The sequence below is a fragment of the Ambystoma mexicanum genome, chromosome 11 (genome assembly GCF_040938575.1).
Source record: "Ambystoma mexicanum isolate Mex_15411 chromosome 11, UKY_AmexF1_1, whole genome shotgun sequence".
In the NCBI taxonomy this organism is placed as follows: domain Eukaryota; kingdom Metazoa; phylum Chordata; class Amphibia; order Caudata; family Ambystomatidae; genus Ambystoma; species Ambystoma mexicanum.
The window spans coordinates 443,564,118-443,636,206 of NC_090934.1; positions in this window are offsets into that span (position 1 = coordinate 443,564,118).

A 72,089-nucleotide genomic window follows, 5' to 3' on the forward strand; every position below is an offset into this window, starting at 1 on the left:
TGGCTGTTAGAGAAGATACCCAGGTAGGGGATGGGGTGATGGGAGCATTAGGCTGCAGGCAACTAGTAACTAGTGATATGGCTGAAGGCCGCATGTTCAAGAACCTTGGAGTGGCGAGGGAGCAGGGGGAAAGTCAATAGTTATAAACCAACATCCTATCAAAGTGCACACCTTTGTACAATTTAGAATCGTCATAAGTAATTTTCAACAAATAAATAATATTAGGGTGCAGGGGAGGTAAAAGTAGCCCTGACACATAGGCTACGACCAGAATACATACAAAATGGTATCCAAAAAATGTGGTGGCAGCTGTTCCTGCACACCATGGTACTGTATGACAGTCAATAATAATGAATGTAAACAGAATTAAGAATACATTCAAAAAAGAGTTGCAGGACAGTAGAATTGCATAAAGGAGTCTCAGTCGTCCAACTTGTCAAAATGCTTCTTCATGTAGTTTCAACAGGTAGTACTCCAACGTGTTTTGGAAATATAATTAACTTCATGAGGGGTCGTCTGGAAATGTCAACCAAATAATACAATTATTATTATCAAAAATACTTCAATGAAGGAAACATAGCATCCTATTGAAAACCAAAATATAATAATACATTCAGTATTATAGCAAAGGCATAGCAATAGTTGCTTTTTTTTTATTTATTTGTATTTATAAAGCGCACTGGCAGCCCAAGGGCATCGAGGCGCTGTTACATATGAGTAGCTTAGTTACAAATATGGCGTTGCTCACTGGTTACAAGAGGTGTAGCAATGTTGGACCAAGTTACACGAATATGAGGCATAGTGCATACATGGCAAGTTCTTAGGAGGAGAGGCAGTGGATTCTGCCGGGCAGTTCAGTGCCTTAAGGGGGATGATGAGTGAGTATTCAGAGAATTCAGATAAACAGACGTGTTTTAATTTCCTTGTGGAAGGCTACGTAGAATGAGATGCCTCTGAGGCTAGGTGGGAGGCCGTTCCATTGGGTTGCGGCAATAAATGGGAAGCTTGAGCCTCCTGCCCACACTCTAGTGACCTTAGGCACTGAGAGGAAGTTGGTGTATGGGGTTCTGGTGGGTCTTTCCGTGAATGGTCTAGTGATTCTCTGAGAGAGGTATTGAGAGGCTTGAACTCATAATATCATCCTCAATCTTATCACAAAGATGCCTAATAAATCTATAGATGAGATACCTTATATGGCATTTAGAGATGTTGAAAAAAGACTCTGTTAGATATAAACTGTGTAAAAACACACAAGTACCTCGGTAAATCCGGTGAAGGAAGCCAGCATTCAAAGGGTTTCAAAACAACACCAACGTCTGAAAGAGCAAAAAGCCCATGTCAGTCACTACAAAATGTGAAACTCTACGCAAGACATAGCATGGTGTGAACAAGAAGTGCATATGCAGATGCCATTTTACTTGATGGAACTCCTGAGTTACGCTGTGACACTGGAACTCTATTAATCTCACTTGGAGAACATGTGTTTACTATTTGAAGACCGGTGAGTTGATACATTGTATTTACTCTGCATATGCACATCTCGTTCACACCCTTTATGCACATTGTCTGTCCTGCAACTCTTTCAGAATGTATTCTTCATTGTCTTTACATCCATTATTATGGACTGCTATACAGTACCGTGGTGTGCAGGGGACGAGGGTCTACACATTTTATGGATACCATTTCTTGTGCATTCGGAAAGTTAATAGATAGCCGGGTGTTTTGGGGTCATCTATATGTTTCTTCAGGATTGTTTAACAGTGTACAAGAGACAGGACACATGCAAGCAGGTTAGCAGTGTTATAAGGTAGAAAAGTAGGTTCTTGAGGCAGTAGGGTACTTCATAGGTAGTTTATTGAGTTGCAGGTAATCAGTTTACATCAAGTCATTAAGTATAAATAATCAAGCTGCTAGGATCTTATGAGAATGCCCCACTGATTCCCACCGATCAGGCTACATCTCATCAACAGCCTAGGGGAGAACCTTGAACAAACATAAACATTATTCTCAGTCACACAAAATTCCACATTGACATCATCACTCACATGCAGCATGCATATGGGGAAGGGAGCATGACACAACACACCTTCTTTTAACAAACAAGCAAGTATATGGGGAGGAAACAAGATTTGTTTATAATGACAAAACCAAAACAACAAATACCGAACAACAGGACACAATACCAGGACCCAACACCATCCTCCTCTCTCTTTCATGACACCAATCAACTCTAGACCAAAAAGTACTCTGTAGCTAAAGACAGGGGTGCCCAACTAGGTGTAACTAAGCTAACTACAGAAGGCAGCACCACAAACATTAATGCTCTCATCCATCTGAAAACAATCCTAAACTCCTCCCATCCATCTCTTCCACCGATGGGCATCTAGCGTGCCATCCGAGAGAACCAAGCCTGCCCCCTACTGGGTCAATAATTCCACATTCCTATACAACCAGCAGAAACAAAACACCTCCCATTCATCCATGCCACCGATGGACATCTAGGGTGCCACCCTAGAGGACCAAACTTGCCCCCTACTTGGGCATCCAGTCCACATTCCTACAGAACCAGAAGAAACAAAACACCTCCCGTCCATCTCTGCCACCAATGGACCTCCGGATTGCCACTCCAGAGCACTGTCACGTCCCTCTTTGGGCTAGCACGCTGGCCCTTCTGTACCAACTAAACTCCAAACTAACTTGCAATGGCAAAATCTGTCTCCACCGCACTCCACAACAACTCTAAACAGCGTGATTCACTCACACCCACAGAAGGAAAGCACTCCCCCACAAAAGAGACCGATCATTTCACAGTCAAGCTCACACAGAAAAATATACCATAAGCACACAGTTACTCAGCCAGTGGGGAAGCAACGCAGTAAGGTCAAACTCCATACCACACTCCAACTATCACCATGCAAGCTTAAATGGCGAGTCAGTCAAAATGAAGACCCATCAAACAGCACCACAAGCCAAAGTTCCCATGGCAGAATGTAACCAAGCTACTACTGACCAACCTACAAAATACAAAAGCCCAAAAAGTTGGGGTTATCAAAGTTGACCAGGGTTATTCAATAGACATTTTCATTTACAGCAACAACATGGCATACTCTGAAAGTTGGCTCTACACAGCCATGATAATAACACTTCAAAAGTCAGGAAACAATTTAATAAACTCCAATTCCTCACTGTCCCAACAAAACCAGTGCAACTGCTAAGATGCAAATGTTGAGACCATACTCCTACATTACCACAGGCTCCTAGCACCCTTCTGACAAGGGCAAATTCCAATCTGATGCCACTTCAAAAATAAAATGCATCTACAATACACTCACATTCCTATCTGAAGTCCTCCTTGACAACAAAAAGTCTCCTTCACTCTGTATCAAAGAACCACATCCCTATCTGAGGTCCTGCTTGACAACAGTAGGTTTCTAACAGTGTGCATTTTAAGAACTACTGCACTGTTATTCCTCCAAACCCAAAGTGGTATCAGAAAATCCCATGAAGCATGGAACTCATATACACACTCACAAAATAGCATGCATACTATATCAATGCAATTTCACCTCCCATCTCAAACTCACATTGCTCCACACTCCAACTTCATGCCCGTCACATGGTATAAGTTTTCACAATATTATTTATCCACATCAACAAAGTCAAAAAAACTTTACTTTTGAACATCCTAAGGCAATTTTAGCTCAACGTCTGTAATTCCCATCTGACAGTTGATATATAAAAATAAAATAAAAAACTCCTTGCTGCAGATTTACTCCAAACTGCAATTCCTCAAAAGGTTAATGGTAAGTAACCTTTGCCTGGCACACTCCTCACACACAATCATACATCAAAATCCTTAGATAGCACTACATGTCCAATGCTGCCTCCTTGCAGCAGTTAATGTAAAATCTTGGAATTCCTCAAAATGGTTAGCACTACCCGTAACATCTCGTACTTCTGCCACCTACAATGACGAGCGCATTGTGTAAATGACATCTGCATGCCCGACATTTTTAAAACGTATTTCTCAAAATACAACTTTCTGAATGTCCATGTTGCACCATTGGTGCAGCGAAGATATGCTGGAAATCCTCCAAAACGTTGCTCTAACATATATATTTTTTTTCTTTTTTATTAGCGTTTGGTTTAAAAAACAAGCGTTTTAGCTTTAACATTAAAATTAGATATCACAAATAAAAAAAGAAAACAGTAAGATCCGAAGTGTAGAAAAATATTGAGATAAGGTATCACACTAAATTTAACATCATCGGGTACAAATCAAATTCCATTTTCCATTTAGGATAGACCCCCCAAGATTAAAGTTGGGGTCCATCTTCACTGGGTCTTAACTTCATCCAGTCTCTCCCTCCTCTCTGTGATCAGCACAAACACTACTTTCAGAAAGGCCAATAATTCCAGAGTAGCAGATACTTGTTTATTCAACATCAGCCTTTTCCACCAATCTCTGGCTGTCAAAATTTGAAACTGATTAGTAAATCTGCCCAACCATTTTGACCTAATTTCCCTCAACCCTGGGCATAGCAGGGTCAGATGGAACAGAGTCTCCCTTTCACAATTACACAGTCTGCACTGAATGTTCCGCAACTCTGGCACTTTTCGTATTTCTGTAATTTCCTTGGTTGGTAACAAGTTCAGACTAAATCTCAGAAATTAAAAATAAACACAAGGGGGGTCATTATAAGGTGGGTGGTAAGGGATACCGGGCACCGGTAAGGAGACTGGTGCCGGTAATCCCTTAGCGCCCTACTACAAGGTCCCTTAGCGGGTCCCTCCAGTAATGCCTGGTCTGACCAGGCATTATGGACGGGACCCGTTAAGGGACCAGGATGCAAATAATGGATTCGCAGATGCAAGCCCACTATTTGTGCCCTCCCCATCCCCCTTGAGCCCTATGGGGGCTCAAATGGGAATGGGGAATGGCATTTTCAATGGGGACTTACCGGTCCCGCAAAGGTCGGAATACACCGGTAAGTCCCCATTGAACTAGTCCGGTGCCGGACCCATTATTAATCTCGGAATGAGGCCCAAGGACTCCTTTAGGTGTGTTCCGAAGTTGATTTTATCTCAATTTGGTTCTTGCAGAATGTCAGTATTTACTCATACATCAATTCAAAACATTAATCACTTCATGACTTGTCTTTTCCTCTTAGGTTTGTTCATACAGATTGTCAATATTAACATGTATTCAATTCACACATATTGCATGGCTTCATAATTTGTTTTTCCCTTGTCCTTCCCTATACATGTGTTTCCCCATCCTTTCAGGTGGTTCTTCAGGAGCGATCATTGTCTTTTCTGTGATTGTCTAAGTATTTTGTAAATGATCGCAATCTGAAAATATCTGTCTTTTGGCTGTGGGAACAAGAAATAGCTAGTCATTGGCTGTGTCTACATAGGGTCCGTTTGTTTGTATTATATAACATTTGCATGTAATACATCATGTGTACTTACTTTAGCTAATTCATCAGTATCTTTTTTATCCTTCTATTATTTAACCTATTAGGTTCTGTGCAAATTGCAATTGCTTTCTCTTTGTCTGTTTTTGCCAATGCGTTTTTTTATTCAATTAGCTCTAATTTTGAGTATTGAGTTTCGGTTCTGAAAAAGAGAGAGAAAATGGAAATGCGGTATCCCAATCTATGTGGTGTTTTAATTATACATTCCATTTTGATCTATTATGCATTTCCTTTCAATCTGTTTATCAAAGATTGAAAATGTAATATCCCATTCTATGTGGTATTATAACTATACATTCCATTTTGATCTATTTGGCATTACGTTTCAATCTGTTAGCAAAGTTGTTACCATTACCCATTTTTCTTACCTTACTTCTTTCTAGACATCTTTCTCGTGGAAGTCTCAAAACACATGTAGAATCAGGTCAGATCATCCGTTTCTAAGATGGCCGACTTGTTTATGTGCATCATTTACGTGATAGACGTCATGATGGCATGGCGTACTGAATGCGATTTGCGTCACGGTCACCATTTTGGACACAATTTGCGTCACAATCGCCATTATGGCTTGGGAGATGTGTTAGACGGGCCCATGTTAATGCATATTATAAGGACGGAGAAATCTGAAAATGAGGAAGTTGTCATATCTGTTATCAAGTGATGTCTATAACTTACCATTTGGATTCTCAGCTATATATTATGAAGTATCATACATTTTACTTATTTAGGCATTTGTATATCCTAATATGTGTTGGGTGATATCTGTAAGGTGGCATCTGTCTTCAGAGGTGTATGTTGTGAAGTTATTCACAGATTCTGAGTCATTCATCGAATAGATTATGAAAAGAAAAGAAGAACATTTTGATTGTATAAGCAAATCTTGCTGGTCAAAAACCATTTTGCATTGTCTTATTGTTAGAACCTGATTCTAGTTGACTGAAACATTAGACAATAAGATATGTGCTAATCTACCAATTGTTAAAGAAAATTACTCATTTCTGCATCACAATTCAGGCCACTAGTGCAGCAGTCCAAATTGCAAATCCAAATTGCTTCTCTTTAATGTAGCATTTTTTCTCTGTTTCCTTCCTTTGATGGTGCTTTGACTATTTCCAATCCATAATATCTTATTCCTTTGATATTAGCGGTGCAATGTTCAGATTCAAAATGTTGTCCTAATGGATATTTGAGATCTTTGTTTTTTTATTGTTCTTAAATGCTCTGAAAACCTGATTTTGAGTGCCCTGACTGTACTTCCCACATACAGTTTGTCACACATGCATTTTATCACATACACCACAAAGTTTGAATTGTAATTAATGAAGTCCTGAATTTCATGTATTTTACGGTCATGTTATTTCTTTCTTCCCATTGTCTCCATATTTGCAGTAGTTGCAGACAACACATTTGTAGTTACCTTTTAGTTTTTTTCTGTCAACCGTAATTTACTTTTGCCTTTAGTTGATTTTTCAAGTACCTAATGTGAAGGACACAGCATTTGCTTGAGGTTTTTGGCTTTTCGATAAGTTATGCTTGGATTCTCATCGATGTAATCTGTTAGGTCAGTATCCAGTTTTAGAAAAATCAATGTTTTTTGAGAATTTTTTCAGGTTTTCAGGATATTATGGTCTGTGCTGCACGATGTGATGCATCTTATTGCATCTCTGGTTTGCTTGTTAGTTTTTTGAGGTTTGTTTTGAAGTAGTTCATTTCTTGTAAGTAACTTTGTTTTCTTGTAAGCTTTCATTAGTTGTTGTTTGCCATATCCTCTTGCTTGAAATTTTCCAAGGGCTATGTCTATATGTTTTATCATTTCATCTTCCTGTGTACAATTTCTTTTTATCCTCAAGAATTCTCCAAAAGGTATGTTATGAATAATGTGTTGTGGGTGATTACTTTCTCTGTGTAGAATGCTGTTGCCAGACATTGGTTTGATGTATAGTGTGGATTGTATTTTATTATTTTGTATTTAGAGATCCAAGTCTAGAAATTAGATTCAGTCGGTGCTCTCTTCCATTATTAGTTTCAGATTTATGTGTTGTTGTTGAGGAACATGTGTTATTCTTGTAAAGCCTTTTAGCTGCCTCTCCCGATGACTAGAACGTCATCTATATATCTCCCCCAGAATACAATGTTATTTTCCTTGTTGAATGCCTTGTGTTGCCATGCATGTTTTAGTTCGAAATTCCCCATATACAAGTTTGCATAGGCTGGGCAAATTTTGCCCCATTGCAGTTCCTTGGCGTTGTTTGTAGATTGTATTGTTGAATAGAAAGATGTTGTTGTTCAAAACAAAATGTAGTATTTCAATAATCATGTTATTTTATTCCAAATATGAGATTGATCTTGCTTTGAGAAAGTAATTTACTGCTTCCATTCCTTTTAAGTGCAAAATACTTGTAAAGAGTGTGGTTGCATTGTTGGGTGTGCTGACCCACGTTTGAGCTATCATGCTGCAACATTTGGTGCTGTGGGCTTAGAAAATCCAAGATGGCCAAAAAGCCCACATGTGCGCCAGAATCTAGGAGAACCACGCAGTTTGTGCACACTAAAATGGTTGCCTAACTTGCCACCCACCAGTGCGAGCAGGATGGCCCGGGGTGCCATGAGTGAAATGTGTGCCAAAGGAAAAACCGCACTTTAAAATCACCTTTTGTTTCTCTGAATGCCAGCTCAAAATGCCTATTTTCAAACATTGCAACACATCCAAAAATCTCACTGAACACCAGCGGACATCTGGCAGAATGAAGTATGTGTGCATACTAAATCTGGGAAGTTGAAGAGCCCCAAAACAATGTTCATAACAAGACTGGCTGAGCTCTGCAGGTCTGCAGCAGCCTAACTGAAACTGGATTTAAAACTACCAAAATTCGAAAATGTTTAAATTAACTGAGTGACCTACTTTGAGTGTCACATAGTTTGTCACTGTTGAAATGTCATAGTTTTGAACTTAGAATAAACATTCAAGCTGCATATGTAAAAATTGTCTTGACTTAAACTGGGGAACAAAAAAATGACATTTTATCTGAAACCTGGCTTAATGAAACTGAATTCTGCTTGACATCTACCCCCACATGAGTTAATTCCTGCTCAGCCACCCTTCCCCTTGCCAAAAGGAGTTGTCACCTCTCTGATTAGATTAGGGGTGGAGCAGCTACAGGGAGTTGAACAAAGGCCTTCCTTGACTCAGGCAGATGGTTTAGTGGGGGGACCGTAAAACAGCCTCCTCTTGGCAGAACCTGGGAGGGGCAGGGTCTCTGAGCTTGGCAGAAACTGGATAAACTGGTTTCTACACCATGTGACCTGAAAAGACACACCCCTGTTGGCCAGAATATGATTCTAAGAAAGATGTATAACTCACAGTGCGGACTTGTCAAAATTATTTAAATGATACCATAATTCCTGTGAATTTTCTGTGCACGTTTTAAGATGCGTTGGGAATTTGTGTGATGTTCTGGGGCAAAACCCCACTATTTATGGGGGGTTATATACTACAGACTCTGTGTTTAAGCTAGAGACATGGGAATTTACTGGAGTATGTATGGACAGGCCGTGTATATGTGTATAATTTTTAATGAAGAACCAAGGTTGCATAACCCACTAAAATCGAAAATGTTGCCGTTTCTGAATGCAAGCCCTCAGGAAGAGCAGATTTGGGACAGAGACTACCTCATGTGATAGGTAATATGAACATGCAATGACAAACCACTATGTATTTGAGAAATGTGCATTTTGATCAAATATAGATTGGTGGGCAAACTGACCAGGGGAGGATCCTCTGACCCATAAAACCTACAGCATCACTGTGACTCACAGTTCCTTCCCCAATCATGGGAGAGGGGAGAATTGGGCCAATGACAAGTTGAAAGAGGGCATAGCTAGTGATGCTGCACATGCACCCACTTTCAAAAGACATAAAAAGAGCCACTGGAAGCTAGAAAGGACATTCAATTCCATTTGCTGCGGAGCATGCTGATCGATGACTTCACATCCAGAGATCCAGACTTCAAATCCATCAATCTCCAAAACCTGTAGCAGTACCTAGAAAGCAGAGCAGTATCCAGAATCCAGAGAGGCTAGACCAGCAGAGCAGAGCTGACCCAGACCGCTGTTCGCAGAACCAGAGAGCTGACCCAGATCACTGTGAAGTGCCGAGACCAGAACCGGAGTCCAGTCCAAAACCTGACCAGATCCGTGGCGAGGCCTATTTCTAAATATATTGTGAGTACCTAGCAGAACTGTGCAGAACCTCTTAGTTAAAATAATCTAATCCAAACTATTTTAATCTAAGTAGAACTGCCTCCTAACTGTCACTTGTCAATTCTGCAGCTGCATAGCTGTCACTTGTCATTTTGCAAAGCTGTCATCTGTCATTTTCTAGCTGCAAGCTGTAACCTGTCGCTTTGAACTTTTAAAATTTCAAATCCGAAAAACTACCTTTATTTAATTGTCCGTATCTCTGGAACCGTTAGGAAATTGGTTTAACTTTCCTCTGAAAGCTTAGAATCTCAGCTTTTCAACAAGCTTAGAATCGACTTGCTACTCCTTATACCTTTGCCGTAATCGTGATTCACGCATTTGCGAATTTTGCTGCGATTCGCGATTTGGTTAAAAATCCAGTCACGTGTGAAAACAGCAGCTTCCTTGCTTTCCTTTGCCAAAAATTAGTTTAACCTGCTAGTTACTCCTAGATCCTTGCTAAAGTGAGCCTGAACTCATCCCAGGTATATTTCACTCACCCTGAACCTCCTAAAGGGAATTAAAACCATTTTCAGCATATTCCTCACTTCATTGCCAGCACATATCAAAGCACTTTTGCCTGTATTTCAAACTCATACCTGTAGTCTAAGCTTGCTGGGGTGAACTGAATTACATTTGATTGCATTTCTGAGAACTGTATGCTTTCCTTCCATTTCCTTGCATTGCATAAAGGGGGGGTGAATTGTCCAAGAAAGTGATTACATTGTCTTTTGCTGAAATCCTATCAAGTTATTTTCTGTACTGCATTTCATTCCACATTGCATCCATTTGAACCATAAAAGTATTGTTGCTATCGTATCCATCCTATAACCACTCATCATTGATTATAAAGAAATGTGCTAGTGCCGGACTATCCATTATTGATTACTGCTCAGATTAAGTGTGATATTCAATTATTAATTTATTATAAAGTGTGATATATATATATATATATATATATATATACATATATATATATATATATATATATATTGTTTAAATTATCAAATAAACCGTTTCAACTTGCAAAACAGAACTACTTCTTGGCTCAGTGGGGTCAGGGGGATTCTAAGAGAGGGGTGTTATATAGGGGTAGTCATCCAGAACTCATGAACTGGACATAAAGATATATCAATAAGGGTTTCTATTCAGTATCCCAGACTAGGCATTGACTTAGCTGTAGTGTTTAATTGAATCCCCTTACAAATTGGGGGCTCGAGCCGGACGTTTGGGTTAGATCTATCACTTGTGCAGATTAATACAGCGTGCCAGCTGACCAGATACACATATCCGGTCGGATCACCACGCTGTGTTACGCTGTAAAGCACTCCTCAAAGGAACGCTCTAAGGAAAAGGTCTGTTTTGCAAAAATAAAATACAACCTTTTGTAAGTCAGGAAGGAACTCAAATTCCAGAATGACGACCTTGGTAGATATGAAAATAGCCAGAGAAGACTTCTTACATAAGCTATTTGTGAGAGGTGAGTGAACTCATCAGGACCAGACGGTCTGGTTGCAGGCAATCGCACCCCAGATCACTGAAACAGGGTCAGATATATGGGGAGATCAGGGTCCCCTACATGTGGCCCTGAGTGAACTATATATGGCCTCTAAGGCCAAGGATGAGCACAACAAGATTGCCAGGGTAGCGGCATATTTATATTTACATATGGGAGCCATGCAGGACAAATGTGCTGAAGGCCAAGATTTGGCGAGTAGGCAAATGCTGGCATTACAGAAGGCCCAATCTGATCTGGACTCTTCTGAGCAGAGGCTGCACAGAAGCCAGGAGTCCGAAAATGAGAGTAGACAGCACATCATTAAAATAAAGAAGGATATGGATATCTTGCAACAGGAAAAGGCTGACCAGGATACCAGAATTCTGGCTTTGCAGAAGGAACGCCAAGACAGTTTGGACTCCCTACTGCAGAGCCAGAAAAAGCTGGAGCAACAGATCAATTTCAACAGGGCATGCACAGAGCAGCTAGCCACCCTGCAAATCCAACTAGACAGAGAGAAAGAGGAGAGCAATAAACTGAACCTGAAAGACCTGGATACCCAGGCAGAGTTTGATCAGGAGCGCCAGAAAGCTGGTGCCTTCCAAAGGCAAAGGGACGACCTGGGGTCACAAATTCAAGCTCTTGGTCAGGAAAGAGACACCTTAGGCCAGGAAGTCTGCCACTTAAGGAGAAAAATGGAAGAAAATCACCTGGCCCACCAGGGACTGGGTGACCTCCAAAAAGAACACCAGGACTTGCTAGAGCACACCAGGAGGGTGGAGGAGGCTCTGGCAAGAAAGGAGCAGGCCAATAGGGACACAGCTCAGGAGGTAACCCTCCTGCAGCAGAGACTGGCCCAGTACTCCAGGACCAATCAGGAGGCACAGAGAGAAAATAAGGCTCTCTGTCAGCACAATGATAGGCTCCAACAACAGGTAGCGATGCAGGAGCGACTGATAGAGTCTAGTAAGGCCTTAACTGAGGAACTGAAAGCGCAGGCTCTTGCATTGCAACAGGGAGCAGAGGCGGATAGAGACCAGGTTCGCTGGGAAGGGGAAACTCCTGAGCATAAACTCAGGAGCCCTAGTACCAGAGGCCTTTATCTCTCTCAGTCCCTGGACTCTGCCACCCCCATGTCCCCTGGCGCACATGAGCACCGGGCCACAGGGATGGCAGATTACTATCCAGCCAGAAGCATGGGGCTCAGAGGCCAGTACCACCCAGGTATGGAGGGGCGGGCATCTGGGTATGGGCACCCAAGCACAGTGCAATTTAGTGGGGAACCCCAGGAGAGTAGGCCCATTAAGGGCATCCTGAAAACCTCTGCCCAGTTAGGTCAGTAGGGGGGTACCCATCAAATCCTGTCAGCGAGGAGGGATCTGAAGACTCCTCTGAGCGGTACAGGACACAGGAGACCAGGTCCCCACATTCTGCCAGCCACTCCCAGGCTCACAGAATCCGGGAAAACCTGGAAGATCAGACAGGAACCTCTGGGAGCAGTGCCTCTGAGTCAGAGGATGAATGGACCAGGGTTACCCGAACCAAAAAGGCCAATAAGGCAAAAAGGGCCTTGCTTAAGGACCCATTGAAACAGATTAAGGCAATCAGGAGTTTCATCACGCCTTATCATAAGAACGCCAAGTACTCTGTTTGGGAACACTTGGAGCTCTACGAGCAAATGATGGAGACTTTTCATTTGAAGGACAGCCAAAGCTGTATTCAATATGTAAAGTGGACCTTCTCACCAGAACACTCCAGTTTCTTTGCGGGGCTGGAGGACCAAAATCATTTAAGATGGTCCACCTATAAGGCGGCCATCTTGAAACATTTTTCTGTTCACAGAAATCCTCAAGAGGCTCGCAAGACAGCCTACAATTTGCAATGTGGGGAGGATCAGGCCCCACAAGAATTCGTGCATGAACTGAAACGTGCCTTTGCGCAGACCACCAGAAGGGTGCGCACAGACAGCAGAGAATTTGTCAATACATTTTTCCATGCCTTGCCCAAATATATAATGACCCAGCTCGTGAGAGATTTTCATGAGAAAAGATCTTCAGACTGGGTCATTGAACAGGCTACCCGGATCTATGAGGTACAGAAGCCCATAGAAAATAAAAGCAATACCCAGAAAAATCCCAAAACCAACAGCACCCCTGCTGCTGCCAAGGTGGCAGAGGTAAAGGTCACCCCCATTTTGGATTTGGAGATGAGGGGGCCTAAAAACCTACCTGCACCTAATAATTCACAGCCCAGAAGGCCCTCGGGCCAGTCACAGACAGGGAGTCGAGGAGGTAGTCCCACACATGGGGTCCCCCGCTCCCCTGACTATGTAAGTCCCCGCTATAAGGGAACCCGACCAATCCTGGGTTATGTGTGGACTCCTCCAGCCCAAGGGGGGGATCCGGCCAAGCACCTAACCCAGGGAACTTCCCTCCCAACTTCCCACAGGAGGGCAGAAATTCTCCAAATCCTGGGCAGAACTTTTTCCCCAGGTATCCACCCAATTTCCAGCCCCAAAATCATCCATCCTTCTTTCCCCAATTCCCTGAGCTCAGACAACCTAATCCGGGAGAGGGGAGGCCAAGGGTGGAGGGGTACCAAAATCTTCCCAACCCGGGGTACTACCAGAGAAGGGATAGCTACCCTTCCCGGGTTGAGCCCAGGGGAGAAAATAGAGCCCCGTATCAGCCTGAGCGGGCTTCCCAGTTAGAGCGCCAGGTCCAAAATATGGCACGGGATCTGGGTCACATACTGAGGGCTCAACAGAACCCTCAGATGAGCGTGCCACCGCAGAATGCCCCAAACTCTGGACCTGGTACTCCAGAACAATGGCGGGGGCAGCACCCCGATAACACACCGGTTCCCAGGGAGGAGGCACAAGGGGAAGGGTGGTCTAAAGCCTTGGAGGAAGTTTCCTTCCCAACTTGTAAACAACCCCTGGAAAACCAGGAACCGGAAACAAAATCTCCTGCCCCTGAAAGCCTGCCTCCCAAAGAGCAGAGAGGGGGTAGGAGAAACAAAGGACCCAAACAGACCCACTTTGTGGAGGAGGTACAGGTCTTCCAATTTGAGGGAGAGGGATCCTCAGAAGATCCTGGGAAAAGGATCTTCTCCTTCAGAGATGGGGGAACTCCTCCCAAAGAAAAATGGGTCCCAAGGGAGTCCAATTCAGACTGGGGAGATATGGAGACTGAGCTACCGCCGCCCATCATCTCATCCCAGAACCCACAATACCAAAATCCCCTGGTTCAAACCCATCCTGGTGACTGCCTCCAAAAAGGGGGAGGCGGCCCAGAACCGGAACCAGGGGAACCCACAATGGCTCTGATCTCCAGTTGCCAACTTTTTCTTTCAGATTCCCAAGGCTCTCCACAGAATTCTGCCCAAATCTCTTCTCTCGCAATGTCCAAAACCAGAAAGTTAGCCCACCAGTTGTCCAAAAATGTGCATTATCTGTGACCCCTTGAGGAGAAGGAGAGAAGATACTATGCCCCGGTACAAGTACAGGGGCAGGGTACAACTTTGGCACTGGTGGACTCTGGATCCCAAGCTACCCTTCTGTCCAAAAGGGCCTTTGAGGAACTAAATGCAGGAAGGGGGGAGAATTACCGTATTCCTCTCACCTCTCTTCCTGGACAACTGCAGAACTTTGACGGGAAGGAAATTCCCGTTGAGGGGACTGCAGACTTGGACATTAAAATTGGGCGACACAAGGTGAAACACCCGGTCATAGTAGTGACTCCAGAGGGCACCCCTTGTTTACTAGGGAATGACCTCCTGAGAAGGTTGTCACCCCTAATAGATTGTGTAAACAAGGTCCGCTGGACCCAGACTAGCCGACCAATAAAATTAAAACAGAGTGTCAACCATGTTAGTTTAAACGGCACCTGCCACATGGTTGAACAAAAATCTGACCAAGTACAATTTCACTTCCAGAACAACCAAATTCCAGACGTGACAGTAATAGCAGTAGGACAACAGACTGGTGATGGGAGGTCCTCTCTATTTCTGAAAATCAACCTTCCTTCCAGTTTAAGGTGGTATTCCACACTGGAAGGAAACACCCTGAAATTCTTTACTAATCCATAATCAGAAACTCCCACTCCTATAGTCCAGAAAGATGTGAAATCAGCTCACAGCCTGGCTGATATTCAGCAAATTGGGGAGCAGTTGTTCATCTCTGTTCAGTTAAATGATGGGAAGGACTCTGTTCTCGCTCGAGTGTGTGTGAACAACGGTAAGAGCTTCATCAGCGAAGCCATGTTCCGCCAACTCCCAAAAGATCCAGCCATTCCCACATTCAAACTGATAGACAAATGGGAAATGGACCTGGACGCACCTAATTCCAAACATCTCCTGCCAAGCAGGTGTATGCTCAAAATCTCCATTGGCAACAAGAGCATAGTCCACAATTGTTGGGTCGTGCGAGACGTCACTACCGCTTTTTACTTAGGCAGTGACATTCTCAATCGCTTTGCCATTAGTTTGAACCTAATAAACTTCAAAGCTTGGTCCCGATCAGCGGATAATCCCATGGGCTTTGATGATCCAGAAAAAGCATTTAGGTCAGCTCAATTGCTACCTTATGCAGTTGAAATTCAGATCAAAGAGGAAGTCACCATCCCAGAAAGGACCCAACAATTCTCCCTGGAAGTGAAAGCTAAAAGAGGACAACATTTGAAAAACCCTGATGCTTACATACATCTAAACGCTTCTCTCCAACAGCAAGGGTTGGGGGTAAACCCAACTCCATTAGTCAACATAGAACATGACACCATTCTAATAGAGGTGGATAACAGCGACTTAAAGAGTATTACTCTAGCCGCAGGCACCATTATTGGAATGGCGGTTGATGACCGACATTTTTCCATCGATTTAGGAAATGAACTGTTAGGACCAATCCCCAAGGACTGTTTTGACAGTGACAGTGATGACAATACAACACCAGACAGGATTTTTACCCGGCATGGGGGGAACTTCCTGGTGTACACTTCCTGCCCTTATGGTAAGGAAGATGTGACTTGTGACTTCAGGAGGGATGAGGTGATTTTCCAGGTCCATGAGGGTTGCCTTTCCCACCTGAGGCCTCCAGTCCAAATCAGCACTCTGACCAGGGACTTCTCTACCCAGCTGGAGGAGGCCGCTGAGATAGCCAAACCAGAAGTCTTTCCAGGCTTCAGGCAGATGGTTGAAGAGAGAGTCAACCTAGCTGATGCCTGTTTGACTCTGGAACAAAAGCAAAAGTTGAAACAAGTTTTCTTGGATTTCCAAGATCTCTTTGCGGTAGACTCATATGACTGTGGTCACACTGACATCCACACAACAACAATCCCCACGGACCCTGGCATGACTCCTGTGTTTGTGAAGCAATATCGCTTGCCTCTCGCATCAATGGAGTCCCTTACTGAAATAATTAAGAACCTTTAGTCCCGGGGAATAATCCGTCCAGTCCACAGCACCTTCAATAATCCGGTGCTGGGAATATTGAAGCCAAACGGCCAGTGGAGACTCTGTGCCGACCTCAGGGAGCTCAACAAACGGGTCCATACTTCCCGATGGTCTCTGCCCTACATTGACCAAGGGCTGGCCCAGATCCAGGGGTCACAGGTATTCACTGTAATAGACCTGACCAATGGATACTGGACTGTGCCTGTCAGTAGGGAGGACCAATACAAGCTGGCTTTTACCTTTGGGGGCCAGCAGTACACATGGACCCGGACTCCCTTCGGATACCTCAACTCCGGCAATGAATTCAACATTTTCCTACACAAGGCCATGCCCGACCTGGGTGCAAGGGGTAACCTGGCTTATGTAGATGATGTCCTCATCAAAAGTTCATCTGTGGAGGAACACATAGCGGAGATCCGTTATGTTCTGACCCAATTGAGGGCCACCGGAGCAAAACTTTCCTTTCAGAAAGCACAGTGGTGTAGAACCCGTGTTAATTTCTTGAGGCATGAGATTACTCCTCAGGGTCTCTGTCCCCAGGAAAAGAAAGTGTAAGCACTTCAGAAACTGAAAGACCCCACAACTCTGCGGGAACTAAGGAGCCTCCTTGGACTGACTAATTACAGCAGAAAGTTCATTGAGGGCTACGCAGAGATCACTAGACCCCTGATTCATCTCCTGAAGGGGGGAGGTCAAGTGGGAATGGGGTTCAGAACAAGCCGAGGCAGTAAGACAACTCAAAAGAACCCTCTCACAAGCGCCCTGCCTAGCTTACCCTGTCAGAAACAAGGAGTTCTTCCTGGAGACGGGGTTCTCTAATACATGCTTGACGGCAGTATTATACCAAAAGCATGACAAGGTCAATAAAGTAATCTCCTATGCGAGCAAAATTTTATCCTCTGTAGAGGAAAAATTCAACGATTGTGAGAAGGCACTCCTGGCAACGGTGTGGGCATTGAAGAAGTACCACCCGTTTATCCAGGGGGAACACATCATAGTGGGGACTCCACACCAGCCTCTGCAATATCTCCAAAGTGATAGAATCCGGGCCGGAAATGTGAGTAATTCCCGAATTACTTCCTGGATTCTGTCAATGCAAGGCTTTCCTGTGGAGGTCAGATATGGCCAAAACAAGAAGAGTCCCCTCGCGCAAGGTCTGGCTGACTTGCATGATTGTGCCAGAGAAAACTGTCTCGAGGACGAAAGTCTAAAAATCAAGGACAACACGGAGGCATACCTTAATTCCCCACACAAAGTCTTTGAAGAGGCCAAGTGTGAGGGAATGCCCACTGTCTATGTGGATGGATGCTCTTACCATGTTGACAACAACGGGGAGAAAGAACTGGTGGCCGGCGTAGGGAATGCATGGGTGAATGAGTCCCCAGAACCCTCCGCTGGATACAAAATTGGTCCCCGAAGTAGTCAGGTGGCAGAATTGATGGCTGTGCATCAGGCCATCCTCACTGCTGTCCAGCATCAACTCCACGAACTGGTCATAATCACAGATTCGGATTATGTACGGAACGGGTTCGTGGAGCACCTGGTTAATTGGAAAACCAGAGGCATGTTATGTGCTAACAACAAACCCTTGAAACATGGGAAGTTGATCCAAAACATTGATGATCTGGTCACCTCGAAGGGGATGACCATCTATTGGAAGAAGATCAAGGGTCATTCCAAAATAGAGGGACCAGACAAAACTGGAAATTACTTACCTGATCAGCTGGCCAAAACCGGGGCCATCCAAGGGGATCTAATTGAGATTGAGTCCCTGTTGGGGGAAATCCAGGTCACTGCTATCACTAGGTCCCAGACAAATGCTCACAATGACCTTTCAATTGCACAATGGAGTAAGGAGACCCCTGATGCTGATTTGATTACCGCTCAGAAGGGGGATCCAATAATTGGTAAATTTTACCAACACATTGAGGACCCTGAGAACTTTCCCCTGACGGATACTGATTATATTGGGAAAGAGGACCCAAGAGTGTTGATGAAATGTCCAAAAATGTTCCAAATCCAAGACGGTTTGCTGGTAAGGAAATCCAAAGCTGGCCACGATCAGGGGGTGGTTCCTACCTCATTCCGAAGCCTGATGTTAAGTCACGCCCATGATGCGGCCACCGCCGGTCATAGGGGGTTTCACACAACACTGGAAATCTTAAGAGAGGTTGCATACTGGCCACACATGGGGCAGGATCTCGACCAATACTTGAAGGGGTGTCTTGTGTGTGCACAATTTCAGCCATCATCCCTCACACACCGTGCACCCTTCCAAAAGAGGGGGATGACACTGCCATGGTCAGATTTGCAAATCGACTTTGTAGGCCCTGTGATTCGCTCGTCTAGAGGAAACAAGTACATGTTGACCGTTACATGCTTGTTTACCAAGTGGGTGGAATGTCTCCCAGCCCCAAACTGCAAGGCAGAAACAGCAGCTGCCCTGATGATTAACCACATCTTTTCCCGTTTCGGTCTACCTCGAAGGATTGAGTCAGACAGGGGTAGCCACTTCACCAGTGAAGTAATGACAAAGATGTGGGAGATACTGGGGGTTAAAAGGAAGCTACACATTGCTTACAGGCAAGCTTCTTCTGGAGCAGTGGAGAGATACAACCGAACCATTGTGAGCATATTAAAGAAGTTTGTGGCAGATTCTGGGCCAAGTTGGGATATCCGATTACCTCTGGTCCTAATGGCCATCAGATCTACCCCTTCATCTGCAACCAAAATGTCACCATTTGAGTTGATGACTGGACGCAAGATGGTGCTTCCTCAGCATTTGCTCTACAGAACCCAAGAGCAAATGTTGATAAATGCCTCCACAACTCATGAGTATGTGGAGAATTTAAGGAAACACCTTCAGCATGCTTTTGCCTATGGTCAGCGGAATCTAGAAAGATCAGCCGAGAGTATGAAGACCCACTATGACCTGAAAATTTCCAGGAAGGAATATCAGGTGGGGGACCGGGTCTATTTATACAATTTCCAAAGGAACCAGGCCAAACAGCGAAAATTTTTGCCTACATGGAAGGGACCCTTTCATATTATAGACAAGATCTCCCCTGTGGCCTACAAGATCCGCATCCCCAAAGGCGGTTTGGCAGAGGGGGAAGACAAGTGGGTCCACATTAACCAGTTGGAGTGTTGCCATCCCAGGCACACTCTGCAACAACTGGAGGAATCCTCTGGAATCCTAGAGGGTACTGTCTCAGATTAATTCAGTTCTAACTTAAAATATCCTACATATCGCCTATCAAATTCTGAGTTTCTCAATGTGGGTGTTTTCGTTTTTGAATGCAAAAAGAAATGTGCATGTTCATATGTTTTGACTATAAATTTATATGCCACCCCACTATATCAATGGTGGGGGAAAAATGTCTATGAATAGGTATTGCCGCTCTTCCTTTGTCATCCTAGGAGAAAGAAAACCTGGAGACTGGCCAAGGAGGACGATCCGGAGACTGGGAGGATGATCCGAGGGGCCCAGGGTACCACCCAATATTCCCATCAGGACCGGCGAGGAGAACCGATCGATCAGTACCGGATGGAGGAAAAGATGCTGAACTGTGCCATTTGCAGAATTGGAAGAAGATTATGCGGACAGACCAGTGCGTGGGTCAAAACCCTTGTGCACCCGACTCCCCATCGACTCAAATTCAAAGGGCAGTCACGTGGCGGGGCTTTGTTGGGTGTGCTGACCCACGTTTGAGCTATCATGCTGCATCATTTGGTGCTGTGGGCTTAGAAAATCCAAGATGGCCAAAAAGCCCACATGTGCGCCAGAATCTAGGAGAACCACGCAGTTTGTGCACACTAAAATGGTTGCCTAACTTGCCACCCACCAGTGCGAGCAGGATGGGCCGGGGTGCCATGAGTGAAATGTGTGCCAAAGGAAAAAAACGCACTTTAAAATCACCTTTTGTTTCTCTGAATGCAAGCTCAAAATGCCTATTTTCAAACATTGCAACACATCCAAAAATCTCACTGAACACCAGCGGACATCTGGCAGAATGAAGTATGTGTGCATACTAAATCTGGGAAGTTGAAGAGCCCCAAAACAATGTTCATAACAAGACTGGCTGAGCTCTGCAGGTCTGCAGCAGCCTAACTGAAACTGGATTTAAAACTACCAAAAATCGAAAATGTTTAAATTAACTCAGTGACCTACTTTGAGTGTCACATAGTTTGTCACTGTTGAAATGTCATAGTTTTGAAGTTAGAATCAGCATTCTAGCTGCATATGTAAAATGTGTCTTGACTTAAACTGGGGAACAAAAAAAATGACATTTTATCTGAAACCTGGCTTAATGAAACTGAATTCTGCTTGACATCTACCCCCACATGAGTTAATTCCTGCTCAGCCACTCTTCCCCTTGCCAAAAGGAGTTGTCACCTCTCTGATTAGATTAGGGATGGAGCAGCTACAGGGAGTTGAACAAAGGCCTTCATTGACTCAGGCAGATGGTTTATTGGGGGGACCGTAAAACAGCCTCCTCTTGGCAGAAGCTGGGAGGGGCAGGGTCTCTGAGCTTGGCAGAAACTGGATAAACTGGTTTCTACACCATGTGACCTGAAAAGACACACCCCTGTTGGCCAGAATATGATTCTAAGAAAGATGTATAACTCACAGTGCGGACTTGTCAAAATTATTTAAATGATACTCCTAGATCCTTGCTAAAGTGAGCCTGAACTCATCCCAGGTATATTTCACTCACCCTGAACCTCCTAAAGGGAATTAAAACCATTTTCAGCATATTCCTCACTTCATTGCCAGCACATATCAAAGCACTTTTGCCTGTATTTCAAACTCATACCTGTAGTCTAAGCTTGCTGGGGTGAACTGAATTACATTTGATTGCATTTCTGAGATCTGTGTGCTTTTCTTCCATTTCCTTGCATTGCATAAAGGGGGGGGGGTGAATTGTCCAAGAAAGTGATTACATTGTCTTTTGCTGAAACCCTATCAAGTTATTTTCTGTACTGCATTTCATTCCACATTGCATCCATTTGAACCATAAAAGTATTGTTGCTATCGTATCCATCCTATAACCACTCATCATTGATTATAAAGAAGTGTGCTAGTGCCGGACTATCCATTATTGATTACTGCTCAGATTAAGTGTGATATTCAATTATTAATTTATTATAAAGTGTCATATATATATATATATATATTGTTTAAATTATCAAATAAACCATTTAAACTTGCAAAACAGAACTACTTCTTGGCTCAGTGGGGTCAGCGAGGGGTGTTATATAGGGGTAGTCATCCAGAACTCATGAACTGGACATAAAGATATATCAATAAGGGTTTCTATTCAGTATCCCAGACTAGGCATTGACTTAGCTGTAGTGTTGAATTGAATCCCCTTACAGCATCAAAGGTTACCAATCTGAAATCGTCTTCACAATCGATGAATTCAAGCTGTTGTATGATTTGTTTCGTGTCTTGCACGTACAATGCAAGACTTGCTGCTAAAGGTTGCAGGTGTCAGTCTATATAAGGCAATATTGGTTCACTCACTGATCCAATTCCATTAATGATTGGTCTACTAGACGGTGTCTTGTGGTATTTTTTATGTATTTTGGGAAAGAAATATATTGTTGCTAGTACCGGGTGTTTATTTCTCACATAGTCATAGTTTTTCATAACATTTTTTATCATTTAGATGAGTTTCTGCCATTTGTATGTAGTCTGTTGTGTTTAGAAGGACAATTTTGCCTCCTTTGTCTGCCACTTTTACTGTAATTTCATCGTTGTTACTTAGATCATAAATGGCTTTTCTTTCTTTCATATTCAAATTGTATGGGTTCCACTTGGTTGACTTCTTGGATATGTAGTTCCTTCTTAGGTCTTTCTGTACTGCCAGTACAAAGATGTAAATTGCATTTTCCATTGCTGTTTGTGGTTTGAATATTGATTTAGGTTTTAATTTTGATGTTTCTTTTAATCCAATGTCTAAATTTAAATCTGACACTACTCTATCCATTGTATGTAAATCCTCCATTTCTCCAATGTTTAGTAGATTGACTGTTTTTTCTGTATCTAACACTGTTAATTCTGATGGCTTTGGTTTTTCTTTGTATGGTTTGTTGTTTTTGGTTGCTGTGGCCAATCATTTTTTTCAGTTTTAGCAATCTACTGAATTTGAAGAGATCCAGGTTCATTTGGAAACAATTTGATTGATTTATTGGGCTAAAGGAGAGTCATTTGTTCAATGCTGTAGCCAATTCTTCCTGTAGTTCTGAGTTTGTTAAATTGAGTACTAGGTTCTCTTCAGGTGGGGATTTTTTGATCTCGTTTGCATCCTTGAATTTTGATTTTCTCCTGTTTGGTCTTTTCTTGCCTCTTCTGCCCCTCTTTGTTGGCCACCATTTGTGTTTCCATGTTGTTGATGCTGGTTTCTCAATTGTTGTGTGCTTTGATAGAGTGGTTATGTTCTTGATTGCCTTTGTTTTTGATATTCTTCTAAAAAAGAGTATGGTACACTTGTTTCTGGTACAGTTTTGCTTGCCTGTTGTGGTTCTGTTTCACCTTCATTCTCACTTTCTAGTACTGAAGATTCTGATGTTGTTTCCAAGGGGGTTTGCTTTGGATCTGATATTTTGTTAGAGGATTTTTTAATTGGCGTTTGTTCAGAATTTTTTTTGGAATGTGTATACCCTTTTAAATCTATAATCTAATTCATTATGATGAAAGGTCTGTTGTTTTTTGAGTTTCAGTTCTTTTTAAACTTCAGTAGGTATTCATCAAGTATTTGATAATTTCTGAATGTGGCTTCCGGTAGATTCAATTTTTCTATGGTTTGTTTTATGGTATCTATTTCTTGAAGCAGTTTAACATGTGCCTTTTTTGTGTTCATTATTATCCCATCGAACATCTCTCTGGATGTTGTGACCAGAAGTTCTGTAAAAGAAAAGGAAATATCGAGTCTGAGTACCACAAAAGGAAATACACCAAACACGGGCTATAAATATTCACAGATCTTTATTCTATGGCGCAGATACAAATAAACAGAATTTCAGATAGCTATCTGGCCCTCAATACATTGCAATGAGTACCGGCCCTTCAGAGTGAGGAGTGAGAGGTACTGGACATCTGGACATTTGCATATTTATACAATTTAGTAATAATGTCCAGCCCCTCTACAAGTTAATAATCTGTGGTCTAGAGTTTGTGCTGAGTTCACTTATGGCTCATACAACAATATGCACATGGATTACATTGGTTTACATTTCGAACAAGTTACAATGGCAAAGTGTATTCCTCGATTTAGCAGTATGCCTTAGCACATATCCCTTCACGATGCGGTTCTGCCAGTGTCCACGCTCGACATTTGTATTACATTGTCCTCGATGTGTATTCGTGGCTGAGGCTTGTTAGTGCAGAAAATCCTAAGACCACAAGTCATGTACGGATCAAGGTCTCATTACCCAGTGTTATGCTTGAGGTAAAACATGGCGCTGGTACGCAGTGCATTCTGGGGGCACTCAGAGCCATAATGGATATTTATTCCATGCCTCAGTGAAAAGCTGTACTTGCTTTGCTGAAAGACATGCTTTCTAAACCTGGTATGCAGCCAGTCAAGGACATTCTGCTGGGAAAGCTGGTTTTGTTATGTCTTGCTATGAGTTATGGAATTGTTTTCCGTGGAGTTTTAGAAGAAGAGGGAAGCTTTGCTCCTTGGGGTTACTATCGGTTGACCGGCCGGCAATCAACAGTCACGCAGCAATGCGCAAACGCTAATGTCAGAAGGTTCGAGAAATTGCCACCCCTTTTGAGGAGGGCACATATATGCAGAGCTATCAGGAAGGTCAGGGGAAACCACAAAGCCCTCAGTCGGAGGGGGGACGCCTTGTTCCGACCTTCCTGTGGGCTGTTGTGCTCTCTGCCTGGCTGTTACCGGGTCTTCCAGCCGCTTCTGGTCAGATGAGGGATTCAGTTGCGTCCACGGTGATGTATTTTCTTTTGAATTCTCTGTCCTTTCTGTGATTTATTTCTGTGTTATCACTTGTTGCTTCCAAGCTATGAATAAATAGCCATATAAGTGCTCATTATTTCGCTAACTGCGTATCTGGTTGTGAGTTATTGCTTCGCCTACCTGCGTTCAAATTATTTTCTTGCTCTACAAATGCACTGGTGATGAATAATTGTCTGTGCACTCTTGGAGAGCAAAACACCCAGTCTAAACATTTGGTCCTCGGACAGTCTAACCATTAACTAGGTACAAAGGTCGGGAAGGCTCGGTTACAAGTTGGAAACACGGTCCAACATTTTAGAACACAGAATCACACATGAACAGAAATCAAAATGGTGGATGATCCTAAAATGGTGGCGAAGTCGATCTAAAATCGGAACTTTGCTAAGCGGTTTTCTTCGCAGAGCGACTAGCTTTAGGCCAATATATATTAGAAGGAGGCACAATATGATTTGCCATTTAACAAACCCTCCTTTTGGCCTAAGCCAAGGCTAAACTACCTTTAGTCACTTTACGAGTAACTCCACGCCTCAATGTCCATACATCCTGAATCACAATCATCAGAGATATCGATCGCCATAAGGTCTGTAACAGAAATTTCCTTCAACACAAATTCATTGGTCATTCTTTACGGTGCCCGTACCTTTTGTCCTAATGTTCCCATGGTCTGTGCACAACATCCTCCTAACACTGAACATATGACAGGAAGATATTGTATACAGCATCAGCAGAACAACAGAAATCCCGGAATAATCAACAAGACCGAAAGTAGCTTCCATCCCCAAGATTGTAAGAAGTCCCAGAACCAAGCACAAAGATCCCAGTTTCCCTCGGGAACGTGCACTTCTGAACTAAGGATGTGCAGATTTTGTATAGCCTTAAGGATGGTTGGGGAGGAATCTAGCACGAAAACGCAACAAGCGGACCCCACTAATTTACATACTCCACCACTCTCAGCCAGGATGACGTCTAATGACATCCGGTTCTGTAGGGCCACTAACCTTATCGCTTTCTGTTCTAAAGTCATGTTAGAGAGTAGGTCAGTGGTCCGGTTGATGGTCTTCTCCAGTACTCTCACTAGTCTTCTGATATCCTCCGAATTTAATATTTGTCCCCAACAAGGTACAAAGGATTTTGCTACGTCACCCAGAACTGATGAAGTATCGCCATTCTCGTCCCACCTTGAACGAGCCTTAGAGATTTCTGTAGTGCTTGCTATGAATCCCCCTGGTAACAGAATTCCTAAATAACAGGTTCCCTGCCAATCCCTAGGTAGCCATGGGAAAGCTTCATTACCGCAAACGAAGTAGACAGGTTCGCCTACATACAAAGGTCTGTCCTCACTGGTCAAGTTGGCAACATTGGTGCAGTCCTTGAAATCACCCATTGACTGAGTACCATTCCTCTGTATGCAGAAAGAAACTAAATCGGGCTGTGGTTAACAGTGTAGGAAGGTGGCGTGGCATCCCTATTGCCTATAGGAGCCAACTTGAAAGAGATCAGAGATTGAAAAGGTCGGGACAGTCTATCAGAAGGCCTAATGGAAGCAACATTAAGCTTGCTCCTATTCGCAAAAAGTGAGCATCCCAGGGGCATTAAAACTCATTTTTCAAAATCATTCAAATTCGTTCCATCAAAGTTCCCCGAGATGCTATCATTCCATCGGCCAAAGAATAGTGCCCCAAAAGAAGCATAGCATGCAGTAGTCAGAGACAAAGGATGAATATACCAGCCCAACCCCTTGTCTCTATGTTGCGGTAAATGAGAGCAGACCCAACAATTAGACTTGTTCAAAATGGCATGTGTTGCATTCATGATAAGTAGTAGTGTATTACTGTAGTAACTCTGTGCTGAGAGTCTCTAGGAGATAGAGTGTGCAGATGCACGAAAGGTGTAGAAACAGTAGGTACATTTTCAGTGGGCAAAAGAATTTCAAGCGGATGTACATCTTCTAAATACCAAAATCCCAAAGCAATTACTATTGTGAAACCGGTTAACATGATTACAAGACAACAATACTTTTTAAGAGACCATGCATTTGATCGTCCATTGTTTCGATTGGCCAGACAGTAATTTATTTGTTCCGTACGAGTGAGAGCGGTTGCAGGCATTGTTTCTCAAAATGAAATACTCCAGAGTTTGTTTGCTGGCGATCTCCTGATTGCGCGTTTCCTTAGTCCTTCCCTATCCCTAGCCAACAATGATCTTTATATGCAAAAAGAACAGGGCCAAAAGACAAGCCCTACAATGATTTTCCTGGTGGCACAGCCAAACCGTGCAGTAAGTCAAGCTCCATGGTCACAGATGATACCTTCCTGGTACGGCGTGATCTGCGAACAACGTATCGTTGCTTCCTGGTGGAAGTGGAGAATTCACAACAGAACCTAACAGTGATGAAAAATGATCTGTTGGAGAGGGTGGAGATGAAGCGGCTGTTTCCCCAGGCCCCACGGGCTCAGGGAGTATCTCTGAAGCACTCTCGATGCTGCTCAATGCTGAATGATCGCTGGGAGCAGAGCAGGTAGGATTTTCTGTATCTTCAGTATCATGTGGCAAAGGGAAGGGAATCCTCTTGACATGCGACGTGTGGATCCAGTGTTTTCGTCCAGTCACTCGTACAGCGGTCTGTGTGGCCAAGAGGACCTGATGAGGGCCCCTCCAACGCAGTGCGAGACAAGATGCCCTTTCAAATGCTTTCACAAGCACCCAGCTACCAGGTCAGATACTGTGACCTGGCCCCTAGTATTTGACTGGGAGGGCTTCTTGCACCTGTTGATAAATCAAATACAGATTTCTATTTAACTGGTCACAGGAATCAGAAAGAAGTACATGTTCAACATCCCTCAGGGCCTTAGGTTTAGGCAAAATACAAATGTTAGTTGGCCTACCCATAACCACTTCAAAAGGGGAGAACCCAGTCCTAGTCAGTGGGGTTGTTCTCATCGACAGTAACACGATCGGTAACGTGTCCGGCCATTTCAAATTGGTGCCAGCACACGTTTTAGCGAGCTTGTTCTTTATAATTCCGTTATGTCTCTCTACCAATCCAGCACTTTGAGCATGTCTAGCCGAATGGAACCGTTTATCGATCTGTAATCCTGTGCATATCTGCAGAATTACAGCAGCGATAAAATGTAGACCATTGTCCGACCAGATGACCCTTGTCAAACCAAACCTAGGAAAATATGCCTTCAGCATGGTTTTCGCTGTTGTCATTGCTGTGGCATCTTTAACAGGAAAGGCTTCAACCCATTTACTAAAGGCGCAGATAACAACTAAAACGTACTTATAGTTATTGCAATGCTCAATTTCAATGAAATCAAAGTGGATGACTTCAAAGGGGACAGAAGGTTGGCCAAAACTACCCCTTGGTGTCAATGTGCCCTTCCCGATATAGTGTTGTAGACAGACCATGCAACTCTAGACAAAACGTTCGGCTGTTTTTGAAATCTTATCATTCACCCAGCCATTTTCTAACATTTTGGACACTTTCCTTGCACAGATGTGGGTGGGCCCATGAGCCATTGGGACAATCATTGTAATGTACGCATCTGGCAGCAACCATTTTCCTTCTAACATGTCCACCCAACACCTGTCAACATCCAACCTTGCCAACCCCTCAGCCCATTGCTTTGTTTCTTTTAATGTGGCATCGGCTTGGATATTCTTTACAGATTCAATACCCTCATCCATTGTACAAACATTTGTGGCTTCCCTTGCAGTGAACATTTCGGAATAGCGATCAGTGGCAGTCTGTTTGGCTATCTGATCAGCAAAAGCATTCCCTTTTCCTACATCCTCTATGATTTTCTGATGCTCTACGAATTTCATGATCGCTAACTGAGTAGGGAGTGCAAGCGCTGAAAGTAACCATACTATCATGGAGCCATGTTGGATCTTTGTTCCATGTGAGATCAAGAAACCTTGTTCTGCCCAAAGTCTACCGAAGTTGTGAATTACCCCAAAACCATACTGACTATCAGTATATATATTTACTCTTCGGAAAGTTCACAAGCTCGAGTCAATTCTATAATCTCTTCGGCCTGCGCAGAGTTATGCGTGATTCTTTTGGTTTCCAAAATCATGCTGAATGTGGTGATTGCATAAACAGCCTGCCTGTACCATCCGGAAGTTTGAAACAGGAGCCATCACAAAACAGCTTCCGTTGTGGGTTGTTCAAAGGAGTATCTTTCAGGTCGATTCTGCCTTTAGTCTCTTGCTCTGTGGCGTAGAGGCAGTCATGTGACATCTCTTCACTGCAAGCAGTATCTTTTGGGATAGGTAAAAGTTCAGCCGGATTCAATACATAACACCTCTGAATTTTAATGTGCGGTTCAAACATAATAAATTGGTATCTCGTTAATCGTGCAGAGGTGAGGTGTTGCGTTTGTGTTCTGTTTAATAGAACATCTACAGAATGAGGGACTATCAGGGTTAAAGCATGGCCTAGGACCATACCCTTGATCTGTTTTACAGATGCAGCAGCAGCAGCGACAGCTCTCAAACATCTTGGCAAAGAGCATGCAACAGGATCAAGGGCGGAAAAAAAGCAGGCCCACGGCCTATTCTTCCCTCTATGTTCCTGCATTAATACAGCCAAAGCACATCCATCACGCTCATGCACATTCAACTCGAAGGCCTTTTCATAATTTGGTGTGCCCAAAACTGGTGCTGAACACAGTGGAGTCTTGAGCAGATCAAACACTTTCTGGTGTTTCAAGTTCCTTGGCAATGGCAAAGAAATGCCCTTCTTTGTCAAAACCAACATTGGTTTAATCGTTAACGAGAAGTTTGGGATCCACTGCCTACAGTAAGAAGCCATTCCTATCAAGGCTCTGACTTCCTTCTGTGTATTTGGGACAGACATGCTAGAAATGCTTTTAATCCGTTCAGGCGTCAACCTTCTTCCCTACTTTGACAGGAGATAGCCTAAATAGGCGACCTCCTGTCGACAATATTGAAACTTTTTCAGTGAAGCTTTATGTCCATGTTTTGCTAGGTGAATAAGCAACAACACGGTGCCCTCATTACACGCACTTTCTGAGTCAGCAGCTAAAAGAATATTGTCTACATACTGAAGCAGTGTACAAGTGGTAGGCAACTCGAGTGTGTCAAGCTGCTCTTTCAAAGCCCTACTATAAATGCTCGGACTTTCCGTGTACCCTTGTGGCGCACGGGTGAATGTAAACGAGCGTCCCCCTAAGGTGAACGCGAACAGATATCTGCTATCCTTGTGTATAAGAATGCTAAAGAAAGCATTCTTAAGGTCTACAACACTAAAGTCAGAAGCAGAAGCCGGGATCATGTTAGTATTGTCGTCACATCAGGCACAATAGGAAATTGTGGAGCAACAATCTTATTGATGGTGCGTAAATCAATGATAAAACAAAAAGGAATTGCATTATCGCCTTTCTTATACACGGGCAAAATCAGACTATTGCACAAACTACCTGCAATTTCCACAATTACCCCGCGGTGTACAAAATCAGAGACTATGCATTTCAAAGCTTGCTCACCATCAACCGAAATCTTATACTGAGGAATACGTGGCAACTTTACTCCGCGTTTCAAAATGATTTTAACAGGCTCAATTTGAGGAACACCAACATCATTGTCATCAATCGCCCATAAACACTAAATTCCGGCGGCAAAGGTCTAGTCAGGAACTGAGAGACAGAAAGTTGCTGTGGTGAAATCGTCAAACACACTCCATCCAAAGAACAATGAATTACCGCATTTAATTCTTTCAACAGATTCAACCCCAACAAATTCTCTCCACAGTTCGTTGTCAAAATAAATGGACAGTGGTCCGTGAATGGACCCAATGTAATCGGTACCGGCGAAGAAACCGGACAAACTACTGGTGTACCAGAAAACCCTACAGAAACATTGGTTTACCCTGACAGTGGAATGTTTGGAACCCGTGAATGATCAAAGGAACACGTCTGTGCTCCTGTATCTATCAAGAATAGATGTTTCCTATTTCCCATTATCATTTCAAGTAGGGACCTTTCTGATTAACAGGAATAGGCGTCGGTTCCAAACCCTGCTTCGGGCAATCCTAGCAAAACAGAATGTCATCAAAAGGAAGGTCTTCAGAGAGATATGCAGCAGAAGGATGATCAAAAATGTTTCTATTATCCCCGCTTGGTGACTGATTGTCCTGTGAAAAAGGTTGCAAATTTTGAGAAAACTGACTTCTACCAGGCCCCCCTGCCCGAGGGCGGCCTCTGGATCATCTACCCATGTTACCAAATGTGTTATTCGACCTCTGCTGCAGGATCGGACATTGTGCTCGCCAATGACCCTCTTGTCTGAAATAAGCACATTGGTTCGCATGCCCAGGACCCAACGGCACATTACCCTGTGGAGTATATTGTCCCCTACCCTAAATTGTGTATCAGGCCCTCTAGGACCTCTAACAATTGGTTGCAATAGAACTTTAGTTTTCAAGTCTCCCTTTCTCTTTTTGATTCTCTCGTTTTCATTATTGACTCGGTTTTCATAGTACTGAGCCATATGCAATACCTCAGACTGAGACTTAGCTTGCCTAGCGCTCTCAGAAGACATAATTTGCGACTGGATGTCAGGCAACAATCCACGCACTAATTTGTCTATGAATAGTCGTTTTCCAGACTCTGTGCTCAAATCTTGTCCACTGAAATCTGAAAACACTTGTTCAAACCGATTAAAGAATTTGGTAGCACCCTCAGACTTCCCTTGGACACAAGCAGTAAGTTTGTCCCAAATAATCCTTCTCTCAGGAATTATGGCTTTTAGTTTCATGACTATTCCATCAGGCAAAGTCAGTATTACCTGTGGCGGTCTCTCGCCAGCTGGTCTCTCTCTATCTTGTCTAACCATATTAACCCATGTGTCCCCTAACCCTGGTACATCACCTACAGTCCTAATTTGTTTCCACAAATCAATGGGTAGGAGCACGGGAAATAACAAATCTATATCAGTCAGAGTAAATACTGACTACTGCAAGACAGATTCTATCTCTTTATAGAACCCTGTCGGATTCTTTCTGATGTAAGGGATGGATTGTTTGATAGTGTTCACTTTCTGTCTTGAGAACGGGACGTGAAAAACTGTGATACATAATGAGCAGGAATGTTATAGGCCTGTACCTGCTCCGGCATTAGCTGGAACCTCGACTTTTTTGGACAAATGTCGCAGGAACCTCTCTCATAGGCAACTGAGAGATAGGAAACTCCAAATGCTTACTGAGCAACAGAGCTAAATCGAGCACTAAGGCAGCTGAAAGAGTGTCAGATGAAAAAAACTCTCTTATAGATATTCAATAATTCTGCGGGACAAAAAATCGTGTTCTTTATACATTTATCCTGCAGGTATTCTACCATTACCTGTATCACTTTCCTCTGCATTTCTGGCGTGTACTGATTATACATGTCATAAACATCTATGGGAGATATCGACATATCTGAAATACATCTAATCGCATCTTTTGTGCAAATTCGTGTTTCCTCAATCATCGACTTACAACAAGGAAGGAACCGCTTCTGTACAAAAATAGCTTTCAAACTATCACCATCAATTTCTTCATTCCGTAACCCTTCCAACTCCCTTCTATACTCAAAAACAATCTTGCCGTGCTCATATACTTTCTCTGCAGTATCTCTTGAATATGCTAAAACATTCAGATCCCTCAACCCTTATGGGAGACTCATATCATCCAGCCTGTTCCACATTACACATAAATGAATTCCCAACCCTTCGATAAAAATGTTTTTCTCAGGAAAACTTTCTAGATTAGTGAGTGTGGCAAAAACATCAGATTGCTCACCATTCTCCACACACTGTCTAGCCCATGAAGTCAAATCGCGCTTTCTCTCTTTAGACACAGTATTACGAGTTACAATCTTTGATTCCGCTCCCTTATCAACTATAAGTGGGACAGAATCACTCGGAAGAGGAAGAACAGACAAATCTTGTACAATCGGTAACAGGTGCTATCACTGGTGCAGAAGGCAAATCTACCAGACCCGTAACAGCAGGCAAAGACAGAGGTGGAGTTGGAGGAGCAACGATAGGAGGAGAACAACAACCGGAGGAAGAGAAACAATAGGAGGAATGATAGGAGGAGCAGGAAATACTACGGGAGGAAGAACAACAGCAGGAAGAGGTAAAGCAGCAGGAATAGGTACATACGAAGGTGGCGCAGTGGCACCATGCCTTCGTTCATTTAGAAGTGTGTCAATTAACTCATCAGAAACATGAAAGTCTTTCGACGGATACATTTTCTGAATACCAAGTTAAAAAGCCCTATCCATACTCCTTACTGACTCAGATTGTTTATTTTGATCATACAACAGCGCTTTTTCGGCATTGGACATGTGACGGCACCCATGTTTTTCTCTACTTTTAAGTTGCTGCATAGCTTCTTTCTTCCAATTCTGTAATACATCAAATGCTACAGGTCTACATTTTTCTTTAACAATATAGACTCTAAATATTCTTTACGAGGAATTTCAAAACTAACATTGGTTGGCCACTGAAGTTCGGAAGCATGTCTAGTTTGTCTGTGCCAAATATCATTAAACACTATACTACCAATGCCATGCTTACAGTACATAGTACAAGCCGGTGACCCCTCCTGTGGTGCCGGACGGCTAAATTCCAAAGATTGTCTGTCACTGTGGAATAATGCCCTGAAGCAGGCAGACAATTTCTCAGGCACATCAGATTGCTGGTGTTACCTGGTCAATGATTGTACTTGCGAGAACAATGCACAAAAACAAATTATCAGGATACTTAAGAATCGGGTCACAACTCACCTGATCAAAGGACTAAAGGAGGAGCGATCGGACAACTAAGGACAATAAAGGAACCACGTGGTTGGTGATTTCGGCAAAACTGCCCACCTCGATATATGGACCCTCGTCAAGATGTGGTCTCAGACCGCGGGCTCACCGTCCAGGAATCGGGTCATGCAGTACTGTTGAGGTATCGCGTCTTATCCAAGAAAGGGGCCCCCTTTTTCACCGTCTGATCCCGGTCCGATAGCTGCGTCAACCTTCAACGAGATGGCGTCAATCTTGAGGGTCCCTATTCGGGCGCCATCTGTAAAAGCAAAGGAAATATTGAGGCTGAGTAACACAAAAGGAAATACACCAAGCACGGGTTGTTAAGATTCACAGATCTTTATTCTACTCTGCAGTTACAAAGAAACAGAATTTTAGATAGCTATCTGGCCCTCAATACATCACAATGAGTACCGGCCCTTCAGAGTGAGGAGTGAGAGGTACTGAACATCTGTACATTTGCATATTTATACAATTCAGTAATAATGTCCAGCCCCTCTACAAGTTAATAATCTGTGGTCTAGAATTCGTGCCAAGTTCACTTATGGCTCATACAACAATATGCAAAGGATTACATTGGTTTACATTTCAAACAAGTTACAATGGCAAAGTGTATTCCTGGATTTAGTAGTAAGCCTTAGCAAATATCGCTTCACAATGTGGTTCTGCCAGTATCCACGGTGACATTTGCATTACATGGTCCTCGATGTGTATTCGTGGATGAGGTTTGTTAGTGCAGACAATCCTAAGACCACAAATCATTTATGGGACAAGGTCTCATTAACCAGTCTAAACATTTGGTCCTCAGACAGTCTAACCATTAACTAGGCACAAAGGTCAGGAAGGCTTGGTTACAAGTTGGAAACAGGGTCCACCATTTTAGAACACAGAATCACATATGAACAGAAATCAAAATGGCGGATGATCCTAAAATGGCGGCGAAGTCGATCTAAAATCGGAACTTTGCAACAGGGTTTTCTTCGCAGAGCGACTAGGCTTAGGCCAATATATATTAGAATATATATTAGAAGGAGGCACAATATGATTTCCAGTTTAACAGTTCTTCCCAGTCCTTGAGGGCATCTACATCTTCTTCTTCAAATGCTGGAAATATACAGATTCATAATCCTCTAGGTATTCTTCCCACTTTTAAGTATTTATCCAATGTTGATACCTCCCACCAGCGTGAGAGTTCCGTTTTCAATAGAATTTCCAAATGTTCAAACACTTTTTTCAGGGATTTGATGTTGGTGTTCCCTTTTTCTGTGTTGGGAATCTGTGTCCCCAGAAAGAGTTCTTCTGCTTCTTGTTCCCTTTTTCTGAACCATTGTTCCATTTCCGGAATTTGAGTTGCTTCAAATGTGGTGGTCCACAACTAATTGTGTGGCTTTGCTGCTTCCTTTTATTGTTTTCTGTAATTGTTTTTGTTGACTTGTAGGGTTCAGCCACTGTTGCTTTGTAACATTTGTTGTGGCGAGTTTCCTAAGTATTTTTGCGATTTGATATGATTTTTTGTTTGCTGAACCTGGAGCTCGGTACAATGTGACTGACCAGTGTCTTAAACAATAATGAAAAATAAACACAAGGACTCCTTTACGTGCACCCCAAAGTTGATTTTATCTCAATTTGATTCTTGCAGAATGTCAGTATTTAATCATACATCAATTCAAAACATTAATCACTTCATGGCTTGTATTTTCATCTTAGGTTTGGTCATACAGATTATCAATATTAACATGTATTCAATTCATACATATTGCATGGTTTCATGAAAAAGGGAACACCAAAATCAAATCCCTGAAAAAAGCATTTGAACAATTGGAAATTCTATCAAAAAAGGAACTCTCACGCTGGTGGGAGACAGCAACATTGGACAAATACTTAAAAGTGGGAAGAATACCTAGAGGATTACGAATCTGTGTATTTCCAGCATTTGAAGAAGATGATGTAGATGACCTCAAGGACTGGGAAGAACTTCTGGTCACAACATCCAGAGAGATGATCCACAGGATAATAATGAACACAAAAATGGCACAATTTAAACTGCTTCAAGAAATAGACACCAAAAAAGAAACCATAGAAAAATTGAATCTTACGGAAGCTATGTTAAAAAATGATCAAATACTTGATGAATACATACTGAAGTTTGAAAAAGAACTGAAACTCAAAAAACAACAGACCTTTCATCGTGAGGAATTAGATTATAAATTTAAAAGGGTATACACTTTCCAAAATAAATTCAGAACAAGACAGATGCCAATTAAAAAATCCTCTAACAAAATATCAGATCCAAAGCAAACCCCCTTGGATCAACATCAGAATCATCGAAACTAGAAAATGAGAATGAAGGTGAAACAGAACCACAACAGGCAAGCAAAACTGTACCAGAAACAACTGCACCATACTCTTGTTTAGAAGAATATCAAAAACACAGGCAATCAAGAACATACACACTCTATCAAAGCACATGACAATTGAGAAACCAGCATCAACAACATGGAAACACAAGTGGTGGCCAACAAAGAGGGCCAGAAGAGGCAAGAAAAGACCAAACAGGAGAAAATCAAAATTCAAGGATGCAAACAAGATCAAAAAAACCCACCAGAAGAGAACCTAGTACTCAACTTAACAAACTCAGAACTACCTGAAGAATTGGTTACAGCATTGCACAAAGTATTTAGTATTTAGTATTTATTTTATTTCTAAAGCGCACCAGACCCAGGGGCAACCGGGCGCATAACTTAGATACAACATGATGAAAGCAGAACATGGCATTATTTACAATGTTTACAGATGAGTTACACTCCCCTTTAGCCCAACAAATCAATCAAATGTTTTCCGAATGAACCTGGATCTTTTCAAATTCAGTAGATTGCTAAAACTGAAAAAAAAGCTCTTTGCCACAGCAACCAAAACGAACAAACCATACATGGAAAAACCACAGCCATCGGAATTAACAGTGTTAGATACAGAACAAACAGTCAATCTACTAGACATTGGAGAAATGGAGGATTTACATACAACGGAAACAGTAGTGTCAGATTAAAACTTAGACATTGGATTAATAGAAACATCAAAATTAAAACATAAATCAAAATTCACACCGCAAACAGCAATGGAAAATGCAATTGACATCTTTGTACTGGCAGTACAGAAAGACCTAGGAAGGAACTACATATCCAAGAAGTCAACCAAGTGTAACCCATACAATTTGAATATTAATGAAAGAAAAGCCATTTATGATCTAAGTAACAACGATGAAATCACAGTAAGAGAGGCAGACAAAGGAGGCACAATTGTCCTTCTAAACACAACAGACTACATACAAATGGCAGAAACATATCTAAATGATAAAACATGTTATGAAAAGCTAAAGGAGAACCCCTTACATAAAATCACAGAGGAATGGAATACCATGAGTACCCATTGGCATGAGAACGGTCTGTTAACAGACGATGAGTATGACTATGTTAAATGTTAAATGTTAAATGTTAAAGGTATTTGTACCGCGCACCGTCACCAACGGAGTTGGTCCCCAGGCACTCTGGCATATCTGCAAACAGGAAGGTGCGATGGGTTAGTAAGGTGAAGAGGGAGTAGGATATTGAGTGGAGTGGTGTTCTGTTGGCAGCTTCAACTTGGTAGACACCGGGTGCTGAGCTTTGGTGCGTGTATCGGATTGATGTCAGTCCGTCTGTGCTGTTGGTGCAGTTTATGTGTTGTTGCAGTGTTGTGAAGTGTGTGCGGGTGGTTGTGCGAGAGATGGTTGTGTGAGTTTTTTTAGTAAGATAAGTATGTAGAGGTTTTAAGTATTTTGGGTTAGTGGGTTATATGATATTTAACATGCTAATATTCACAATTCTGTCTAACTGTGGCATATGCTAACATTCACAATCCGTCTAGATTCGGCGCAAGCTAGTGTTCACAAGTCTAGGTGTGGCACTTGCTAACCTTCACAATTCCATCTAAGTGTGGCAGATGCTAACATTCACAATCCTATCTAGATGCGACACAGGCTTCTGTTCACCATTCCATCTAAGTGTTGGACATGCTAACATTCAAATGTTAGCTAAGTGTGGCAGATGTTCACAGTCGTATCAAGATCCGATGTAGGCTAATGTTCACAATTCTGAGTGTGAGACATGCTAACATTCAAGATCCATCTAAGTGTGGCACATTCTGACTTTCACAACACTATCTATGTGTGGCATGTGCTAACATTCACGATCCTGTCTAGATGCGACCCAGCCTGACGTTCACCGTTCTGTCTAAATGTGGTGCTTGTTAACCTTCATAATTCCATCTAAGTGTGGCACATGCTAACATTCACACTCCTGTCGAGATGCAACGCATGCTAATGTTCACTATTCCATCTGAGTGTTGGACATGCTAACATTCAAATTCCATCTAAGTGTGGCACATGCTAACGTTTGCAGACCTATCTAGATGTGACGCAGGCTAATGTTCACAATTCTAAGTGTGGCACTCGCTAGTCTTCACAATTGCATCTATATGTGGTGCATGCTAACATTCGCAATCCTGTCTAGATGCGACACAGGCTAATGTTCACAATTATAGGTGTGGCACTTGCTAACCTTCACAATTTCATCTAAGTGTGGCAATGCTAACATTCACAGTCCTGTCTAGATCCGACGCAGGCTACTGTTCACAATTCTAAGTGTGGCACTTGCTAAGCTTTACAATTCCATCTAAGTGCGGCAGATGCTAACATTCGAGTTCTATCTGAGTCTGGCAGATGCTAATGTTCACAGTCCTAACAAGATGCGATGCAGGCTAATGTTTGCAGTTCTGAGTGTGAGACATCCTAACATTCAAGATCCATCTAAGTGTGGCACATGCTGACTTTCACATTACTATCTATGTGTGACATGTGCTAACATTCACAGTCCTGTCTTGATGCGGCGCAGGTTAATCTTCACAGTTCTCTCTAAGGTGTGGTACATTAACATTGGCAAGAGTGTTAGTATATAATGCAAGCCAACATTTACAGTCCAGCCATGAGTAGATTTAGGCTGGAGGGCACACATCTCTCTAACTATGTATGGTGTAAGTCTATGGCAGTCTATTTTATGGAAAGGTAGGTAGAGTGGCAGGGGCTTTCTGGAATAGAGTAATTGCTCTACACCCCACCCATGCCACACTTGCAGTTTTTGTTGGTGTCTGTTGTCTGCTGGGTTCATTGGCTTCCCCCTGTGGACACCTGCAGACACATCTTGAAGCCGCCAATGTCAGAGCCGCCCTTTGCCTCAGGCCCTACGCCGCAGGGGCTGCCGTGCAGAGGGCTGCCCTGGAAGGTCAGTTAAGACTAAGTATCCCACCAATCATGTCCGTGGGGTAGGGTTGGTGGTAGTGCAGGAGGCTGCTGTTTGGTAATGATATTTCTCCAATCAGGCTGGGAAAAGTGAGAGGGAAGTGGAAGGGTGCCGGGGCTGCAAGGGGCGGGGGTCGCATCAGGGTACAAACAATGCCCTGAGCATGAAAAAAGCAGGCCCAGGAGGGTTGCCACACTAGATGGCTCACCTGCACTCGCTCCAGATGGAAATGGGCAAGCAGGGAGATGCTGGTAGGTACACCAGCCATGGCTACGAATTCTCTCCAATCAGGTTGGGGGGAGGGAGAGGGAAGTGGAAGGGTGCCAGGGCTGCAAGGGGCAGGAGCCACATCAGGGTACAAACAATGCCCTAACCATGAAAAAAGCATGCCCAGGAGGGTCGCTGCACTAGATGGCTCACCTGCACTCGCTCCAGATGGAAATGGGCGAGCAATATGTGAGAAATAAACACCTGGTACTAGCATCAATATATTTCTTACCAAGAATACATACAAAATACAACAAGATACCATCTAGTAGACCAATCATTAATGGAATTGTTTCAGTGAGTGAACCAATATCGGCTTATATAGATCGACACCTGCAACCTTTAGCAGCAAGTCTTTCATTGTATCTGCGAGACACGAAACATATCATAAAACAGCTTGAATTCATCGATTGGGAAGACGATTTCAGATTGGTAACCTTTGATGTAACCGAACTCTATACAAGTATTTTGCACTTAAAAGGAATGGAAACAGTAAATTACTTTTTCAAAGCAAGATCAATCTCATATTTGGAACAGAATAACATGATTCTTGAAATGCTAAATTGTTTTTAACAACAACATCTTTCTATTCAACAACAAAATCTACAAACAACTTCAAGGAACCGCAATGGGGGCATAATTTGGCCAGCCTATACAAACTTGTATATGGGGAATTTCTAAAACATGCATGGCAACACAAGGCATACAACAAGGAAAATAACATTGTATTCTGGGGAAAATATATAGATGACATTCTAGTCATCTAGAGAGGCAGACAAAAGGTGTTACAAGAATACCACATGTTCCTCAACAACACATACAATCTGAAACTAGCAATGGAAGAGAGCACCGACCAAATCCAGTTTCTAGACTTGGAGCTCTATATAGAAAATAATAAAATACAATCCACACTATACACCAAACCGACGTCTGGCAACAGCATTCTACACGCAGAAAATAATCATCCACAACACATTATTCATAATATACCTTTCAGAGAATTCTTGACGATAAAAAGAAATTTTACACAGGAAGATAAAATGATAAAACATATAGACATAGCCCTTGGCAAATTTCAAGCAAGAGGATATGGCAAACAACATCTAATGAAAGCTTACAAGAAAACAAAGTTACTTGCAAGAAATGAACTACTTCAAACAAACCTAAAAAAACTAACAAGCAACCCAGAGATGCAATAGGAATGATCACATTGTACAGCACAGACAATATGATCCTGAAAAAAATTCTCAAAAAACATTGGTTTTTACTAAAACTGGATACTGACGTAACAGATTACATTGATGAGAAGACAAGCATAACTTATCGAAAAGCCAAAAACCTCAAGCAAATGCTATGTCCTTCACATTTTGTACTTGAAAAATCAACTAAAGGAAAAAGTAAATTATGGTCGACAGAAAAACTAAAAGGTAACTACAAATGTGTTGTCTGCAACTACTACAAATATGAAGACAATGGGAAGAAGGAAATAACATTACCGAATGGTAAAATGCACGAAATTCAGGAATTCATGAGTTGCAATTCAAACTTTGTGGTGTATGTGATAAAATGCATTTGTGACAAACTGTATGTGGGAAGTACTTTCAGGGAACTCAAAATCAGGTTTTCAGAGCATTTAAGAACAATAAAAAACAAAGACCTCAGATATTCATTAGGACAACATTTTGAATCTGAACATTGCAACGCTAATATCAAAGGAATAAGATATTATTGGAACTAGTCAAAGCACCACCAAGGGGAGGAAACAGAGAAAAAATTCTATGTCAAAGAGAAGCAATTTGGATTTGCAATTTGGACTGCTGCAATAGTGGCCTGAATTGTGACACAGAAATTGGTCATTTTCTTTAACAATTGGTAGATTAGCACATATCTTATTGTATAATGTTTCAGCCAACTAGAATCAGGTTCTAACAATAAGACAAAGCAAAATGGTTTTTGACCAGCAAGATTTGCTTATATAATCAAAATGTTCTTCTTTTCTCTTTATAATCTATTCGATGAATGAATCAGAATCTGTGAATAACTTCAAAACATACACCTCAGAAGACAGATGCCACCTTACAGATATCACCCAACACATATTAGGATATACAAATGCCTAAATAAGTAAGATATATGATACTTCATAATATATAGCTGAGAATCCAAATGGTAAGTTATAGACATTACTTGATAACAGATATGACAACTTCCTCATTTTCAGATTTCTCCGTACTTATAATATGCATTAACATGGGCCTGTGTAACACATCTCCCAAGCCAAAATGGCGATTGGGATGCAAATTGCGTCCAAAATGGCAACCATGACGCAAATCGCGTTCAGTACGCCATGACATCATCACGTCTATCACGCAAATGATGCATATAAACAAGTCGGCCATCCTAGAATCGGACGATCTGACCCAATTCTACATGCGGGTTCAGACTTCCATGAGAAAGACGTCCAGAAAGAAATAAAGTAAGAAAAATGGGTAATGGTAACAACTTTGCTAACAGATTGAAACGAAATGCCAAATGCATCAAAATGGAATGTATAATTAAAATACCACATAGAATGGGATATGACATTTTCAATCTTTGATAAACAGATTGGAAGGAAATGCATAATAGATCAAAATGGAATGTATAATTAAAACACCACATAGAATGGGATACTACATATCCATTTTCTCTCTCCTTTTCAGAACAGAAACTCAATACTCAAAATTAGAGCTCATTGAATAAAAAACTGCATGGGCAAACACAGACAAAGAGAAAGTAATCGCAATTTGCACAGAACCTAATAGGTTATTTTATGGAAGGATAACAAAGATACTGATGAATTAGCTAAAATAAGTACATATATGTTATGCAATGCAATAACAAATACCCTACGTAGAAACAGCCAATGACTAGCTATTTCTTGTTCCCACAGCCAAAATACAGATATTTTCAGATTGGAATCACTTACAAAATACTTAGACATTCACAGAAAAGACAATGATCGCTCCTGAAGAACCACCTGAAAGGATGGGGAAACATGTGTAGAGGGAAGGACAAGGGTAAAATTAATTATAAAACCATGCAATATGTATGAATTGAATACATGTTAATATTGATAATCTGTATGAACAAACCTAAGAGGAAAAGACAAGTCATGAAGTGATTAATGTTTTGAATTGATGTATGAGTAAATACTGACATTCTGCAAGAACCAAATTGAGATAAAATCAACTTTGGAGAGCACCTAAAGGAGTCCGTGTGTTTATTTTTCATTATTGTTTAGACACTGGTCAGTTGCAGTGTACCAAGCTCCAGCTGCAGAAAACAAAAAGTCATATCAAATCGCAAAAATACTTAGGAAACTCGCCATAGTTGCAACAGGCTGAACTGAAATCAAAGTATAAATCTCAGAAATTGTCTGCAACTGTATCTGCAAGGGAACTTGGATAGCTAAGGTGGCAACGTTCCCCTAGCTCTCATATCGGGGAAGTTGTTTGAATACTGTTTGGCTCTAGACCTATGTTCCAAAAATGGGGTCCAATTAAGGTCAAAGAGTTTCCTCTTTACCCGAGCAGGGTCGCTCAGTAGGGACTCTTTAGACTCTGTTAACTCATTCAAGATCTCTAGGCATGATGATTCCCAGGTATTCAGTAGTGAGCATATAGAATCTCTAGACATTGGCTCTCATTACGATATTGGAGGTAGTCATGGCGCTATTTATGCCATGACTGCCTCCAATAACGGATCCGGCACCGGTATGGTTCAATGGGGACTTACCGGTTTAGTCTGACCTTTGCAGGACCGGAAAGTCCCCACTGAAAAAGCCATTCCCAATTCCCATTTGAGCCCCCATTGGGCTGAATGGGAATGGGGAAGGCACTAATAACGGTACCACAAATTGCGGTACCGTTATTAGCTCTGAAGTCCCTTAACAGGTCCCGTCTATAATGCCTGGTCAGACCAGGCGTTAAAGGAGGGACCCGCTAAGGGACCTCGTAGTAGGGTGGTAAGGGATTACCGGCACCGGTCTCGGTGCCCGGTATCACTTACCGCCCTACTCTGAATGAGGGCCACTGCTTTTCCAATCACTTCCAGGCCTCCTTCCATGTCCTTTCTACAGCATTTCCATTTCCTGATGAATGAAAGAGTTTTTCACACTGTGCTGGCATAGGGAGAGGTCAGGCCCAGCTCGACCCTGATGACTTGAATGGGATACCTTCCAATTTCCCCTAAACCTCGGCAGAAAGGGCAAAGGAAGCTTCAGCCACATATCTCAGGATGTGGGTAACTTTCAGACAACAGAAGTGGATTATGCGAGCCAGAGAACATTTGCAGTAACGCTTTTGGATTATACAAGCTTGAGCTGCCAAGACCTTAGCCTTGCTTCGCAGTATTGCCCCTGTTTGTGCATCCACCCGTCATTTAAGCATAGCGCTAGGTAAATTGGCAATGTCGTTTCCAAAATTCTTTCACCTTTTATATGCCATGTCTTGGTTTTGACGGTCTTATTCCCTTTTTTGCAACCAAAAATAAGGATCCTTGACTTTTTTACATTGATCCTTAAACCATTGTTTTCCACGTAACTTTCCAATGCATCTAATTGCCTTTGAAGGCCCACCTGGGTTTGATCCAGGAGGATCAGATTGTTGGCATACAGCAGCCGACTAATTGCCACTCCTGCCAGGTGGGGCTGGGGTGGGAGCATCTAGTTGCATCATATGCCTTGTTAACATCCAAAATGAAGAGATTAAAAATAGCTGGGGCCAGGGAGCACCCTTGTTTGAAACCATTAAATGTTTGAATTGGATCACTCAGGTGCCCTTTTGGGTCCAATCTGACATGCAATGAGATGCGGTCGTGCAGTAGTTTTAAAGCTTCCCTTATATCCGCTGGGCATCCCCAAGATACCTATTTCTGCAAAACAATTGTCTGTTGATTGTATGGAACGCTTGGGCTAGGTATATTTCGTCCACAAATAATTCTTGCCCATTCTTCCTTTTTGCTTTGGCTTTTAAGATGCTTAGAAGAAATAGGTTCACTGATGTCCCCAGTCCTTTAATAAAGCCTGCTTGCCATGGATCATAGTGCGCTGTAGACTTGCTGCAGTTCGTAAGGACTTTGAGAACGAGTGAGCCAAAGTTCTTGACTGTGGCGTCCAATAAGGCGATTGGTCTATACTTGCTTGGGTTCGCCCTGTCTCCCTTCTTAAATATGGGAACAATGGTAGAGCAGGTCCAAGAGGCTGGAATTTGTTTCGCCTGTTTAACTTTTTCAAACCATACCCACAACTGATCAGCCCATCTCTCTGGATCTGACTTAAGCATCAGATTTGTAGTCCCTTGAACTACTTGCCTTGTGAATGAGGTCAATAATTTCATTCTATTTAGTGTAAAACAGCCAGGGCTTCTGAGCAGACTCACGCATGAGTTTGTGGGTGGCTGGACAGAGCAAATAAGGCTTCAAAAAAATGATTGCTCCGAGTTTCCGATGAGATTGGATTTCAAGACAGGGAGTGCTGGGGCGCATGAAGCGCGTTCATGAGTATCAACATCTCTGCTGTGTTTTTGGTGGACAATATCTGGAGATTATTTTCTGCGTCCTGTTGTAGCATCCAGCATGTATTGCTTTTCATCCAGTTTTTTAAAATTTTGCTTCATCCGCCTGGAGCATTCTTTGGCCTCTTCTGTATTTTTGTGGCAGTTTATTCTAATTTCTTTGTTAAGGTCTTTTTTCCTCCTCGCAATCTCTGCGTCGAATTTGTGACGTGAGGAGAAGAGTGCTTTGCTGTTAATTGAGGCAGTTGCATCAAAGGTTTTGAGATGTAAGTTCCCTAGGCTAGATCCAATTCTCTCTACCGGGGGAGGTGGGCTACTCCTAAGTCAATTGATGATTGATAAATTATTAAATTGTTAGCCTATTTCTCCCAGGTTCAACTTCCATGTCAGCAAATATCATATCTGGTTTCCTGGACGGCCAGTTAACAATTGCAATTTCTATAATCTTGTGGTCACTACATTTAGTTTCATGAACCACTAAGCTGGACACTTGGAGGAATCAGGTATCTGATGTAAAGACATAATCCAACACCTTTTCTTCCCTTGCCTCATTTCCAGGGCGGTCCCTTGCAATATGGCCATTCACCAAATATATGCTTCTCAGGTTTAGTCTTTGTCTCCAGTGTAACCCGCTCAAGGTTTGCGGACAGGCCAATGATATAGGGTCTTCAATGAGGTTTAGTGACACATTAAAGCAAAAATGTTAAGGTCACCCCATAATAGAATCTCCAGGTTAGGTCATCTGGCCCTTGACTCATCAATCAAAGCTAGGACGGTGGGCATACACCTCTTTCCCCTTGGGGAGACAACATTCCAATATAAATGTATCACCATAACTGTCTTGGTCAATCCCTTTAATGAGGGGTCCACCCATATTGGTATGGCCTGAATCAATGGGGATGGGTGACTCTCTGAGATAACTTTATAGCACCTACTGTTGTTTAGGGCAATGAAGAGGCCCGCGATAGGCCTTCCATTCGGGCCCTTTCCTGCAGGGTTGAAGTAAATGGTAAACCCATCAAGGATAAGGGGGACCTGAGCCACGTCTACTACAGACAGATGATTTAAAAGTCTTGAGCATTAGGGATTCCTTCCCCAAACAGGTGAACAAAGCCTACTGTGTTCCAGCAGCATAATCCCATTGGAGTGTCTACTTGTAGCCCCATTGATCCCCCCTTTGCTCTGCTGAGCCATGGTCTAATGTTGTCTGAGGCCAAAACCCCATCAGCCATCCCCGGTCATCTTCATCCAAGTTATGTTGACGCTCTTGGTGGTGGTCTCTATTATCTCCCTGCCTATAGTTGTTTTTAACTGCAAAGCGGATTAGGTGAGTTATTGAAGGTGTACATTTCATTATTGGTTGGACTCTTTCATTTTACCTATGCTTCTGTTTAGGTGGATTAGGAGCCTGGCAAAATTTTCCAGGATATGCTCAGGATGTGCCAACCCTGAGGGCCCCCTTATTACCTTTGGTTTGGTCAGGTTTTATGGTGTCATAGTCACTTAATGGGAAGCCCAGGGCTAGCAATGTGTCCCTGTTCCTTATCAGTGTATCATCCTTTTTGGCTGATATTAAATAAATGATTATTTTATCCAGTCGATCCTCTTCTGGAAACGCCACTAGGTGCAGGTCATTAGTGTCGATTTGATTAAGCACTGGAATGTTGCAAAGGAGACGCAGAACATTAGTTCTATTCAGGATCAGGTTATCCTTAATGAGTAGAACTCTTTAGAGTCTGAACGTTTCATAATAACTACCATAATTCACCAAGGCCTCAATTTTCCCCTCGATGTTATCATTAGAGGGTTTTTTGTGTCTGTCTCTTGTGGTGTATCTTTATTGATATTTTGACAATTATGCCTTTAGAGTTGTTATTGCTGTTAAAGGTTTTTTGGCAGATTTGTCTTCAATCATCCAACGTTTGGAAAGACACACTCCGACCAGTCACAGCACGGCCATTTGCCACGTCCTTAAAGCTTTCCACCATCAGTTCCTCGGAGTCTGTGACCTCAATTAGACTAAGGTCATTAGGCCCCTCTGGGCAGACATGAGCCATTGTTAAGCCAACACCTCATTGAACATTTAGCTCGACCATTAGAAGGGCCACTTTGTTGATTGATCTCCTCTCATCCTTCTTCACTAGAGCTAGCCCCTTTCGTTTGACTAGCCTGGTCAGGCTAGCTGCATGGCGAGGGAGGCACAGACTCAGGCCTTGTTTCATCTTCATCCTGAGTGGTGTAACGCTCACCTGATTCCCGCAGAGGCGCCGGTCTTGACTGGGTGAATGCCGTATCTTCAAAGGTGATGTGTAACACAAGGTTGGCTCTTTGGGCTGGACCTCTGTGCACTGTATGTCTGACTCGAAGAGTAAGATGTCTGCAGATAGAAAATATGGGATTAATGAACTGGGGTTATTGGGTGCCTCTCTCCTCTTCCCTTTCTCTTCTCCTGTAGAACCCCAAAGGTTAACGCCCTCACCTTAGGTAAGTGAACGCTGAGCTCTCCATCTGCCTCGGGGCAGGGTGCCGTAACCAGTTTCTTCACTGGATAAGGGTGCAGGCCTCTTGACCTCAGAGGACTGCTGTCTGTCGTTAACTGCACGAACGGTAAGTTCTGGGCACTTCAAATCTCTTAAAAGTCTTTTGTAATGATATCTCTTGTTTTGCAGGGTTCCGGCGATGGCGGATGGCGGGCTGATGAGAGTTGAGGATCGAACCCGCGTGAGGAATAGAAGCGCCTGGAAGCACGTAAGTAAGCGCTTGTAGCCTGCTTCACGATGCGCACTAACTGTCCCTTTTATCTTGCAGGTACAAGTTCGGAGCTTTAGAGAAGCTGAAGGGTGCTGGAATACCCACTGGATTCGGCGTGGGAAGGAGTAATGGCACGTGAGTAATAAAGTTGCCCAATGTCTTTAAATGCACCTTCTTTTGTCTTTCAGATGCGGGATGCAGCGCCGAAGGCCTCCGGAGCGTGCGAAGAGCTGGTAAGGTTTTGTCTTTCAGATGCCGGAATGCAGTGCGAAGACCTCCGGAGCATGCGAAGAGTAGGTAAGCCTTTGTCTTTCAGATGCCGGAATGCAGCGCGAGGCGTTGGTGACAGCCGATGGACCAGGTAAGAGATGCGCTGCCACTGAAGACCGTAGTGCTAACCTGTTCTTTCTTTGTCTTTACAGGTGCTGCTGAAGACTGGATTCCAGGATGGTAAGCCTTTGTTCCCTTAGGCCCAGGTTCAGAAGCAGAAGACACGATGAGCGTTCTGCTGCAGAGAATGCAGAATAACGCAAAGCAAGATTCATCCATCGGGTGTGGTTTAAATAGCCTCCTGTAGTGCTTAGGTGTCTCCTTCCACAGCCACGCCTAGGTAAGAAAAGAGTTCCTGCTTTCCAGAAGAGTTCCAGTGTTCTGAACCTAGGGAGTGGCTCCTGCCCCACCCAACAGGAAAAGTAGTCCCAAACAGAAGAGGATCAGGGGTTCAACTGGCAGGTAAGTAAGCAGCATGGTCTGCTGCAAGTAAGTCCACCCAAGCATTATGATCCCGGCGCTTCCAGCGCTGGGACTGGGCATCTTTATGAGCCTGGTGCCACTGGCGCCAGGACAGGGTCCAAAAGGTCCCAATTGGGACTGGCTGGCACTCGGAACCGGGGTTATGGGTCTGCTTCCAAGGGAGTCGGGCAAGTCCTGATCTTTTGGAAGCAGAGATCATGACAGCACCCCCCCTCAAGGCCCCTCCCAAACCGGGCTTCTCCGGGGGTTTGGGCTTGTTAGGAAATTTTCGATGAAATCTTTTGATTAGATGAGGCGCGTGGACATATTCTGCAGGTTCCCAGGATCTTTCTTGGGGACAGTAGCCTTTCCAGTCAATCAGGTAAAATAGTTTAGATTTGGAGATCTTGGAATCCAGGATGCTTTTGACTTCAAACTCGAGTTCTCCATCAACTAGAATAGGTTTTGGAGATGTAGTTAGTCGGGTTTGAGGTTGCACGGGTTTTAATAGAGAGACGTGGAAGACCGGATGTATCTTCATGTGAGGGGGCAAGTCCAACTTGACCGCTACTGGATTTACTATGGTAGTGATGGAATAGGGACCAAGGTATCTTGGGTTGAATGTGCGTGGTCCTTTTAGAGGTAGATATTTGGTGGATAACCAGACTTGATCTCCTACTTGATATTGGGGGGCTTCCTTCCGATGTTGGTCTGCTCCTTTCTTGTATTGTTCTTTAGCCCTTTGAAGGTGAGAAACGGCTTCCTTAAAGGCTTGGGTGATTGTAGAATGCAGGTGGTCTACTGCTGGTGTTCCAAGATCTTGGAGTGGATCCAACTCTGAGGTTCGAGGTGACTACCGTATAAAAGAAAAAACGGGGTCTTCCCAGTTCCCGAGTGGACAGAGTTATTGTAGGCATATTCGGCTATCCAAAGGATATCTTTCCAAGTTTTTTCAGTTTGTTGTAGCATGCAGCGCAAATACTGTTCCAGAGTTTGATTGGTCCTCTCGGTTTGTCCGTCGGTTTGAGGGTGGTGGCTGGTCGAAAGTCTCACATCAATTTGAACCGACTGACAGCAACTTCGCCAAAAATGAGAAATAAATTGACTACCTCGATCCGAAATTAGAACTGAAGGAAAACCGTGCAGTCGGACAATGTTTTCGAGAAATTCTCGGGCCAGAGTTGCTGCTGTTGGTAAGCCTTTGAGTGGAATGAAATGCGCCATCTTGGAGAATAGGTCCACGATTACTAGGATCGTATTGTATCCGGAGCATGGAGGTAGATCGTTGATGAAGTCCATAGAAAGCGTATGCCAAGGGCGAGGCGGGATGTCAATAGGGCGTAAGAGGCCGGCTGGTTTTTCCTTTTGACTCTTGTTTTGGGCGCATACTCCACAGGACATTATAAAGTCTCTGATATCTTTTTTCCAAGACGGCCACCAGAAGTAGCGCTTGATCTTTTCCGAGGTCTTGGTCATACCGGGATGTCCTTCCATTAAAGAATCGTGATAACAAGAGATTACCTTTTTCTGTAAATCTGTGCTGGGCAGGTATAACCGTTCTTGGAAATATAATAGGTTGTCCTTCACCGTAAAGTCCTTTCCCTGCAGATGCCAATTCTGTATGTCTGCTGGAGTTACCAGTAGCCTGGCTTTATCCTTAACTTCCTCTATGGATTGTGTGGCGATTACACCTAGAATTCTTTGTTCGGGAATGATAGGTACAGGTTTAGGATTGATCAAATGTTCTTCCACTCCCAAGCGAGAAAGGGCATCAGCTTTACCGTTTTTTGTACCAGGTCGATAGGTAATTATGAAGTCAAACTCGGCAAATAATAGTGCCCAACGGAGTTGCCTAGAGGATTGAGCTTTTGAGGTTTTCAAATATTGCAGGTTTCGGTGATCTGTAATCACAGTAACGGTGTGTCGGGCCCCCAGAAGATAATGCCGCCAAGCCTTAAAGGCGGACTTGATAGCTAGAAGTTCCTTATCAGTAATAGTGTAATTGATTTCAGGAGGCGAGAATTTGCGGGACCAAAATGCAACGGGATGCAACTGATTGGTTACTGGGTCCTTTTGTGATAGAACTGCCCCCATGGCAAGGCTCGAAGCATCAGTTTCAACGATGTAGGGGAGTTCTGGGCGAGGATGTTTTAAGATCGGTGCAGAGATAAATCTAGTCTTCAAATTCTGGAAAGCTTGTTCCGCCTCGGTAGACCATTCAAAACGTTTGTTTTTCTTTAACAAGGCGGTGATGGGCTGGACTATTCGAGAGAATTTGGGGATAAACCTGCGGTAAAATTTAGCGAAGCCTAACATGCTTTGAACACCTTTTACGGAGGATGGCGATGGCCATTTGAGAATTGCATCGACTTTCTTTGAATCCATACGCACTCCGCTAGGTGATAATATGAATACCAAGAATTCAACTTCAGTCACGTTGAAAACACATTTTTCCAACTTAGCGAAAAGTTTGTGTTGACGCAATCTCTCGAGGACCATTTTCACGTGTTTCCGATGTTCAGTTTCCGATGAAGAATAAACGAGGATGTCATCAATGTAAACAACAACACACACATCTATGAGCTCTCTGAGGACATCGTTCATAAAATATTGAAAGGCGGCCGGGGCATTGCAAAGTCCGAAGGGCACGACCTGATAATCAAATAGCCCCTACTTGGTGCGGAAGGCCTTCTTCCATTCATCGCCCTCTTTTACTCGTGCCAAGTGGTAGGCTCCTCTAAGATCCAGCTTTGTATATATGCATGCTTTTCTGACTTGGTCCAGGAGTTCAGGGATCAAAGGTAACGGATATCTATTCTTAACGGTGATCTGGTTCAGGGCGCGATAATCTATACAAGTTCTAAGGTCATCTTCTTTTTTTGGAACGAAGAACAAAGCTGAGGAAGCAGGGGACTTGGAAGGACGAATAAACCCATTTGCTAGGTATTGATCCAGGTATTGTCGGAGGTGAAGATTCTCAGGCTCGGTGAGGGCATAAATTCTACTACAAGGAGGAGTAGATCCAGGTATCAGGTCTATCTGGCAGTCATAAGACCTATGAGGAGGTAGAGAGTTAGCCTGATCCTTCCGGAAAACATCTTGGAATTCTAGGTATTCAGGAGGTAACTGGAGAGCCTCCGAGGAAATTGCTGCCAGTGCAACACCAGGTCGAGGGTGACAAGTAGAGACACATTCTGGAAACTGAACCGTTCTTGCTCGCCAATCGATCTGAGGATTGTGCTTCTCTAACCAAGGAATTCCTAGAATAATCTGGAACTGAGGGGCCTTGATCACATCGAACACGATCTTCTCATGGTGTCCATCTTGACTTACTAGCGTCACTTCTTGGGTGGTATGCGTTACTGGTCCGAAGGCTATCTCCGTACCATCCACCGTGGTAATGACGTCCTTTACAGCCTTTGGACAAAGAGTCAGATTCATCCTCAAAACCATTTCATGATCCACATAATTGCCGATGGCACCGCTGTCGACGTAAGCTTCAATCGCATGTAATCGATCCGGATGTTCAGGGCTAATGAGGACCATAGGTATCACGAAATGCGAGGTCACTGAACTGGTTTTAACGCTCGGCAAGAGGACCTCTATTCTTGTCGGGCGAGGTTGTTTCCCTGCTCAGAGTTTGTGACCCTGGTAACTGCAGCTCCTACTGCCTTCTTGGCTGGTTTCAACGGACAGTCTCGAAGAAAGTGCCCCGAGTTTCCGCAATAGAGGCATAATTGCAGCTGTTTTCTCCTTTCCCGCTCCTTTTGTGTTAGTGGTCCTTTCAGGCCCCCTATTTGCATGGGTTCCCCGGAGTCTACTCCTTTGGTAGGAGTTGGTGGTTTGGAAAATACTCGAGCATCAAACTTGGAACGATCGGCCTTCCTGTTCTGCAGTCTGTGGTCAATTTGAACGACTAAGTCAATATAGTCCGAACAGTCTTGCGGGGGATTCACTACTTGGGCTAACACATATTTGAGCTCTCCACATAGACCTCTATAAAACAGCGTAATCCTTTTGTCCTCAGGCCATCGAGTTTCCACTATCAGTCTGTTGAAAGACGCAATATAAGCCAAAAGGTCTTGATTACCCTGTCGCAATGAAAGGAGCTCATTGTCCAAGGCCTGCCCTTGTGAATGTCTTGCAAACAGTTTTTCCATACTGAGCTGAAAAGCTTGAAAATCATGGAGAACCGGATCATCTTGATTAACTAGAGGGATCGACCAGTCTGCCGCATTGCCACTAAGGTACGAAAGCACGAAAGCTACCTTAGCTTGATCAGTTGGAAAGGCTGCTGGCCGGCATAAGAAGTGCAACCAGCACTGATTAATAAATACTGCAAACCTCTTTGGGTCACCAGAAAATCGTTCGGGCGGAGCCAGAGGCACATTCCCAGGTAGGTTGATCTGCACTGGGTTCGTAGAGGATGTTGAAGGAAGATTTGCCCCTGATGCGGGTAACAGAGTTTGTCCTGCTTGTGACTGTAGCAATTGTCTAGCGAGATCGTCTGTTCGCTCCTTGGAAATAATCAGTTCCCTTCTTAGAGCATTCATTTCCTGACGGGCTGCATGTACTTCTGCTCTTAGTTCCCCAAGTAACTGGGCTAGCTGGTCGGTATCCGAGGTTTCCATAGCGCCTGGGTGGGAGTTTTGCGGTAGGCTTTGCGTTCTGTAACGCTCACCTGATTCCCGCAGAGGCGCTGGTCTTGACTGGGTGAATGCCGTATCTTCAAAGGTGATGTGTAACACACGGTTGGCTCTTTGGGCTGGACCTCTGTGCACTGTATGTCTGACTCGAAGAGTAAGATGTCTGCAGATAGAAAATATGGGATTAATGAACTGGGGTTATTGGGTGCCTCTCTCCTCTTCCCTTTCTCTTCTCCTGTAGAACCCCAAAGGTTAACGCCCTCACCTTAGGTAAGTGAACGCCGAGCTCTCCATCTGCCTCGGGGCAGGGTGCCGTAACCAGTTTCTTCACTGGATAAGGGTGCAGGCCTCTTGACCTCAGAGGACTGCTGTCCGTCGGTAACTGCACAAACGGTAAGTTCTGGGCACTTCAAATGTCTTAAAAGTCTTTTGTAATGATATCTCTTGTTTTGCAGGGTTCCGGCGATGGCGGATGGCGGGCTGATGAGAGTTGAGGATCGAACCCGCGTGAGGAATAGAAGCGCCTGGAAGCACGTAAGTAAGCGCTTGTAGCCTGCTTCACGATGCGCACTAACTGTCCCTTTTATCTTGCAGGTACAAGTTCGGAGCTTTAGAGAAGCTGAAGGGTGCTGGAATACCCACTGGATTCGGCGTGGGAAGGAGTAATGGCACATGAGTAATAAAGCCGATGGACCAGGTAAGAGATGCGCTGCCACTGAAGACCGTAGTGCTAACCTGTTCTTTCTTTGTCTTTACAGGTGCTGCTGAAGACTGGATTCCAGGATGGTAAGCCTTTGTTCCCTTAGGCCCAGGTTCAGAAGCAGAAGACACGATGAGCGTTCTGCTGCAGAGAATGCAGAATAACGCAAAGCAAGATTCATCCATCGGGTGTGGTTTAAATAGCCTCCTGTAGTGCTTAGGTGTCTCCTTCCACAGCCACGCCTAGGTAAGAAAAGAGTTCCTGCTTTCCAGAACAGTTCCAGTGTTCTGAACCTAGGGAGTGGCTCCTGCCCCACCCAACAGGAAAAATAGTCCCAAACAGAAGAGGATCAGGGGTTCAACTGGCAGGTAAGTAAGCTGCATGGTCTGCTGCAGGTAAGTCCACCCAAGCATTATGAGCCCGGCGCCTCCAGCGCTGGGACTGGGCATCTTTATGAGCCTGGTGCCACTGGCGCCAGGACAGGGTCCAAAAGGTCCCAATTGGGACTGGCTGGCACTCGGAAACAGGGTTATGGGTCTGCTTCCAAGGGAGTCGGGCAAGTCCTGATCTTTTGGAAGCAGAGATCATGACAGTGGTGTACGTGGACAGGTTTATTAGGTTTTCCATGTCGTCTTCCTCTACAGTTTCCTCTAATTGCCTTGGTGGTTTAGCCACTGTCTCATCCCTTTGAGGCAACGGAAGTGTTCCAGCCTCCAGAGGGTCAAGATCCTTTTGGTAGCTTTCCCTTCTGTCTAATTTGTAGGGAGTAGATTTCTTACTGTCCGTCTCGTCATCTTAGCTGGTTTGAGTATGAGTTATTTTGAGGCGCATTGGATAGGAGGGGTTGAGCTGGAATCACCCTTTTCCCTTATCAGTTTTCTTTTCAGGGCTGCCCTCTTACTTTGTGATGACTTATTATTATTCGGGTCTTCTCAGACAGTTTAGAGAAAATGTTGTATTTCTTCTTGGGTTGTATGACCGCAGTGGCCATCAAACCTACCTGAGGTCGGTGGTCTTTATTTCTGCTATCACTGGGGTCTATAGCCAGGAAGGGCTCCATGTTTTTAGTGGTGTCCATGTGAGAGCCACGCACGCCCGAAACTGGATCCAGATTCAACACATTATTTGGTAAAGCGTCTGGGGTATAGTTGCAGCTTTGGGGTCCCCTCTCGGCCCGCAACACCTTCATTGGCTAAAGTATGAGCAGGCGGCATGGTCATGGCCTCTTTTTTTCTGCTCGTGAATCACTTCATTCACATTGCTTGACATTTTGTTTTCGTCTCTGGTCGCCGTATCAATAATAGTGTGTAGTATATTGGTGATTTCCCCTTTGTTCTTATCCAGAGTGCCCTGAATGCCAGTAACAAAACTTTCTAAGAAAATAAGATTTTTATGGAGCATGGCAATCACAGTCGTCTGGTCTCTGATATGCTCGCTCAGAGTTTCGTGGAGTTTCATAAACAGAGCCAGTGTTAGTGTGAGTGACACGATTAAACCTGCACCTAAAGACTGCCTCCACTTGGGCTGTGGCCAAATCCACTGGGATATCTTCATCGGACAAGGATCATTGTGGGTTCATCTGTTTTCCCTCTTGATCTATTAATTTTTGTTCCTTAGCCGGGGGTGGATGACAAGGTTGAAATAGGGCACAGGGCGTCCCTCATAGGACTACCAAGGGGCCCCTATCACGAGGGGCTTCCGTCTTTTTCCTTTTTACATATGAAGGGGCCTGAGGGCCAGAGTTCTTGGCTGGTCTTTTTTGCGATGGGCTTAAAACAGGAGATCCTCCGAGATCAACAACCTTCAAGATTAGGGTTTTCTTTCAATAGCTCCCACCCCACATCTTTGGGCGGATCCCACGGACCTTGGCCCACCAACCTAGTGAGCTTTGCTTGTGACAGCAAATGCAGCCCCACTGAGTAAATCACCCGCCGCCTCGGTCCCCAATTCCAGAGACAAGGACGAGCTCCCCGTCTTTCTCTAGACAAAGCATTGCTTGGAGAGGAGGAGTTCCAGTGCCAGTCCTCTGGGTTGCCAGCATTTCTACAAAGATAACTGGTCCTATTTTTTTGGGCGGTCCCTTGGGGCTGATTTTTCAAATCTGCAGACACGTGGGTTTACAGTATCCTCGGGTCTCAATTCCAGAATTGTTGGAGCTGGCAAAATTGCATCAGAGGACTCCGACACCCAACAGAGAAGCTTTGTGCTGAGGACTTCCCCCAACGGTTGAGGGGCCAAGTCAAGCATCTCCGGGGCAGCCAGAGTCAATGCCTTTACTAGTTGAACAGCAAGAAACTGCAAAGTATTGAAAACACCCCTTTCCTCTTCAGTTCAAAAACAGTCACAAACAACGATAGAGGGTTGGGACAGCACACCATCCTCAAGTGTGCCCTCTTTATCAAGGATGTTCCTGGCAGAGATAGTTGAGGCTCCAATGTTAACCCAAATGTCAATCGGGTAGGATTCAGGCCTCGAGACAGCTTGATCTTTAAGAATCAAAATGGAGTGTTCCTCAATAGCATAAGGCTCCTGACCCCCCTCTTTCACGACCTTCTCCAGGGGGGGCTGACGTTCCGAGGTCTATGACCCTCAGACAGAGCCCTGACATTTTTTTTCCACTCCACCACACCCTCCCCACTATAGCCAGCAGTCGAGGTATCGGCCATCGTCCTTCGAGTCTGGTGGGTAAGGCAGGAGAGAAGAGGCTATTTGAAGCCCTTCACAAGACGGAGGCTCCAAAGTTCAATAACTGGCCGCCACCGTCTAGCTGTCTAGGATAACTGCTTTATGCGCCGCTGCGGCCCGGCTATTTGCATCGAAAGGACTCGAGTCCAGGCAGGGTATAGTAGACAAATAGCCTCTTGATCGAGAGTATGGTATTTCAGAACAAAAAGTTTTGAGGTAGTTGCTTAGGTAGATTCCACAGTGATCCTGAGGGCAACCTCTCTCTGACACCACATTCAATATTCTCCTGACCCCCAGTGAGACCGTACCATCTCTTATGTCCTCCCCCCAGATCTAGATTCTCCCATGGACTGTCCTGCTCCACCAACATTCTTTATTCTCTCTTGATAGATGGGGTACCTGGTCTCCTCCAACCTTCTCAATCATAGAGGTAATCTCTCTGCCTCTAGTTCTGCTATCTCTGCCACAGATGTTAAGGGCCTTCGTCTCTTTCTTCTTTCTAATCATCTGACTGTCTGGGAGTTGTTTCCTTCACGCTTCCACCCATCTCTCTTCATAGATGATTCAATATTCTTCCAGCCTCTGCACTGCTCGATACTCCTTGTTAGCAATCTTGTTCCTTCTTGACATAAGCTTCCCCCTTCACTCCTCAACTGCACTTCTGAGAATATCTTTCTTTAGGTCCAGGCTCCTCACAAAGCACTCCTTCTGTCGGCAGATCTTCCTCCTCAACTCACAAACAAGTCTTATCCTTTTGATGTTTACTTGTACTTTGCCCAACCTCCTCCACCCTCCTACACTACTTCTCCCTTTGATGACATCTCTCTTAGACACCCTCCTGCAAACCTTCTTTCTAACCTCAAGTACTTGCTTGCTCTCTTCTCAATTCTCCCCTTTCACAAAACGTCTTCCTCCAACCCCTACTCGAACAATATGTACACAGACACACACACACACACACACACTCTCTCTCTCTCTCTCTCTTTCTCTCACTCTCTCTCTCTTTCTCTCTCTCTGTCTAGGCTTCTTTTATGGTAGAGTTTCCCCTCAAACACATGTTGGCTATGTTTCTTAATAACACATGTGTCCTGAGGAACGTGTTGTTACATGATGTGGATGTGTGTTGGGGATCATATGATTTGTCAGAAAGCTCTCCTGTGTCTATTTGAGCATCTGCCACCCTATTGGATTTCACAAGGTTCATAGATAAATGTGGAGTCTCTTGTTTTGCCTGTGGGAGCTCTGTTTTCAGTGCCTGCACAAGCCTCATTCTTTCTGCTCTTCTAGTGTGTGTGAGTGTGTGTGTCCGGGCGTCTTGGCTTGTATGTGCACATGTGGCACATTTGGCCCTCTCTCGTTAAAGGGAACTTGCATTCTCTTACCCCCAAGACTCTATGAGAATATAGAATGCTGGTTGCCATGCTTGTAATTTGACTGTATAACAGCAGGGCCACTGCAGGCCACATGCTTATGAATGAAAATGCCAATGGCATAAATGACAGAGCCAAATACATTTCCACTTTTCAGAGTAACTGACATTTTGTAATATTGCTCTCTTAAACGAAGACATTTCAGGCAAGACATTGATTAAAATATTGTTAGATGCACAGTATTTTCATGATAATCAGAAAGACAGATCACAAATATTGAAGCTAGTCTAATGATATCACAAATCTAACAGCTTCAGCACTGGCTCGGATGGTTGGGGCAACAAGCAGGTGCTAGTTTCAGTGGAATATGACTGGACAATGGAATAGGAGGAGTACCTCTTAAGATGGAATAGGGAAGAACCCAGGATAGAGAGATGATGAATGTGTATAGTGATCAATGTAATTATTGCAAAGAGCTTGGACATTATTCTGAGCTGCTCAGCAGTCAGCGTGTCCAAACCCTCATTCATTCTCACAGTCATTTCCATATCCCCCACCACCTGCTCAGCGAATGGGCCGGATGGACGTCGTTGCACCATCAATACCCTTTGGTCAGTGTGTTCCTTATGTTAAGTGTGCCATTGGGGAAAAATATTTCCTGTCTTGTTGATACTGGAGCATCACACTTCACCTTGAAAGACTCTGAGTTTCAACATGTTCCCTGTTCAGATGAATTAGCAAATGCTGTAGTTTTTCCCCTTCCAGTTACAAGTTAATCACCTTCCAGTTACAAGTCCTATGTCTGTCACTTTATGTCCTATCTCTGAGGACCATGCTTTCTTTTTGAGTCCTTCTACACCAGTGAGAGTTGAGGATCGAACCCGCGTGAGGAATAGAAGCGCCTGGAAGCACGTAAGTAAGCGCTTGTAGCCTGCTTCACGATGCGCACTAACTGTCCCTTTTATCTTGCAGGTACAAGTTCGGAGCTTTAGAGAAGCTGAAGGGTGCTGGAATACCCACTGGATTCGGCGTGGGAAGGAGTAATGGCACATGAGTAATAAAGCCGATGGACCAGGTAAGAGATGCGCTGCCACTGAAGACCGTAGTGCTAACCTGTTCTTTCTTTGACTTTACAGGTGCTGCTGAAGACTGGATTCCAGGATGGTAAGCCTTTGTTCCCTTAGGCCCAGGTTCAGAAGCAGAAGACACGATGAGCGTTCTGCTGCAGAGAATGCAGAATAACGCAAAGCAAGATTCATCCATCGGGTGTGGTTTAAATAGCCTCCTGTAGTGCTTAGGTGTCTCCTTCCACAGCCACGCCTAGGTAAGAAAAGAGTTCCTGCTTTCCAGAACAGTTCCAGTGTTCTGAACCTAGGGAGTGGCTCCTGCCCCACCCAACAGGAAAAATAGTCCCAAACAGAAGAGGATCAGGGGTTCAACTGGCAGGTAAGTAAGCTGCATGGTCTGCTGCAGGTAAGTCCACCCAAGCATTATGAGCCCGGCGCCTCCAGCGCTGGGACTGGGCATCTTTATGAGCCTGGTGCCACTGGCGCCAGGACAGGGTCCAAAAGGTCCCAATTGGGACTGGCTGGCACTCGGAAACAGGGTTATGGGTCTGCTTCCAAGGGAGTCGGGCAAGTCCTGATCTTTTGGAAGCAGAGATCATGACAGTGGTGTACGTGGATAGGTTTATTAGGTTTTCCATGTCGTCTTCCTCTACAGTTTCCTCTAATTGCCTTGGTGGTTTAGCCACTGTCTCATCCCTTTGAGGCAACGGAAGTGTTCCAGCCTCCAGAGGGTCAAGATCCTTTTGGTAGCTTTCCCTTCTGTCTAATTTGTAGGGAGTAGATTTCTTACTGTCCGTCTCGTCATCTTAGCTGGTTTGAGTATGAGTTATTTTGAGGCGCATTGGATAGGAGGGGTTGAGCTGGAATCACCCTTTTCCCTTATCAGTTTTCTTTTCAGGGCTGCCCTCTTACTTTGTGATGACTTATTATTATTCGGGTCTTCTCAGACAGTTTAGAGAAAATGTTGTATTTCTTCTTGGGTTGTATGACCGCAGTGGCCATCAAACCTACCTGAGGTCGGTGGTCTTTATTTCTGCTATCACTGGGGTCTATAGCCAGGAAGGGCTCCATGTTTTTAGTGGTGTCCATGTGAGAGCCACGCACGCCCGAACTGGATCCAGATTCAACACATTATTTGGTAAAGCGTCTGGGGTATAGTTGCAGCTTTGGGGTCCCCTCTCGGCCCGCAACACCTTCATTGGCTAAAGTATGAGCAGGCGGCATGGTCATGGCCTCTTTTTTTCTGCTCGTGAATCACTTCATTCACATTGCTTGACATTTTGTTTTCGTCTCTGGTCGCCGTATCAATAATAGTGTGTAGTATATTGGTGATTTCCCCTTTGTTCTTATCCAGAGTGCCCTGAATGCCAGTAACAAAACTTTCTAAGAAAATAAGATTTTTATGGAGCATGGCAATCACAGTCGTCTGGTCTCTGATATGCTCGCTCAGAGTTTCGTGGAGTTTCATAAACAGAGCCAGTGTTAGTGTGAGTGACACGATTAAACCTGCACCTAAAGACTGCCTCCACTTGGGCTGTGGCCAAATCCACTGGGATATCTTCATCGGACAAGGATCATTGTGGGTTCATCTGTTTTCCCTCTTGATCTATTAATTTTTGTTCCTTAGCCGGGGGTGGATGACAAGGTTGAAATAGGGCACAGGGCGTCCCTCATAGGACTACCAAGGGGGCCCCTATCACGAGGGGCTTCCGTCTTTTTCCTTTTTACATATGAAGGGGCCTGAGGGCCAGAGTTCTTGGCTGGTCTTTTTTGCGATGGGCTTAAAACAGGAGATCCTCCGAGATCAACAACCTTCAAGATTAGGGTTTTCTTTCAATAGCTCCCACCCCACATCTTTGGGCGGATCCCACGGACCTTGGCCCACCAACCTAGTGAGCTTTGCTTGTGACAGCAAATGCAGCCCCACTGAGTAAATCACCCGCCGCCTCGGTCCCCAATTCCAGAGACAAGGACGAGCTCCCCGTCTTTCTCTAGACAAAGCATTGCTTGGAGAGGAGGAGTTCCAGTGCCAGTCCTCTGGGTTGCCAGCATTTCTACAAAGATAACTGGTCCTATTTTTTTGGGCGGTCCCTTGGGGCTGATTTTTCAAATCTGCAGACACGTGGGTTTACAGTATCCTCGGGTCTCAATTCCAGAATTGTTGGAGCTGGCAAAATTGCATCAGAGGACTCCGACACCCAACAGAGAAGCTTTGTGCTGAGGACTTCCCCCAACGGTTGAGGGGCCAAGTCAAGCATCTCCGGGGCAGCCAGAGTCAATGCCTTTACTAGTTGAACAGCAAGAAACTGCAAAGTATTGAAAACACCCCTTTCCTCTTCAGTTCAAAAACAGTCACAAACAACGATAGAGGGTTGGGACAGCACACCATCCTCAAGTGTGCCCTCTTTATCAAGGATGTTCCTGGCAGAGATAGTTGAGGCTCCAATGTTAACCCAAATGTCAATCGGGTAGGATTCAGGCCTCGAGACAGCTTGATCTTTAAGAATCAAAATGGAGTGTTCCTCAATAGCATAAGGCTCCTGACCCCCCTCTTTCACGACCTTCTCCAGGGGGGGCTGACGTTCCGAGGTCTATGACCCTCAGACAGAGCCCTGACATTTTTTTTCCACTCCACCACACCCTCCCCACTATAGCCAGCAGTCGAGGTATCGGCCATCGTCCTTCGAGTCTGGTGGGTAAGGCAGGAGAGAAGAGGCTATTTGAAGCCCTTCACAAGACGGAGGCTCCAAAGTTCAATAACTGGCCGCCACCGTCTAGCTGTCTAGGATAACTGCTTTATGCGCCGCTGCGGCCCGGCTATTTGCATCGAAAGGACTCGAGTCCAGGCAGGGTATAGTAGACAAATAGCCTCTTGATCGAGAGTATGGTATTTCAGAACAAAAAGTTTTGAGGTAGTTGCTTAGGTAGATTCCACAGTGATCCTGAGGGCAACCTCTCTCTGACACCACATTCAATATTCTCCTGACCCCCAGTGAGACCGTACCATCTCTTATGTCCTCCCCCCAGATCTAGATTCTCCCATGGACTGTCCTGCTCCACCAACATTCTTTATTCTCTCTTGATAGATGGGGTACCTGGTCTCCTCCAACCTTCTCAATCATAGAGGTAATCTCTCTGCCTCTAGTTCTGCTATCTCTGCCACAGATGTTAAGGGCCTTCGTCTCTTTCTTCTTTCTAATCATCTGACTGTCTGGGAGTTGTTTCCTTCACGCTTCCACCCATCTCTCTTCATAGATGATTCAATATTCTTCCAGCCTCTGCACTGCTCGATACTCCTTGTTAGCAATCTTGTTCCTTCTTGACATAAGCTTCCCCCTTCACTCCTCAACTGCACTTCTGAGAATATCTTTCTTTAGGTCCAGGCTCCTCACAAAGCACTCCTTCTGTCGGCAGATCTTCCTCCTCAACTCACAAACAAGTCTTATCCTTTTGATGTTTACTTGTACTTTGCCCAACCTCCTCCACCCTCCTACACTACTTCTCCCTTTGATGACATCTCTCTTAGACACCCTCCTGCAAACCTTCTTTCTAACCTCAAGTACTTGCTTGCTCTCTTCTCAATTCTCCCCTTTCACAAAACGTCTTCCTCCAACCCCTACTCGAACAATATGTACACAGACACACACACACACACACACACTCTCTCTCTCTTTCTCTCTTTCTCTCACTCTCTCTCTCTTTCTCTCTCTCTGTCTAGACTTCTTTTATGGTAGAGTTTCCCCTCAAACACATGTTGGCTATGTTTCTTAATAACACATGTGTCCTGAGGAACGTGTTGTTACATGATGTGGATGTGTGTTGGGGATCATATGATTTGTCAGAAAGCTCTCCTGTGTCTATTTGAGCATCTGCCACCCTATTGGATTTCACAAGGTTCATAGATAAATGTGGAGTCTCTTGTTTTGCCTGTGGGAGCTCTGTTTTCAGTGCCTGCACAAGCCTCATTCTTTCTGCTCTTCTAGTGTGTGTGAGTGTGTGTGTCCGGGCGTCTTGGCTTGTATGTGCACATGTGGCACATTTGGCCCTCTCTCGTTAAAGGGAACTTGCATTCTCTTACCCCCAAGACTCTATGAGAATATAGAATGCTGGTTGCCATGCTTGTAATTTGACTGTATAACAGCAGGGCCACTGCAGGCCACATGCTTATGAATGAAAATGCCAATGGCATAAATGACAGAGCCAAATACATTTCCACTTTTCAGAGTAACTGACATTTTGTAATATTGCTCTCTTAAACGAAGACATTTCAGGCAAGACATTGATTAAAATATTGTTAGATGCACAGTATTTTCATGATAATCAGAAAGACAGATCACAAATATTGAAGCTAGTCTAATGATATCACAAATCTAACAGCTTCAGCACTGGCTCGGATGGTTGGGGCAACAAGCAGGTGCTAGTTTCAGTGGAATATGACTGGACAATGGAATAGGAGGAGTACCTCTTAAGATGGAATAGGGAAGAACCCAGGATAGAGAGATGATGAATGTGTATAGTGATCAATGTAATTATTGCAAAGAGCTTGGACATTATTCTGAGCTGCTCAGCAGTCAGCGTGTCCAAACCCTCATTCATTCTCACAGTCATTTCCATATCCCCCACCACCTGCTCAGCGAATGGGCCGGATGGACGTCGTTGCACCATCAATACCCTTTGGTCAGTGTGTTCCTTATGTTAAGTGTGCCATTGGGGAAAAATATTTCCTGTCTTGTTGATACTGGAGCATCACACTTCACCTTGAAAGACTCTGAGTTTCAACATGTTCCCTGTTCAGATGAATTAGCAAATGCTGTAGTTTTTCCCCTTCCAGTTACAAGTTAATCACCTTCCAGTTACAAGCCCTATGTCTGTCACTTTATGTCCTATCTCTGAGGACCATGCTTTCTTTTTGAGTCCTTCTACACCAGTGAGAGTTGAGGATCGAACCCGCGTGAGGAATAGAAGCGCCTGGAAGCACGTAAGTAAGCGCTTGTAGCCTGCTTCACGATGCGCACTAACTGTCCCTTTTATCTTGCAGGTACAAGTTCGGAGCTTTAGAGAAGCTGAAGGGTGCTGGAATACCCACTGGATTCGGCGTGGGAAGGAGTAATGGCACATGAGTAATAAAGCCGATGGACCAGGTAAGAGATGCGCTGCCACTGAAGACCGTAGTGCTAACCTGTTCTTTCTTTGTCTTTACAGGTGCTGCTGAAGACTGGATTCCAGGATGGTAAGCCTTTGTTCCCTTAGGCCCAGGTTCAGAAGCAGAAGACACGATGAGCGTTCTGCTGCAGAGAATGCAGAATAACGCAAAGCAAGATTCATCCATCGGGTGTGGTTTAAATAGCCTCCTGTAGTGCTTAGGTGTCTCCTTCCACAGCCACGCCTAGGTAAGAAAAGAGTTCCTGCTTTCCAGAACAGTTCCAGTGTTCTGAACCTAGGGAGTGGCTCCTGCCCCACCCAACAGGAAAAATAGTCCCAAACAGAAGAGGATCAGGGGTTCAACTGGCAGGTAAGTAAGCTGCATGGTCTGCTGCAGGTAAGTCCACCCAAGCATTATGAGCCCGGCGCCTCCAGCGCTGGGACTGGGCATCTTTATGAGCCTGGTGCCACTGGCGCCAGGACAGGGTCCAAAAGGTCCCAATTGGGACTGGCTGGCACTCGGAAACAGGGTTATGGGTCTGCTTCCAAGGGAGTCGGGCAAGTCCTGATCTTTTGGAAGCAGAGATCATGACAGTGGTGTACGTGGATAGGTTTATTAGGTTTTCCATGTCGTCTTCCTCTACAGTTTCCTCTAATTGCCTTGGTGGTTTAGCCACTGTCTCATCCCTTTGAGGCAACGGAAGTGTTCCAGCCTCCAGAGGGTCAAGATCCTTTTGGTAGCTTTCCCTTCTGTCTAATTTGTAGGGAGTAGATTTCTTACTGTCCGTCTCGTCATCTTAGCTGGTTTGAGTATGAGTTATTTTGAGGCGCATTGGATAGGAGGGGTTGAGCTGGAATCACCCTTTTCCCTTATCAGTTTTCTTTTCAGGGCTGCCCTCTTACTTTGTGATGACTTATTATTATTCGGGTCTTCTCAGACAGTTTAGAGAAAATGTTGTATTTCTTCTTGGGTTGTATGACCGCAGTGGCCATCAAACCTACCTGAGGTCGGTGGTCTTTATTTCTGCTATCACTGGGGTCTATAGCCAGGAAGGGCTCCATGTTTTTAGTGGTGTCCATGTGAGAGCCACGCACGCCCGAAACTGGATCCAGATTCAACACATTATTTGGTAAAGCGTCTGGGGTATAGTTGCAGCTTTGGGGTCCCCTCTCGGCCCGCAACACCTTCATTGGCTAAAGTATGAGCAGGCGGCATGGTCATGGCCTCTTTTTTTCTGCTCGTGAATCACTTCATTCACATTGCTTGACATTTTGTTTTCGTCTCTGGTCGCCGTATCAATAATAGTGTGTAGTATATTGGTGATTTCCCCTTTGTTCTTATCCAGAGTGCCCTGAATGCCAGTAACAAAACTTTCTAAGAAAATAAGATTTTTATGGAGCATGGCAATCACAGTTGTCTGGTCTCTGATATGCTCGCTCAGAGTTTCGTGGAGTTTCATAAACAGAGCCAGTGTTAGTGTGAGTGACACGATTAAACCTGCACCTAAAGACTGCCTCCACTTGGGCTGTGGCCAAATCCACTGGGATATCTTCATCGGACAAGGATCATTGTGGGTTCATCTGTTTTCCCTCTTGATCTATTAATTTTTGTTCCTTAGCCGGGGGTGGATGACAAGGTTGAAATAGGGCACAGGGCGTCCCTCATAGGACTACCAAGGGGGCCCCTATCACGAGGGGTTTCCGTCTTTTTCCTTTTTACATATGAAGGGGCCTGAGGGCCAGAGTTCTTGGCTGGTCTTTTTTGCGATGGGCTTAAAACAGGAGATCCTCCGAGATCAACAACCTTCAAGATTAGGGTTTTCTTTCAATAGCTCCCACCCCACATCTTTGGGCGGATCCCACGGACCTTGGCCCACCAACCTAGTGAGCTTTGCTTGTGACAGCAAATGCAGCCCCACTGAGTAAATCACCCGCCGCCTCGGTCCCCAATTCCAGAGACAAGGACGAGCTCCCCGTCTTTCTCTAGACAAAGCATTGCTTGGAGAGGAGGAGTTCCAGTGCCAGTCCTCTGGGTTGCCAGCATTTCTACAAAGATAACTGGTCCTATTTTTTTGGGCGGTCCCTTGGGGCTGATTTTTCAAATCTGCAGACACGTGGGTTTACAGTATCCTCGGGTCTCAATTCCAGAATTGTTGGAGCTGGCAAAATTGCATCAGAGGACTCCGACACCCAACAGAGAAGCTTTGTGCTGAGGACTTCCCCCAACGGTTGAGGGGCCAAGTCAAGCATCTCCGGGGCAGCCAGAGTCAATGCCTTTACTAGTTGAACAGCAAGAAACTGCAAAGTATTGAAAACACCCCTTTCCTCTTCAGTTCAAAAACAGTCACAAACAACGATAGAGGGTTGGGACAGCACACCATCCTCAAGTGTGCCCTCTTTATCAAGGATGTTCCTGGCAGAGATAGTTGAGGCTCCAATGTTAACCCAAATGTCAATCGGGTAGGATTCAGGCCTCGAGACAGCTTGATCTTTAAGAATCAAAATGGAGTGTTCCTCAATAGCATAAGGCTCCTGACCCCCCTCTTTCACGACCTTCTCCAGGGGGGGCTGACGTTCCGAGGTCTATGACCCTCAGACAGAGCCCTGACATTTTTTTTCCACTCCACCACACCCTCCCCACTATAGCCAGCAGTCGAGGTATCGGCCATCGTCCTTCGAGTCTGGTGGGTAAGGCAGGAGAGAAGAGGCTATTTGAAGCCCTTCACAAAACGGAGGCTCCAAAGTTCAATAACTGGCCGCCACGGTCTAGCTGTCTAGGATAACTGCTTTATGCGCCGCTGCGGCCCGGCTATTTGCATCGAAAGGACTCGAGTCCAGGCAGGGTATAGTAGACAAATAGCCTCTTGATCGAGAGTATGGTATTTCAGAACAAAAAGTTTTGAGGTAGTTGCTTAGGTAGATTCCACAGTGATCCTGAGGGCAACCTCTCTCTGACACCACATTCAATATTCTCCTGACCCCCAGTGAGACCGTACCATCTCTTATGTCCTCCCCCCAGATCTAGATTCTCCCATGGACTGTCCTGCTCCACCAACATTCTTTATTCTCTCTTGATAGATGGGGTACCTGGTCTCCTCCAACCTTCTCAATCATAGAGGTAATCTCTCTGCCTCTAGTTCTGCTATCTCTGCCACAGATGTTAAGGGCCTTCGTCTCTTTCTTCTTTCTAATCATCTGACTGTCTGGGAGTTGTTTCCTTCACGCTTCCACCCATCTCTCTTCATAGATGATTCAATATTCTTCCAGCCTCTGCACTGCTCGATACTCCTTGTTAGCAATCTTGTTCCTTCTTGACATAAGCTTCCCCCTTCACTCCTCAACTGCACTTCTGAGAATATCTTTCTTTAGGTCCAGGCTCCTCACAAAGCACTCCTTCTGTCGGCAGATCTTCCTCCTCAACTCACAAACAAGTCTTATCCTTTTGATGTTTACTTGTACTTTGCCCAACCTCCTCCACCCTCCTACACTACTTCTCCCTTTGATTACATCTCTCTTAGACACCCTCCTGCAAACCTTCTTTCTAACCTCAAGTACTTGCTTGCTCTCTTCTCAATTCTCCCCTTTCACAAAACGTCTTCCTCCAACCCCTACTCGAACAATATGTACACAGACACACACACACACACACACACTCTCTCTCTCTCTCTCTCTTTCTCTCACTCTCTCTCTCTTTCTCTCTCTCTGTCTAGGCTTCTTTTATGGTAGAGTTTCCCCTCAAACACATGTTGGCTATGTTTCTTAATAACACATGTGTCCTGAGGAACGTGTTGTTACATGATGTGGATGTGTGTTGGGGATCATATGATTTGTCAGAAAGCTCTCCTGTGTCTATTTGAGCATCTGCCACCCTATTGGATTTCACAAGGTTCATAGATAAATGTGGAGTCTCTTGTTTTGCCTGTGGGAGCTCTGTTTTCAGTGCCTGCACAAGCCTCATTCTTTCTGCTCTTCTAGTGTGTGTGAGTGTGTGTGTCCGGGCGTCTTGGCTTGTATGTGCACATGTGGCACATTTGGCCCTCTCTCGTTAAAGGGAACTTGCATTCTCTTACCCCCAAGACTCTATGAGAATATAGAATGCTGGTTGCCATGCTTGTAATTTGACTGTATAACAGCAGGGCCACTGCAGGCCACATGCTTATGAATGAAAATGCCAATGGCATAAATGACAGAGCCAAATACATTTCCACTTTTCAGAGTAACTGACATTTTGTAATATTGCTCTCTTAAACGAAGACATTTCAGGCAAGACATTGATTAAAATATTGTTAGATGCACAGTATTTTCATGATAATCAGAAAGACAGATCACAAATATTGAAGCTAGTCTAATGATATCACAAATCTAACAGCTTCAGCACTGGCTCGGATGGTTGGGGCAACAAGCAGGTGCTAGTTTCAGTGGAATATGACTGGACAATGGAATAGGAGGAGTACCTCTTAAGATGGAATAGGGAAGAACCCAGGATAGAGAGATGATGAATGTGTATAGTGATCAATGTAATTATTGCAAAGAGCTTGGACATTATTCTGAGCTGCTCAGCAGTCAGCGTGTCCAAACCCTCATTCATTCTCACAGTCATTTCCATATCCCCCACCACCTGCTCAGCGAATGGGCCGGATGGACGTCGTTGCACCATCAATAACCTTTGGTCAGTGTGTTCCTTATGTTAAGTGTGCCATTGGGGAAAAAAATTTCCTGTCTTGTTGATACTGGAGCATCACACTTCACCTTGAAAGACTCTGAGTTTCAACATGTTCCCTGTTCAGATGAATTAGCAAATGCTGTAGTTTTTCCCCTTCCAGTTACAAGTTAATCACCTTCCAGTTACAAGTCCTATGTCTGTCACTTTATGTCCTATCTCTGAGGACCATGCTTTCTTTTTGAGTCCTTCTACACCAGTGAGAGTTGAGGATCGAACCCGCGTGAGGAATAGAAGCGCCTGGAAGCACGTAAGTAAGCGCTTGTAGCCTGCTTCACGATGCGCACTAACTGTCCCTTTTATCTTGCAGGTACAAGTTCGGAGCTTTAGAGAAGCTGAAGGGTGCTGGAATACCCACTGGATTCGGCGTGGGAAGGAGTAATGGCACATGAGTAATAAAGCCGATGGACCAGGTAAGAGATGCGCTGCCACTGAAGACCGTAGTGCTAACCTGTTCTTTCTTTGTCTTTACAGGTGCTGCTGAAGACTGGATTCCAGGATGGTAAGCCTTTGTTCCCTTAGGCCCAGGTTCAGAAGCAGAAGACACGATGAGCGTTCTGCTGCAGAGAATGCAGAATAACGCAAAGCAAGATTCATCCATCGGGTGTGGTTTAAATAGCCTCCTGTAGTGCTTAGGTGTCTCCTTCCACAGCCACGCCTAGGTAAGAAAAGAGTTCCTGCTTTCCAGAACAGTTCCAGTGTTCTGAACCTAGGGAGTGGCTCCTGCCCCACCCAACAGGAAAAATAGTCCCAAACAGAAGAGGATCAGGGGTTCAACTGGCAGGTAAGTAAGCTGCATGGTCTGCTGCAGGTAAGTCCACCCAAGCATTATGAGCCCGGCGCCTCCAGCGCTGGGACTGGGCATCTTTATGAGCCTGGTGCCACTGGCGCCAGGACAGGGTCCAAAAGGTCCCAATTGGGACTGGCTGGCACTCGGAAACAGGGTTATGGGTCTGCTTCCAAGGGAGTCGGGCAAGTCCTGATCTTTTGGAAGCAGAGATCATGACAGTGGTGTACGTGGATAGGTTTATTAGGTTTTCCATGTCGTCTTCCTCTACAGTTTCCTCTAATTGCCTTGGTGGTTTAGCCACTGTCTCATCCCTTTGAGGCAACGGAAGTGTTCCAGCCTCCAGAGGGTCAAGATCCTTTTGGTAGCTTTCCCTTCTGTCTAATTTGTAGGGAGTAGATTTCTTACTGTCCGTCTCGTCATCTTAGCTGGTTTGAGTATGAGTTATTTTGAGGCGCATTGGATAGGAGGGGTTGAGCTGGAATCACCCTTTTCCCTTATCAGTTTTCTTTTCAGGGCTGCCCTCTTACTTTGTGATGACTTATTATTATTCGGGTCTTCTCAGACAGTTTAGAGAAAATGTTGTATTTCTTCTTGGGTTGTATGACCGCAGTGGCCATCAAACCTACCTGAGGTCGGTGGTCTTTATTTCTGCTATCACTGGGGTCTATAGCCAGGAAGGGCTCCATGTTTTTAGTGGTGTCCATGTGAGAGCCACGCACGCCCGAAACTGGATCCAGATTCAACACATTATTTGGTAAAGCGTCTGGGGTATAGTTGCAGCTTTGGGGTCCCCTCTCGGCCCGCAACACCTTCATTGGCTAAAGTATGAGCAGGCGGCATGGTCATGGCCTCTTTTTTTCTGCTCGTGAATCACTTCATTCACATTGCTTGACATTTTGTTTTCGTCTCTGGTCGCCGTATCAATAATAGTGTGTAGTATATTGGTGATTTCCCCTTTGTTCTTATCCAGAGTGCCCTGAATGCCAGTAACAAAACTTTCTAAGAAAATAAGATTTTTATGGAGCATGGCAATCACAGTCGTCTGGTCTCTGATATGCTCGCTCAGAGTTTCGTGGAGTTTCATAAACAGAGCCAGTGTTAGTGTGAGTGACACGATTAAACCTGCACCTAAAGACTGCCTCCACTTGGGCTGTGGCCAAATCCACTGGGATATCTTCATCGGACAAGGATCATTGTGGGTTCATCTGTTTTCCCTCTTGATCTATTAATTTTTGTTCCTTAGCCGGGGGTGGATGACAAGGTTGAAATAGGGCACAGGGCGTCCCTCATAGGACTACCAAGGGGGCCCCTATCACGAGGGGCTTCCGTCTTTTTCCTTTTTACATATGAAGGGGCCTGAGGGCCAGAGTTCTTGGCTGGTCTTTTTTGCGATGGGCTTAAAACAGGAGATCCTCCGAGATCAACAACCTTCAAGATTAGGGTTTTCTTTCAATAGCTCCCACCCCACATCTTTGGGCGGATCCCACGGACCTTGGCCCACCAACCTAGTGAGCTTTGCTTGTGACAGCAAATGCAGCCCCACTGAGTAAATCACCCGCCGCCTCGGTCCCCAATTCCAGAGACAAGGACGAGCTCCCCGTCTTTCTCTAGACAAAGCATTGCTTGGAGAGGAGGAGTTCCAGTGCCAGTCCTCTGGGTTGCCAGCATTTCTACAAAGATAACTGGTCCTATTTTTTTGGGCGGTCCCTTGGGGCTGATTTTTCAAATCTGCAGACACGTGGGTTTACAGTATCCTCGGGTCTCAATTCCAGAATTGTTGGAGCTGGCAAAATTGCATCAGAGGACTCCGACACCCAACAGAGAAGCTTTGTGCTGAGGACTTCCCCCAACGGTTGAGGGGCCAAGTCAAGCATCTCCGGGGCAGCCAGAGTCAATGCCTTTACTAGTTGAACAGCAAGAAACTGCAAAGTATTGAAAACACCCCTTTCCTCTTCAGTTCAAAAACAGTCACAAACAACGATAGAGGGTTGGGACAGCACACCATCCTCAAGTGTGCCCTCTTTATCAAGGATGTTCCTGGCAGAGATAGTTGAGGCTCCAATGTTAACCCAAATGTCAATCGGGTAGGATTCAGGCCTCGAGACAGCTTGATCTTTAAGAATCAAAATGGAGTGTTCCTCAATAGCATAAGGCTCCTGACCCCCCTCTTTCACGACCTTCTCCAGGGGGGGCTGACGTTCCGAGGTCTATGACCCTCAGACAGAGCCCTGACATTTTTTTTCCACTCCACCACACCCTCCCCACTATAGCCAGCAGTCGAGGTATCGGCCATCGTCCTTCGAGTCTGGTGGGTAAGGCAGGAGAGAAGAGGCTATTTGAAGCCCTTCACAAGACGGAGGCTCCAAAGTTCAATAACTGGCCGCCACCGTCTAGCTGTCTAGGATAACTGCTTTATGCGCCGCTGCGGCCCGGCTATTTGCATCGAAAGGACTCGAGTCCAGGCAGGGTATAGTAGACAAATAGCCTCTTGATCGAGAGTATGGTATTTCAGAACAAAAAGTTTTGAGGTAGTTGCTTAGGTAGATTCCACAGTGATCCTGAGGGCAACCTCTCTCTGACACCACATTCAATATTCTCCTGACCCCCAGTGAGACCGTACCATCTCTTATGTCCTCCCCCCAGATCTAGATTCTCCCATGGACTGTCCTGCTCCACCAACATTCTTTATTCTCTCTTGATAGATGGGGTACCTGGTCTCCTCCAACCTTCTCAATCATAGAGGTAATCTCTCTGCCTCTAGTTCTGCTATCTCTGCCACAGATGTTAAGGGCCTTCGTCTCTTTCTTCTTTCTAATCATCTGACTGTCTGGGAGTTGTTTCCTTCACGCTTCCACCCAT